The sequence below is a fragment of the Mirounga angustirostris genome, unplaced genomic scaffold, assembly GCF_029215605.1.
Source record: "Mirounga angustirostris isolate CCGP_5_RB_7025 unplaced genomic scaffold, mMirAng1.0.hap1 SCAF_12, whole genome shotgun sequence".
Lineage (NCBI taxonomy): Eukaryota > Metazoa > Chordata > Mammalia > Carnivora > Phocidae > Mirounga > Mirounga angustirostris.
Genome location: NW_026991720.1, coordinates 18,582,168 through 18,644,016, shown reverse-complemented (window position 1 = coordinate 18,644,016; position 61,849 = coordinate 18,582,168). Strand labels below are relative to the sequence as shown.

Sequence of the window (61,849 nt, the reverse complement as noted above, 5' to 3'; positions counted from 1 at the left end):
GGTAGAGAGCTAGTTCCTTAAAAAGCCATGGTTTAAAAAGGCAACTAGAATATTATCTGCATTCCAGGGCAGATAAATCTGTTCAGTCCCTCAATTCCATCCCTCCCCACTGCAGTTTACAGTGTTGGGGTGGGGGTTCCCAGTTGTTACCATGTCGGTCTCTTTTGCTGTTCTCTATGGGAAGCTGTCCAGTCAGCCCTCAGAGAAGGGGAGATCGTTTTCCTACTTCACAAACTTCACCTAAGAATTCAAATTAAATGGATTAAAGCTACCCCAAATAAAAGAAACAACTCTTTATACAAGGAAGATGCTTTCACTAAGAGAAAGGTATGAGGAATGCAAAGACATTTTTGTTGAGGAAAAACTTAGAACAAAATCTGAATGTAAAAAAGGAATTTTATATATGGTCACTAATGGCTAAGATTAGAATAAATTTAAGTTTTAACATTAAATAGTTTTGTTTACAATTTATGCAAAGCAAACCAATAATCTAAGATTCTATGTCTTCATCAGATCTTTGATCATTCAGGAAAACCAAGTCTTCAATATTAAAAGAGCCAACTTTTGCTCACAATTATGTAACCTTGGGTATTTGCCTTTAAAATCTTTTGTCACTTCGGTTAAATATTTCAGAATGATCAGCAATCCTATTTAATAAAATGTTCAAACATTTTGAAGTTTAGAATTTGATTCTGGAAAGTTTGTCAATAAAGTCTTTTCATCACCATCTAACTGAAATATTCCAGAGGGCCCATAGATATTTGGTCTCCTTATAAAAAGATTACACTAATTAGGCTGGTTATGTTAAATGGGAAGCTCTGTCAACTGAGTGATACTGAACTCTCTCAGATTATAATTATATAGAAATGTTATTAAAAACTGTATGAAGCTCTTAGAAATCAGGTATGTCCTAGTATGTTGTTTGAAGTGTTGTGTGTCACAGAAATAACCGAATTTCCTTGTCAACTGCACTGTTATGAACTCTAATCAGATCTCTAGCCATGGCCACTTTTAAGTCTTTTGTTGTTTCCAGACTGTTATACTCAGATGCTTTTACAAGCCCTCCTGCAAATATGTTTCGTCTGCACTGAGACTCATGGAAAGAAATTGGAGTACAGGTTTCTGATAATATTAAGATCATGCAACTGTACTCGGTAAGAATTTCCAGAACTAATGAAAGAATTAGATTTCTAGAGAAGAATTAAAGCAAAACAATAATAACATGGGACTGAATGGAGGATGATTGTAATTTTTATGACTTTCTTTGGTTGAAACATTGTTTATCCAGATTTAAAGAAATTAAGATAACTTACAGCAATTTGATAAAATATACCTTTGTGAATAAAACATTTATCTTCTCTCTACCTGATCCCTTAGGAATTCAAAAACTCTCAGTATTCTTATATTTTCATAATATATTCATTTGCATAAGTTCAATAAGTAACAGGACACAACTGGAAACCCTGGTTATATTACCAAGGCTTTGACTGGAATGTCATATTTGAGGGAGACCTGCATAAACTCAGATACTACCAGAGAGCTTAAGGAACTAAGGTTGACTATATGGAGCCAATAAAGCCCCCTGGAAAAACAGCCTGATATCTTGCTGACAGGGTTCCTAACAAACTTACCAGTTGAAGAGAGATGGTCACTTCCTGGCAGGAAAAAGAACCTCAGGGTACTTTGGAGACCTTGAGAAAGAATTAATCCAAATCTTACAGGTGAAATCTGTGGCAAGTATTTGGCTTGGCTTCCAACCTTGAGAGGCTGTAAAGTTCAGTCTGGAGAGTCCTTATAAAAAGAGCCTACACAATCAATCGCTATTCTTGCTGCACTTATATAAGGAATCAGACCAAGTTCTAAAAAACTAGACTTATTTTGCAAACCAATTAGTCTCAACTGGGCTATGTCTGGTAAAAATGAGTGTGCTTATAAAGAGAAAAACTGGGGCGCCTGGGTGGCTCAGTTGGTTAAGCGACTGCCTTCGGCTCAGGTCATGATCCTGGAGTCCCGGGATCGAGTCCCGCATCGGGCTCCCTGCTCGGCGGGGAGTCTGCTTCTCCCTCTGACCCTCCTCCCTCTCATGCTGTCTCTCATTCTCTCTCTCTCAAATAAATAAATAAAATCTTTAAAAAAAAATAATAAAGAGAAAAACTTCCAATAACATACCTTTGTGAATACTATATTCTAATACACTTCATTATAAACTGGACAAGATCCTGATTTCTTGTGGTTTTCTCCAGTGCCTGGCTACAACTCCCCCAACTAACATTTTTGTTTTTCTTCCCCATCCTTTTTACTTGGCTTGCTAACCAAAAACTGCACTTTTTCCTGAAGCCCTGCAAACTGCATATAAACAACTTAAGCTTCCAAGAAGTGGCACCAGCTCATATGTACACGATCTCCATGCCTGCTGCTCTACGGATGACTCAGAAAGATCACAGAAACTCCAATTACAAACCACGAAAATACATCAGACTGCCACTGCCAGTCATCCAGAAATCCACTCGACTGCTCCCCTCAGAAACTGGTTTATAATTCGATCCAATCATTAACCATTGCTTTTGTTTCCATAGAAATGGCTTACTCATTCCTGATTCGAACCATTGGACTAACTCTGAGAACACATCACCACCTCCTGAAATGAGTTTAACTAAACTGACGTTATCATCAGAACCCAGACTGGTTCATTGAAATGGAACAATCTGGAACTTTTAATGTGTGAAACTTCCAGGGAAATTTTGGTGGAGGGAACTGCAGGGGCCAAGGGCAGGCCCCATAATGTACCACAATGGCATACTCATTATTTTGAATTGAAACTATGCGGGAAACAGCATGTACAAGGACACTCAGACCCTCCTCTATCCTCCTGAAAGTAGAAAATAAGCCTCCCATGTGAAAGGTACCCTCCCTGCACTAAGAAAACTAAAAAAAAAAAAAAAAATCTTTAAAGCCAAGAAAGCTGCAGAAACAAACCTGGTTATATTTTTACTAATCTACTACCACAGCCCCAATTCCTTACTAAAGCTCTCAAACATCCGTTTTCTTTATCCTGTCAACTCCTGACAGGTTTACTGTCTAAAACGTGTATTTTAAAAATGCCTGCTTTGGTCTTCTATTTAGATTTCAGTTTCCTTATTGGGACTCCAGGTGCACAAAATAAAACTGATTTTTTTTTTCCTCCTGTTAATCTGTATCATGTAAATTTAATTCCTAGTCCAGCAGGAAGAACCTTGGACAGGAAATTTTCTTCCTCCCCTTCACTCTGACATGCCAACTGATCCACCAGCCCACAGCTAATTCACTGGCTCTGAATAATTCCTGAGGTTTTCCACCTCCCCTCTCCCTGGCATTTGGCACTGGTGAGTAAAGTGAGCTCAACGTGGGGTGAAAAGAGCAAACAAGAACATTATTTTCCAAATATAGAAGAACATGGTGGTTAAGATTTTCAGCCCCCATTTCAGGTAACAAAACATATAAACATTTTTACATTTACCCTCATGTTCATACTTATCTATACATATATTCACATATGGGCCAGATCTTCTCACACTCCAAGTATCAATGCTTAAAACAATGTCTAACAAAATACGTGCTACACAGATATAAATACCTTGTAAAAATCCAGAAAAACATCTGAGAGGCCCCAGAGAACAGAGGCATAAACAGATACAAGATTACAGGCATGGAAAACTATACAAATTTTCAGTGGAAAAGTACACAAGTGAACAGGGACTGCAGTGAGGACACTGGAGGTGGGGCTTAGGAGGGAAAAAAATAGGGCAGAAGGGAGGAAAGGTGCTCAAGAAATGACCTCAAGTTATTAGAATGCTTTAAAAATGTCAGGTAATCTTCCCACAAGAGTAAGGTACTGGAGCATTTCATAATTGGATAACTGGGCAGGAAGAAGGAGGAAAAACCAGATTGTGACTAAATACTTTAAAACTTGATAGACACTTACCAAGTACATTAATGACTGTTTTAGGAAAAAGGAAAATAAAAAGGATCAAGAAAAAAAAAATGAAAAAGAGCATTTATAATGTGACAACAGCATTGTGTAAAATGATGTAGGTATTACATTAATTCAAATATCCACCATTTTCTCCTGTTACTTTATCTATGACAGTGGTCAAGTTGTTAAGTGGGTACCCCAGTATGTATACACATGTACACACACACACACACACACACACTACTTTCTGGCTAGTACCATCTGCTATTTGATCTTTGCTCTAAGGGTAGAGTTTTGGCTGTCTTAAACACCAATCTCTCTTGTAAACAAACTCTAGCTCTAGGGTACACAGTTACATAGTCTTGACCCAGAGAAGAGGAGAAGCACTGTAATAGACATTTCTCCTTCAGTTGCATGGGTCTGGTCCTCTACAAAATGGTTTATTTGCCTCTTTAATAAAAGTTGAAATTAGTTTCAACCTGGATTGAAAAATCAGTTATCCTACGGAAATAAATGGTCCAAAAAAAGTTGTTAACGGAAGTATTAGTGTCCATTAGACATATTTTCTTACATCCGGCCACTAGAGAGAAAATCAACTCAGAGGGCACTTCAGACATTCTGTTCTTACATATGTTCGTTTTTTTGTTTAAGTGCCATAATCTATCCATATATAACCTCTTGTTAATAAAACCAGCAGAGGTGTTCAGACTAAGAGGGACATGTACTTTCTAAAACCAGAATCTAAAACCTAACAGACCCAGTTAAATGCTGTCTATGTACACCAACACATTTCAATAACTAAAAATTTTCATCAACATAAAAAGGATAACACTAAGTTATGAAAGCCTGTTAAGACTCCAGATACATAGCAACCCAATAGCCCCTAGGGACAGGTTCTTCTATTAAGTGATTTTTTAAAAAGTAGCTTTTATTAATTGTTTTTAAGAGGATATTTAACACATGCTATTTATAGCATCATCAGCCTGAGGAACTCTACATATTTCAAAGAAAATGCCTTTTGATTCCATGAACGGGTTCACACCAAATTTGGCATCTTTTAGGGTAGACCAATTATTAGCTCTGGAAAGTTGTCCTTCAGAACAACAAATTAGTCTGAAAACCCGGTGACTAACATGGAGAAACAATGAGGCAGCTTAAGTTACTTCCCCAGAGCGACCCAATGACCCAACACTTATCTCAGACCCCATCAGAGAACAGCTGCAGATAAGGAAATATCCACACTACAGAATGAGACAAGGAGATCTGGAGAACCACATCACAATGTAAGAACACAGTCTGTGCCCAAAGGAAGGGCTTTGTGTGCAAAAGACGGAAGTGTATGTACTTCTGTGAGGTTAATGAAGGTCCGAGGCTGAGTGAAGAATGAGGAAATAGAAGAAAAGACTTTCATGCTCTTTTCTCCTCCAGTATTATCACAGAACTACACAAATGCTTGTTCTCTCTTACACATGCTCTCCCTTACACATGCTATACTGACACTGTTCCTCTTTCTCAAAATTATCCCAGGAAGGAAAAACCACACCTCTGAAATGATTAGCCAGAAGGGGCATCATGTTTCTACACAACAGAACACATTACCTCCCAACCACCTGTAAATAACCACCAAGAACACTGAGATACCTCATAGGAAAGAAAAAAATCCACCTTCATTTTCATTGTGACTGGACCTGATTTACCCACCACGCCCATCATACACTAGTCTACTCCTTAGCCTGACTGCCCATGACTCTATCAGACTGACAGGCAGAGCGGCATCTCTGGTTAAGAAGCCTTTCAAAGAGCTAACGCACCCACTGGGAACCAGCCCTGCGTGTGCCTGGCTGGGCCCAGAGGGGAGTTGGGGCTCTCTGGGTGCCGCCGAGGGGCAGCTGCTCCTGGCCACCCTGGCAGCACCATCTCCATTCTGAGCTGAAGGGCTCCATGTACAAGACGGAGGAAAACATCTCTCCCTCCCGACTCACATAAACCTTTCTTATTAATTCTGTGCCATAGAGATGCGCCGCAGGTCTGTTCTAAGCACAGAAAGGAAAAGACTTGCATAAGAGAAAAAAAAAAAAAAAAAAGCAAGACGGAGGAAAGAATTCCCACCGGCCCTGCTCGAGGGTGACAAGGCTCTGCTCACAGGGACAACCGCTTCTTTTCCGGGCCCAATGTCACTGGGGTCTCAATTCACAGGGCCACCCAGCTGTTTCCCAAGGATGAGGCCTGGAGCATCTGACTGGCTGACAGTGCTGCGGGGGTGGCGGGGGGAGGGGAAAGGTGACAGAAAGAAGGGACGAGGCCACAGGAGGATAATGACTGTGTGGCAGAGAATCATCAGAATGGCAACAAGAGATCAACTCGTCTGAGACCACGCATACAAAACTAGTAGCTGTGGGGACTCAGGATTCAATAAACAAGTAACAGTACTAAATATTTTGGTAAACAAAACAAGTAACAAACCGGCTGTTCAATAGCAGAGAACTGTTCTTGTTTCTACTTCATGGTTGAGGGGTGTCCATTTAGAGTCCGCAAACATTGGTCTGTACAGCCTTAAGAAATCTGAGAAGTCCCTCCTTCTGAGGATTCTCTGGTACAAGGCTGGTTCAATACTTCAGCATTAGCGAACGTGAAATGGTGGCCAGACTTTCACCAGACCCTGGCACATTAGGACACTGGTCTCTGCTCCACGCAGACCTCAGTTTTTCTTGTCCTTCTGAGGCTGGCTTTTTGTGGTCCCTAGGTTGTTCCACACTTCTGTGTACATTAGGGTCCCAATAAAGACAAACAAGGTACCCAGCCAGTGCCACAGAGTGAAAGGGTTCTGGAAGTACAAGATGGAAAAGATGAGGCTAACGAACTTGCGTAGAGTCACAACAAGGGTGACGGTAAGGGAGGCGCATTCTGTGGTGAGAATGAAGACGCCCCGGATGCACACGTACCTGGAGTGGTGGGGTTAAGGTGGTTTTCGGTAGACTACAGAGAGAACACCAGGGAGAACATTCTGGCATCGCTCTTGGTTTAAATGTTCATATTCTAAGAACCAGAAAACACGGGGGTGGGTATGGCTGCTCTGAGGCTCTTCCTTAGTAGAACATCCTGCAGAATGAATGTCCTACCATTCATCTGTGGATCCTAACTTGAAACTGCCTGCAGAACTCCCATTATTCTTGTTCCGAATTCTTCACACGGTTTACGGTGAGGGTCCCCCTCCCAAGTAGTGACAGAAGGTAGGTAACACTTTCAATAAAGGGCAGCAAACTTACTTTATAGGACCCGGGCTCCACCTACTCGTCCAAAAAGGAACTCTGCCAGCAAATCTATTAGGTGACATCAGAGGAATGAAACCAATCTCGACCTGTTTCACGGTTTCAAAGCCTTCATGACTTTTATAACATACTTAAAGTTGTTCAAAAGAACCATTGAAAAAATTAGGTTTTAGTTAGTTTGAAATTTGTTGCAGAATTTTGTGGCAGCTTGTGACATATCCTAGGTTACTGAAAAACTCCAGCAGAAATCACAGAGCATTCATGTCATATACTAATACTTAGTTATCCACTGATTTCTACACGTCCACCCAGAGCAATTCCTTTATGGCGCCCAGTGACTTACTGACCTCCTGCAGCACTAACCTCTCTCTGGCCCCCCACGAAGCCACCTCTGTCTCCGGTAGTACAGAACAGATCAAGGCAGAAACTAAACTCATGTCACCACACCGTTAGAAGAATAAACATTCCTCTGTCAAAAGACCATGGAGCAGACCATGTGGCAGAGGAGTGCAAAGGATACTGAGTGATGACATTCATGAGGAGGTAAAACCACATGATGGGCACTGTCACACCAATGACTGGAACTTGATATAATTCTGCAAAGATAAAGAGGAGAGACAGTCATATTTTTGACAGCTTAATGGAGACTGAACATAACAGAGACAGCAACAGTACTTCCCCTGCAAGTAGATTTAGACGGTAGACCACTTTACTTGCCTTGATTCCAGACTACATCGGTCTTAAGAGTCATTACACTGGTTGTTTTTTTTTTTTAAGTATAAATTTTTTTTTTTAATTCTTATGTTAATCCCCATACATTACATCATTAGTTTTAGATGTACACTGGTTTCTTAAATTATTTATTTTACCTGTAAAATAAACTCTTCACCATCCACCTGACTACGACCCCACTTTACAAAGAAACACTGTGAGGCACAGAGAAGTTAAAAATGACATGGTCTTAACTGACAATCGACGCACGAGTAAAGACAACCCATAACTAAATGCCATTTGGAAATACTCAATCCTACTAGTAATTGAAGAATTCAAAACTGAACAAGGCTCTACCATTTTATACTCTATTAAAACAGCAATTAAAAACTTACAAAACCCTAATCTGGAAAGGTGGTAGTGGAATTGGCAGCCACTCAGTTGGCAGTAGTATCAACTGGGGTGTGTTCTTTAAAAATCAATTTCATAATGCTTATATTAAGGACAATACAAGTTATTTATACTCATTCTTAGGAATTAGTCCTCATGAATTCAAAAGAAGAAGAGAATTCTCCATTGATGGGAGTACTATTTACAATGAGGAGACACTGAATCAATCTCAATGGCTAATCTTAGAGCAATGGCTGTGTAAGCAAAGAACTTCCACTAAATGAGGCAGGACACATCTGATTAAAAAAAGAATCATGAAGATTATATACACTCACATAAAAAAGAAGGCAAGTGAAAAAGCAAGTATAAAATTTATCTACACAGGATGACAACTATGTAAGAATATATGTAAACAGTATCTGGAAAGAAACTGCTAAAATGAAATTAGCTGACATCTAAGGCAATGGAACTGTAACTTTTCTTCCTTTAAATACATTCTTATGTTATGAGGCTTGCATAGTAAATATTTGGGAGGAAATAAAATATGCAAGATCAAAGAGTAAGGACATAGTAATCCTCAAAAGATCCGTTTTTAAAAATTCCTCAGTTGTTTGGGGAGTTGAATTATACAGTATAACCTAGGAAATTCTAATAGTGACAGTGAGGTCTGGTTAGTAAATGAATGTTACTTCTCTTGTGCAAAACATAAAAAGACGTATATATAAAGAAAGGTAATATAACTGTCTAGACTAATCCCCATAGTCTGGTATTCCATTGTCTTTGAAACACTTAGCATGTACTGAAATGAAAATTAACAAGCATTATTACTATTTAATAGCTTCAGAGATCCACTGTATCAATTTGCTGGGTAAGAGGCCATCAGTAGGACTCAAAATATTTAGGTGGATATTCAATTCTCTGAACAAATTCAAGGATAACAGGTTCATCTGAGATAACCTCAAGGCAAGCCAGAGAAAGAAAAAAGCATATACTTAACTCAGGGATGATTTTGAAGATGTTGAAGGCAGACTCTAAAAAAGATTTTACTTTTATACCCATCCCTGTGACTTTTAGAAGCAGCATTCTAGTAACTAAATCAAAATCAATCCCAAGGAATCTGGTAATATGTTTATGTCAGTAGCCCTTCGTTATGTGGGAATTCTCAAGAGACCTTAAAAATCATTGTGTCAAAAATGGCCATGTGTTGATTATATCTTCAGGAAAAAAAAAAGAAAAGAAAAGCCAGAAATGACTGAGTAATTTGGAGCCTTAAAAACTTCCTGACACACTACCTTCATTACACACTTTCGGTGGGTAAATGGGACAGGCAACATTGCAAACTCCAACACGAAGCATTCACAACTTCCCAACGCAGGTTCTGAGGGCAAACAAGTTAACAGGGCACATACTGCCCCTACCACAAAACACACCTGCCATTTTAGATACGAGCAACATAAAGCCTTAATTTTACACGTTTATTTGTTCCTGTGTGTTCATGTGTCTGTGTACACACTATGTCTTTTAGTCGATAGTCACATAAGTAATTCCTTTCAAGTTATAGCTAGTTGATTAAACAGCCCCTTTAACAATAGCTAACTTACCCTGTAGACATGTGAACTAATTTTGCTTATTCCTGCTGCCTACCTACCCTGTATCTTGGAAAAGAGCCCCCTTGTGGTTCTTGTTTCCCCTCGCTCCACAGGAGGTAGGACGGGGTGTGGGAGCGGGTCCGCCTTCACCAGCAGCAAAGGAAGAGGAGGAACACACAGAGCTGGACGGCTGCCCAGTTTCTCACGGGCCCACCTCTGCAGGGGGGTATCGCTATTTTTTTACATTCTCAAAGCATCAAATGTTCCACACATGCAAATGCAAGCACACAAATTCCAAAGCAAAACAGAAAATTTGAAGATACTCTCTTCCATCGTTTGCAAATGACTGAGAAGCACCTGTAAAAGCTTTTGCCGCTGTAGCTGCTGCTGAACAGCACTGTATCCCCAAGAGGTGGAGGGGGGATGGCTCCCAATAGGGCAGTGATTTGGATAAGATCGTGAAAAAAAGCAGTGGTCAAGTCAATAGCAAAACTGAGAGGTGGCCACAGAACCTGTCAGGTAATTCTACCTGATAACATCCCACTCACCAGACTTATTGAACAGAACTGCATGGTCATAAATATCGGAAGCCAGGAAGATGAAGCCAGGAAGTGGAAGGGCATGCTATGGGAAGAAAGATTTCATGTAAATTTAAATACAGACACATGATACAATGTGTAAAGCAGCTTTACAATGACTTACTACTGCTTGTCAAACAACTCGTGAAACTGCATCAAGAAAAGCAATTCAGACTCGTTAGGTTAAATGTATCCAGGGCTTCGGACCAGGTGACACTGTCCAGCGCGCTACTGACCCCAAACTGCAGTTCTTGCCCTTACGGAATGGAGTCAGATGATCACCACATACTAAACAAAAAAACGGAGCCAGCATCCTTCCTCCAACAAAAGGGAAGTTTGAACTCACAGCCATTCGGCCCATAGGATTTGCTACATTTTGCTACTTTTGAAAACGGCTTAGCCAACAGAAGGACTTAAAAATTATAAAGAAGGCAAAGGTCGATTTCAGGGAGTTTAGGTAACTTGTGGGAAAAAGAGGTTTGAGGACAATACGAGATCAGGGAAAATGAAATGAAGACAAGGATAAAAAGGACGAAGAGGAGCGGAAATGACAGGTAAGCAGAGGTGAACGTGCCTGACAAGAGCCCACCAGCACCACAGTATGGGATCATAGCTAATGTTACGGGCCAGCTGCTCTGTGCCAGGTACTGTTCACAAAGAAAGCTGTGAACCAGATAGACCGTTCCTTATTTTTTAAACTCCCAGCCACATACTCCAGCTCCAGTTAAGTATCTCAACCGGACTGTCTGCAACTTCAGTACAAAAAGCTGGCGGTGAAGGAACATCTGACTCATCTGACTCCACCTGAACACTGAAGCCGAAGGCATCTCTACCACCCGGAACCTTGAGGGGCTGTGTTGTGGATGTTCTCTCCATAGGAGAGAGGCTGGAGGAAGAGCACAGTTAGAGAGGGTAGCTCTGGCTCAGCAGTTTCCAAAAAAGCAGCAGAAGCACACAGAAGTAGGTAATGAACGCTCCCATCGAGTAGAGAGAGCTCCCTGGAGGGACTGCGCTCACCCCTCTTCCCCCCTCTCTCAAATGCCTGCCCACCTGCCTGGCAACGTCCCCTTCGACATGTTGTTTTTGGAACTTATTTTCCTGTTCCAAATTTCCATAGTGGTTTTAACTTGATTTCATCTCCGGAACATGGGGGTGGTGGTGAAGGTTCTCATCCCCAGACTTGTTCCTGGTTAGCAGACACGCTAGGTTCACACTGATCATGATCATCTCATGTAGAGAACTGTGGCTCAGAATACACATTAGTAGCCTATTAAAAATACTTGGTCCTTCAACTACATCAGAAAAATGCATATTTCATTTGAAATAACAGATTACAACTCAGTACTTTTTATCTTCCTCAGGTTCAAGAAATTGCTTACATTATAAAACAAAGCCTCCTTGGAGTGTTTCCCAAATTGTTTGTATAGGGTCTCTTGGAAAATACCCATCCTTGCTGACATCAGAAGTGCAAAAGTCAGTGCCCCAATTCCTAAAAAAAAAAACAAAAATCAGGTTACAAGATACTAGATTTGCTCATTTCCAGATGTTTTCCTCAAGAATACCGACTGTTCTACACTAATTACAAGCCAGTTGTAGAACATGTACAAAATTTTTAAAAGAAATAAAAATCAACCACAGGATCACTACCTACTCCTTGATAGGTTGCGCTCTCTCTCTCTCTCTCTCTATATATTTATGTATATATTTTATGCTAAAACAGGATAATGAACATACAATTGTACATCTTGCTTTCTTCATGATCTTTTTCTTGGATTTTCCTTCAAGTGATTAAAATTTTTTCAACGGTATGAATTCATGGCTCCATGACTCTATCACGTGGAGGGACCATATTAACTGTCTTACAACATGAGAATGATTAGATTACTTCCAATTATTTCACCATTCAAATCAATGTACATCCTTGTACATAAATCTTTAAACAAAATGTTGATGATTTCCCTTAGGATAAACTTTCCTAAATGAAATTACAGAATCAAAAGTTGTAGACATTTTTAAAACTCACTACATAAATTTTTCCAGAAAGGCTGTATCAGTTTCTACCAAAAACAGTTTATACAAAAATGCATCCTCAGCAGCAATGAGAATAATCGTTTATTTTCTTGCCATTTTAACAGGCCAAAAATAAAAAGGTACTACATTTTGGTTTCAATTCGCATCTCTCTGATTCCAAAACTATTGAGGCTGAACCTAATAATCAGATATTAATTTTTCCCTGTGAACTGTATGTTCATATCCTCTGCAAATTTTTCTTATTGGATGAAGTGTTTTCTAACAGCTCTTAAAGATTTTTCTATGTGAAGAGCGACCTGAAGGGATAAAGTTTCGAAGCCAAGCAGCAGGGAGAATCGAGTTCTTTCATTGCTATTTCTCTGCAGCTTAGTCTCGATCTGTTCCTGCTGCTACTGGCTGCACTTGGAAAGAGTTTCCCCTCCTATCCGACAACACGAGGCCAAAGCTCTACAGCTAATTCCACAAAGAGATACTCATTTTTAAAAATTCCCTAGGAGACTCTGATGATCAGTCAGATTTGGGAACACTCATTATGGAAGAGCTAACTTATGAAGAAAATGAATCTAAGATTTAGAAATGAGTCCCCTGGAAATTTACCGCTTCTACTCGGGAGATAGATCATGAAGAAAAGGAGGACACTCGAAGCACTCGCTCCCAGAAAGCGGGACAGGCAACTGACATGCACTTTTCTTTCTATACCAGTGGCAACCAAGGAAATCGTGGATCCACATTGTAGAACACACCACCCTGAACATGGGACATTTTCTTTTTTTCATGTTCTGAACACCAAAGTTCAGAGATAGGTGATCCCAGGTGCCTCTCTCTTCTGTGGCATAATCTGTTTAGCCAAAGCTTCTTACCAAGAAACCTGTTTCTCGGGAGAAAACTCAGCAAACAGAACTGCAGAGGCAATTAGCTTTATTGTAATTATTGTACTTGCCTAGTAGCCACCTTAAAAATGCCTGGAATCCGTCATTCTCACTCGAGCTGGCCTGGGAAGTCTAGGAAGGAAAGAAAAACACCAGGTAGAGAGACCAGAACTACATGCAAGGTGCCTGGGTAGAAAGGAACAATCTGCGTTACCCAGTCCCCTCCACTCTCTTGCAGAGACCCGGATCCTTCTATTGCATAAGCCTGTAAATGTACCGTATCAATAAAAGTACCGGGGCCCCCACGGCAAGCAGTGAATAGAAATGATTTGTGAAGCGATTCTTACCACCTGCTTTGCTGACATGAAAGTGCAAATAAATATCCCCACAGACACCAGGGCAATGGAGGTATATTTGAACATGCTGTATCTGCAAAAACAAGAACAAGGACACCTTAAGAAAAGAAAAGCACCGATACGAATTTCCACATGATGCTCACAGTCAAATGTTGCATAAGAGCACAAATCACCAAAATACAGCTGACAGTATCACACACATGAAGGAAGCAGGGTGCTAATGACTAAACACCCTTTTTTAGTGTTGCTTAAAATAGTTTCTGTTAGTTTGTGGACCGAGAGATGTTTCATCAGAAAACAAAAACAAAAAAAGACATAGACCAGATATGATATTCCATTCTGCTTGAGTCCCAATGAAAGCTGGGCAGATCTTAACTGCCTCCTGTGGCTTTTCTGGTCTTCAGGGGCCCAAACATGAGTGTCAGAGACACACCAGACAAGAGAAAGAACAGAGTATCAGAGACAAATAGCAGGACGCAAGGCTCAAAAAAAAAAAATCATTCAACTGTCCACTGTCGGGAGAGGATATTTTTAACACCTTTGAATGACTTAAATGTTTTTAAATGTCAGCACAGTTGGATAAAAGAAGAAATATTACACTAACAGGACTACTAGCAGTAAGAACAGTGGCATTTCATAATAACTAAAACAACATCATTAACATCCCTCTTGGGCTCTTACTGATAAAGCAGAAGGCCTCAGGCAAGAATGAAAAGGAATTAAATTTACAGGATGAACCATCCAAGGTTTTCTAGTCAAACACTTTGCACAGTTCTGATCACATCACCTCATAAAAGGCCAACAGGACTAGCTAAGCAGCAGATCAGGGGCCAAGAGCAACCTGCTAGTGGACAGAGGCAGGATGAGGTAATAGGCCCTGAGGAAGGAGACAGAAAAGTAAGGGAACTCTTCAGTCTGGAAAGATCCAGACAGAGAGAGGTTTGTAACTCAGGCCTAAAAATTAACAAGGGGCAGGTTCAGGTAAGTATAGACTTGGTCTTCAAATCCCAGAATGAGGAACACACTATGAACCTAAGGGGCTCTGCTCAAAATACACAAAAGAAGATAACAACTTACTAATTCCTGATATTAGACGGTCACCTTAGGGAAATTCCTGCTCTCTGGGTGATACACACCAAGGAGAGTCAAAAAGGCTTACTTGGATAGATTCAAGATGACAGACCCAAAACAACTTCTCCAGGGAAACAGAGATGTTTAAGAAAGGCCCCTGACATTTCAGAGCACTATCAGCAGAATACATTCCTTTTATAATATGTTCTTTTGTAGCCCTATTATGAGCAAAATCAAAGGTTGGAAGGCCCGCAGGTCTGTCCCAATGTCAAGTCTACACTACCAAGAAGCTTAGCAGTCACTTCAATGTAACAAACCCATTACATATGAACACTTAATGTGGAGACCTGGAAAAGAAGTCAACTGCAGTTGTACTCATCTGGGGAATACATAAGCCTCAGAAGATAAAGTGTTCACGATAAGGAGCCTAGCAGGACAGGACGACTGTCCTTCTTAGGACACTGCTCTTATTACTTAAATACTCGGGGTTCCCACACTCTTAATCGGCAGCACTTTCTAAGCTGGTCTAGAGTTCTAACACTCATTCAACCGTCTCTTCAGGGAGCACCCTGTTCTTATTTAGTTCTAACACTGGGGCTAGACACTGAATACAGAGAAAAGCTTGCATGAGCTTGTACCATCGTGATCTTAACAGTGAGGGTGAACTTCCCCTGAGGAATGTTCCAGACTGAATGTGCTGACGCTCCCCAACGTCCTTCCTCCTTGGGAGTAAGGGGTAAGGCTCAGAACGAAGGTGGCAGACAAATACTTTGAGAAAGTATCCCAGGCATTTCTGGTATTTCCCAACCATATGCCAGAGAGAGGCACTGGTGACAGCCACACAGAACAGTCCTGAAAGTTTTCACCCCATCTTCTTGGCCATTTGGGTCTTTGTTAGGAACTTTCTTTCTAACATGGGTATCGTCAGTTCATCACATTGTACTGATGAACACCTTCTACGACCGCGTCGTCCAAGAACTTCCGTGAAGTTGAAAATGTCCCATAGCTGGGTTCTCCAAATGGGTGCCACTAGCCACATGTGGCTACTAAGCACTTAAAATGTGAGAAACTAAATATTTATTTAATTTTAAATAACTTAAAGTTAAATGTAAATAGTCCCATGCAGCTACCGGAGGCCACATGGGACAGTGAAGTTCTAGATCAGCTGGCTTTGGAGGTTACTATGCTACTGAAGATTCCGTGGTGACAAGAGCTACTTCGTTCTACACAGAGGAAATGCCGCTCCATATATACAGGGGGGCCCCTTACCTGGTCCACTGCCTCAGGACGCACAGCACTGTCACGGAGAGAACAAAGACAAAAGCTGGATGATCAAGAGCAAACTTATCACCACTATGAGAGAAGGAATCCAGCTTATGGATGGGGCTCAGGATATCCTTCCTACACATAAAATATGAAAGTATATTGTTTACCTTTTCTTCAAAATGATAATTCCTAGGATCATGTTGGCAATTAGAGAACCCTGTAAAAGGACAATAGTAACAGTTTTAGTGCACCAGGGAAAGAAAATAATTCAAGATAAATAAGAACACCGACAAGCAGGAAAAAGAGCCAGAAAGGAGGGTTAGAATGAATAATTACTAAGGTTCACTTGTTCTTATAATGGCAAAAAGTATAAACCATACAAATCTATTATGTAAATTAATAAAACCTTCTGAAGATAACAATGAGAATAAAAATGATCAATTCTCTAAATACTGGTCAGAGTTCTGAAACTAAGGCTAGCAGAAATTATACTGTAGACTTAATTTTGTTAAATTTTCCATCTGATATATGAGAGCTTTTGCTAGGCTTCTCCTCACCCCCGGTTTTAATTAATGAAAGTAGGCGTGCAGGGATCTTTCTCTTCTCTAGAAAGCTGTCGCTCAATCAGCAAAGGTTTATTGAAAGTCTATGATGTGCTCCGTACTTTGAAAGTCATCTCTGTAAGTATAATTAGCTCTGAGAAGTCCCTTTGAAGATAGCACCTTTAATCTCCCAGAAATCTCAGACTACACAGAAATGTTATAATTCCAATGGTCACCAATTTTGCATTCTTCTGCAATCCTAACTACATTCCCCTTGAAGTTTTCTTGCTCTTCAGGGAGCACCCTGTTCTTATTTATATACAGATCTCCCACCAAACGTGAGAGGAAGGAAAAAGTCACTGCTGCTCTGGGAGAAACCCCACCTTCATCAAGAATTTCCCTTTATTGGGGCGCCTGGGTGGCTCAGTCAGTTAAGCATCTGGTGGCTCAGGTCATGATCTCAGGGTCCTGGGATTGAGTCCTGCATCGGGTTCCCTTGGTCAGCAGGAAGCCTGCTTCTCCCTCTCCCTTTACTACTCCCCCTCATCCTCTGTCTCTCTCTCAAATAAAAATCTTTAAGAATTTCCCTTTATTTAGAGCACCTGGGTGGCTCAGTCAGTTAAGCCTCCCACTCTTGGTTTTCGACCCAGGTCATGATCTCAGGGTCATGAGATTGAGCCCTGCATCAGGCTGCACACCAGCGGGAAGTCTCCTTGAGATTTTCTCCCTCTGCTCCTCACTGCACCTGTGTGTGGGCACGCTTTCTCTAAAATAAATAGTTTTTAAAAATAAGAATTTCCCTTTACTTAATGGTCTCAAAAGTCTCTTGCTTTAAAAAAAAAAAAATCAAAAAGGGAAGTATCAATTTTATGTACTAGAAGTAAATGTAATTTTATGAAAGAAATCAAAAGTGATGAGAAATAAGTAACATTCATAGCAAGTCTGAATATAAAATCAACCAGATGAGGGAAATGAAACATAAAATCTGCCTCCCAGGGAAATTTTAGCTCCTTTTATTGATCACCTGTTAGACCTCAGAGGGATGACAGTCAACTGTCCACTCTCTGCCTTACTGCACAGATGAAAGCCAGTCTTTGCTCATGCATCTGGGAGACCTATGCTTAGACGCTAGACTCTACTAGTTATAAGACCTTTCTACTTTCGTCAAGTGTTCAATCGACCCACTTAGATTTCCCAGAGCAACATACATAAGTAAGCCGGCAGCACTCACAGATCTAAATATCATATGCAGGGGCATGGCGATGTTGAGATTCAGGGCATAGTTGTTCACCACACTGACAGTGAAGAACATGGCTACCATCACAGCATAGTACCTGAAACGCAGAGATCACAGCACATCACACAAAATCTACTATTTCAAGAAAATCAAGTATAGAAGGAATTAGTTATTTTTGGTTAGAAAAATATCTCGGGGCGCCTGGGTGGCTCAGTTGGTTAAGCGACTGCCTTCGGCTCAGGTCATGATCCCGGAGTCCCGGGATGGAGTCCCGCATCGGGCTCCCTGCTCGGCAGGGAGTCTGCTTCTCCCTCAGACCCTCCCCCCTCTCATGTGCTCTCTCTCTCTCATTCTCTCTCTCAAATAAATAAATAAAATCTTTAAAAAAAAAAAAAAGAAAGAAAAATATCTCGTTTTAGTCCCTCTAGATTAAAAGATTGTATCACTACTATAATGTGAAGTCAATACTAAGCACATACAAAAATACAACCAAAGCCAAACTAACATGGAAAAAGTCTGAACTGTAGATATGTTTTGGCTCAGGTCATGATATCAAGGTCCTGGGATCGAGTCCCGCATTGGGTTCCCTGCTCAGCGGGGAGCCTGCTTCTCCCTCTCCCTCTGTTCTTCCCCCACATGCTCTGTCTCTCAAATAAATGAATAAAAGAAACACTATTTTAATCTTTCTCGAGTGTATTCTTAGTATTTTTCAAGCAATTTAAAACTAGCCTTCAAAAAACATTATCTGAGGGGTGCCTGGGTGGCTCAGTTGGTTAAGTGGCTGCCTTCGGCTCAGGTCATGATCCTGGGGTCCTGGGATCGAGCCCCAGGTCGGGCTCCCTGCTCAGTGGGAAGTCTGCTTCTCCCTCTACCCCCCCCCACCCTGCTCATAATCTCTCTTTCTCTCTCACTCATTCTCTCTCTCTCTCTCTCGGATAAATAAAATCTTTTAAAAAAAAAGATCAAAAAAATAAATTTAAAAAAAATTTGAAATAATGGCTAAATAAATAAAATCTTAAAAAAAAAGATTAAAAGAAATTATTTTTTTTAAAAAAGTCTTTGAGCATAGATTCCCACCTTTTTCATCTTGGCACATCTGAAGAACGATAGCACTGAGATTCCAGTTATCTTCCTTCACAGGAACCTACCTGATGTTGCTGGTTGGATATGGACCTACATGCCCTAACCATCAGCCAGGCTGGGGCTAAATTAACGGAGTCTGTAAAGTTTGAGGAGCTTCATGATGAATGCAGGACACAGTATTACACACATGCAAAACTACTCCTGTTCAAAAGAAAACCACAGGCCCAAAATGCAAAATGGTGCCTTAACTTAAGGACCCAAGTGAGCAAACCAAGACTTAATTCCTAACCCAACTGCAGTTTCAACCAACCCTCCCCCGCCCCCCAGGAATGTCACCTTTAACCAGTCAACATTGAATTTCCTGGTCAATACTAGGGAATTTACTGATAGACCCCCCTTCTGCTCTCTTTACCAGGCAACCTTACCTAAACAACACATATCTTGCTAATAAATTCCTTTCTTTTTTAAAAATGCCCTCTCTCTGCCTTTAAAAGTCTTTCTCTTATTTACTCAGTGGAGCTCCCCTCTACTTGCTAGATGGAATGCTGCCCATTCATGAACAGTTTAAGAAATCCAATTAAATCTTCAAATTTACTTGGCTGAATTTTTTTTCTAAACACATTTGGTGGCAGCATCAGGATCCAAAGCAAACTTCTGACAGCATTCAGGGACAGGAGAAACATAGGCGTGGTGCCCCAAGAACTCATTTGAGTTCTCGGTCTTTCTCACTGTTTCCAAGGGCCATTGGTAAGTCCCTCTTGGTTTCAGCTCCACTCTTTTTGCATTTAAGCTACCCATCTAATTAGCTTCCTAATCCAGGGTTAACAGGTCTAGACAAACAGGACCCTCTAACAGAGCACCAGTCCTTGGCCCTTGGTTCATTCTGCAATTCCATATTGGCATTCCTTCCCCAGTTCCAGTCCGAACTCCCCATTTACCAGGGTTTGGTGGTTTAATCCTTTACCCATTTCCAGTCCATAGTCTCCCTGAATGGAGTCTGCTGGTTTAGTCCACCCAGTAAATTGCTGGTTTTGCCCATGGTCTTCTCTTGGCTAGTCCACAGGAACAACTCTTACTTACTACTGGTGTGTTAAGGTACACATATTTGTTTTTTTGTGTAAACGAAGGCTTAGTTTGGGGGTCCTTAAATTCTACAGAATCAAGCGTGCCACCTTCTGGCATACCTGCTTATTTTAAGTCTAAAAACTATGGTGCTGGAAGCTGTGAACAGCTACAGAAATAAAGGACTAAAAAGAACCTAGAATTACAATGGTCGTGATGGAGAATGTTCCAATTAGATAAGGTCATTTAAGAAGTGCCCTTGAATGCAAGGGTTCCCAAATTAAACAGAACGGGATATCTGTTTTAAATGGCAAGCAGAAGCCTCCAAAAGGTTCAAAATTCCAAAATAGTCTCACTAAAAGACTCACGTAAACAGCTAATGAAAATGAGAAAAAGTACCTAAAACAAGACTGTTAAAACTGATGTAACTGCTACTGTTCCCCTCCGTCTTTTGAGTACTGATCCTAATCAGCCTCTTATGAACTGCCTTTCACTCTAAAGAGACTATTAAACAGTTACTTTTAGAAGAAAACCAGTTGAGGCTATAGGCACTTCACTCCTTGGTCAAAGGCCAAACTAAAGTCCATAGCTGAATAATTTCTCAAACCTGGGGAGAATCCTCAAGAGTTTTTGTAAATATATCACTTCCTGAGCCCAGCTGAGAGAGGAATAAAAATTCACATTGTCCCTTCCTTTACAAATAATGGATAGCTGGAAGAAAGGCAGGCAGCAACAAGGCCCACCCCTCACCCCCACCCCAGCCGTAAGAGGAAACTACCTTTAAAAGGATTTTACACCACCCTGGGAGGAGCCCTCCATCCTTTTCCCCTGTGAACAACTACCTGATAGATAGATGAGCGTGTGGACAAAAACCTGACTGGGTGACAGGTGCATGGAGGATTGATTAATCAGATTTAAACAACCCACCAACATTTTCATAAAAACCCCTAGACTTAGAAACTCTGGCAGCAACCTTCTCAGGCCCACCTCCCTCTTCGGGAGCTTTGTACTATCACTCAATAAACTTTGCTTTGCTGCCCCCCAGTCTTCAGCTGGTCTACCTCTTCATTCTTTGAAGCAGCATGACCAAGAGCCGCGCGCACTGAAGGAAAAGAAATCCTGCATCACAAATCCAGTCCATATATCCTGAGAACTTGGCTTGGCTTTCTGCCTGTCTGGAGTATGCAGGTTGCTGGTTCTTTCTCTGGCTGTCATGGGGAGTGACTCTAAATATTCTGAAGAGGGTATCTTTTATACCCTCTTTGAGGGCACGTCCTGGATCCATGAAGTTATTTAATACTGCCAGAATTATTTACCGTTTGCCCTGACAAAATATTTGAAAGGATTTAATACCTTTATAATCAGGAATTTGGTCAAATTGGAAACTGATATTCAGAGCCTGAGAGGAATTTTTTAAGGACTTTTCTCCTAAGCTATATGAACCCAGAGAGAAAGAAGACTTTTTTTTTTTTTTAAGTAATCTCTACACCCCACATGGGATTCAAACTCACAATCCCGAGATCAAGAGCTGCACAATCTACCTCCCGACTGAGCCAGCCAGGCACCCAGAAGGAAGACATTTTTATAGGAATTAAAAATAGCTGTCCCTATCTCACAAATCTAGTCTCTACAGGATCAGAGGTGTAGTTCCAAAACAATTCAAAGACTACCAAACCTTTTTGCCAATCCCCTATCTATCTCAAAAGACTTCTAAGTGTAAAAATTCTGACTTTAAGGGAACAAGAGTCCTTCTAGGAGAAGCTTGCATTCTTTCCCTGTGTCTTTAAGATGTAAATGTTCAACACTCTACTGATCTTTTCTAGGAAATCCTTTCTAGTCCATCTCTTTAAAATACAAATTTCAGAGTGGTAATTCTTGTCAAGAAAAAACATAAGGGGCAGAGAGAGGTCATTTGGAACTTGACTTGCCGAGGAGAAATTCAAATCTTAAGTGTCTTCACAAATACTAAAAAAGCTTTGGCCATCTAGACTGATAACCTTATTCCATCTACCAGAAAAACTGAGATCTAACTTTTATAACTATAACTAGTAAATTCTGTACCTACTTCATGGCAGTAATTTAAAACTATAAGGGCTATCTGTCCTATATTCATGTGTGTCTATATTTATGTGTTGTAGCTCTGTGGTATTTTCTACTTCTGGGTGGTATTGCTACAATTAATTTGTAAAAGAGTTCTATTTAGTTGGTTTGAAGGCAAACACTTGTAAGGATTGTGTATTCTAAAACTCTCAAAAAGAAAGAAACTAACTCAAGTATTTTTCAAGGTCACATGGTTTGAAAAAATATTTGATATAAAAGCTAGTTTAAGGTGGATGGCTTAATTAAAAAGACATGTCTTTAAAGTTACCAACACTAAATATAAAACTTCTATTCTACTTCAGTTTAGTAGCCTCCAAATAAGTTCATGTTGTCCTTTCCAAGATCTGTCAACAAAAATTAATAGCTTAGGATAATGGCTGACTTTGTCTAATGTTTAATACCATTTTTATAGGTCATCTAAACATAGTTATCAAGAACAAGTAAATTAGATATAAACAAGATAAAAGTTTATAAATGAACTTTTCAAGAATATTTATGTCTATGTAATTTTCCCAATTTTTTTTTTTTTGGTAACCTAAAACCTTAAAGTTTTGCTGAATTAGGTTAAATGATAAGTTAAATTCATTAAATATCTAGATCATTTCTAGAAGTAGGAGGACCCTAAGCTCACCTCATACTAGATAACTGTCAAATTATCCTAAATATCCCAGAAATTGACCTGAAGACCAGCAGAACAGACTCCACAACTAAAGGCAGAGAAGGGCCACATGGAAGAAGGTAGGAAGTGTGGATGTGTGGTTTGGGAGAGAAACGACTCCAGGAGCTGCTGTTGCAGAGAAGGGCAAGAGACAGACTAACACACGTGGGAGCCATGAAGAAAATAAATCCCCATAGCAAGTGGCTTGGAAAGTGAGAGAGACTGAATTTCCTGAGTTCTTGCAACCAATGGGGCTTAAAGTCTGGAGTTCTGAAGGTCAGTGGGTTTGGTTCAGATAGAGCCCCAAGGCACTGGGGTTGCTTTTGGAGAGAAGGCAGGGCAGACAGTCCAAGGACATACAGCATGGAAACAGTGATTTGAAGAGCGCTTGGGGCACACAGTGAAGAGGTTAGTTGTTCATTTCAGACCTGTTCCAGAGGGGCAGCTCACAGAGAGACCCCTCCGGAACAACAAAGAAACTGGCAGAGACATTTCCCTCCCCCGCTCCTTAGCATAAACACAGAACCACCACCTCCGGGAACTAGCCCAGCACTGACACTAACCACTAGCCCAGCACTTACACTGCTGGAACTGCCCATTCCAGTCATGCTTTCCTCAAACCCAATGAGGCAGGCCCCCTCCCCCAGAAGACCAGCCCAAACCCCTGCCCACAGCACATCTCCTGAACTGGGAGTTTTGCAGAGGCTCGGTTCCAGCAGCAGTGGTGAGAGGTCTCATTTCACAAGCAGACCAAAGCACAACTTGTTAAAATGTACCACACTCAGGCCAGACACCAAACACTGCCCACAGGAGGCAAAAAAAGGCTCTGTGGACGACTGGCCTGAAGGATAAAGTGGCCAGGACACAACAACAGACCACATGCTGCACACATCAGAGATACTCCCTGAAGTGGCAGGGCCAAATAACAGGGGACCCTACACTGCAGAGCACTATAGGACCTCTTCTTCATAAGGCCATTACCCTCAAGAACAGAAGATGTAGCTGACTTTCCTAAGACACAGACACAGGCACAGAGACTTAGACAAAATGAGAAGACAGAGGAATCTGTCCCAAATGACAGAACAGGAAAAGGCCATGGATAGAGATCTAAGTGAAACAGATAAAAGTAACATGCCTGATGAAGAATTTAAAGTAATGATCATAGAGATACTTACTGGATTTGAGGATTTGAGAAAAGAGTGGAAGACATGAGTAAGACCCTTAACAAAGCAATAACAAATAACAAAGCAGAGATAAAGGGCTCAATAAATCAAATGAGAACCATGCTTGATGCAATGAACAGCAGGCTGGAAGAAACAGAGGAATGAATTAATGACCTAGAGGATAGAGTAATGGAAAAGTAATCAAGCTGAACAAAAGAGAAAAAAGAATTATGCAAAATGAGAACAGACTTAGGGAACTCGGTGACTCCATCAAATGTAATAACATTTGCATTATAGGAGTTCCACAAGGAGAGAGAAAAGGGGGCAGAAAATTTATTTGCAGAGATAATAAATGAAAACTTCCCTAATCTGAGGAAGGAAACAGATATCCAGATCCAGGAGGCACAGAAAATCCCCAACAACATCAACAAAAGGAGATCCACACCAACACATATTGTAATTAAAATGGCAAAACATAGTGCTAAAGAAAAAAACTTAAAAGCAGCAAGACAAGAGAGGACAGTTACATACAAGGGAAACCCCATAAGGTTACCAAGGGATTTTTCAGCAGAAATGTTGCGAGCCAGAAAGAAGTGGCATGATATATTCAAAGCACATTCTGAATGGGAAAAATCTGCAGCCAAGAATACTCTATCCAGTAAGGCTATTGCTCAGAATAGAAGGAGAGATAAAGAGTTTCTCAGATGAACAAAAACTAAAGGAGTTTGTGACCACTAAACCAGCCCTGCAAGAAATATTAATGGGGGCTCTAAGTGGAAAGCAAAGACCAAAAGTGGCAATATGAAGGTAGGAAACACAAAAGCAGTAAAAACTAATATTTTTGTAAAATATCAGTCAAGGAACTCACAAAATAAAAGGATGTAAAATATGACACCATATACCTAAAATGTGAGGAGAGGACTAAAGAATAAGTTCAAATTTAAACAACCATCAACTTAATATGGACTGCTATATGCAGAAAATGTTATATATACAAACCTAATGGTAACCACAAATCAAAATCCACTAATAAATATGCAAAGAATAAAGAGAAAGAAATCCAAATTACCACTAAAGAAAACCAGCAAACCATGAAAGACAGACAAGAACGGATCAGAGAAAATCTTCAGAAACAACCAGAAAACAAGTAATAAAATGGCAATAAATACGTATCAATAATTACTTTGAATTTAAATGGACTAAACACTCCACTCAAAAGATACAGGGTGACAAAATGGGTAAAAAAACAGACCCATCTATATGCTGCCTACAAGAGACTCATTTTAGACCTAAAGACATCCACCTTTAGACCTAAAGATTGAAGTGAAGGGAGGGAGAAACATTTATGCAAATGGATGTTAAAAAAAGCTGGAATAGTAATACTTATATTGGACACACTACACTTTAAAACAAAGACTGTAACAAAAGATGAAGGAAGACACTAAATAATAATAATAATAATAATAATAGAGACAATCCAACAAGAAGACATAACAACTGGAAATATTTATGCACCCAACATGGGAGCACCCAAATACATAAAACAGTTGATAGCAAATATAAAGGAACTAATTGATAATAATACAGTAATAGTAGGGGACTTTAACATCCCACTTACATCAATAGATCATCTAAACAGAAAATCAACAAGGAAACAATGGCTTTCAATGACACACTGGAACAGATGGATTTAACAGACGTATCCAGAACATTCCATCCTAAAACAGAAGAATACACATTCTTTTCAAGTGCACACAGAACATTCTCCAGAATAGATCACATATTAGGCCACAAAACAAGCCTCAACAAATTCAAAAAGACTGAAGTCTTATCATGCATCTTTTCTGACCACAAGGCTATGATACTAGAAGTCAACTACAAGAAAAAAAAAATCTGTAAAGATTACAAATACATGGGGGTTAAGTACCATGCTACTAAACAATGAATGGGTCAATCAGGAAATAAGAAAAGAAATTAAAGGGTGCCTGGGTGGCTCAGTTGCTTAAGCGTCTGCCTTTGGCTCAGGTCATTATCTGAGTCCTGGGATTGAGTCCCATGTTAGGCTCCCTGCTCAGCTGGGAGTCTGCTTCTCCCTCTCCCTCTGCGCCCTCCCTGCTCGTGCTCTCTCTATTGTGCTCTCTTTCTCTCTCTCTCAAATAAATAAAATCTTTAAAAAGAAAAAAAGGAGAACAGAACTCAAATATATGTAATTAAAAGCTACTAAAAATAAGGAAAACATCTCTGTTGGCAGGAAAGTAGGATGTGTTTTCAGGAGAAAAAGGTGTGAGAAATGGAGATGGTGTAGCCGGGGCCCAGGGGCGCAAGAGCACCTGGCTCCGGGGGTCCCAAACAGACCAGGTTTGGCCACTGGCCGCTCACAAAATCCAAGGGCAGAGAAAGGGTGGTGGTGAAATAGGAATTTATTTCAGTGAGGCCAACACCCACAAGACAGGGGACTAGCATCTGAGAGACTATCTCCAAAGTGCCGAAAATACTTCCAGGTTTATATATAAGAAAATGTGGAGCAAAGGTGGGTGGATATGTACAGGGGGGCAGTGAAAGTCAAATTAACCACTGTCTTGAAGTGAAACACGGTGGGACCTCGTTAGCTTAGGGCAGTACCTATTGCTCGAGGGGGTAGTTTCGGTTCCCATCGTGGGATGCTTTGCCCACAGGGTCTTCAGCCTGAGCCAAGAGACAAGCTGGAAAGAACCCAACTAGAAAGTTTGAGGTCAAAATGGAGGCAGCCAAAGTCCTCTTTCAATACATTTTTTGTGAAGGGGAGAAAAAGTAATTTTGTCCTAAAATGAGGCTGTTTAAAGGGAAAAAAACATAAGACAAAATTGGAATATAGGGGGGAAAAAGTTGCAGGAGGTTTGTGGAAAAATAATCTTTAGACAGGAACTTTCATGTGTGGTCGACCTGGTTAAGATTAAAATAAATTTATTTTTAAAAATGGGTTTTAATATCAAAAGCAAGCTGGTGCAAAATTAGAATTTGGTTTTCTATTAAAAGGAAAAAGTTTTCTTGGGCTTTTGGTGTCATTTGGGTAAGACTAATATTCTCTTTACCTTTTAAGTATTAGATTTTGTAGTAATCTGTGATCCTATTTAGGCAAGTGCTTTAAAACCTTTTCTAAAAATATTTTTGATTGGGGTGCCTGGGTGGCTCAGTCACTGCCTTCGGCTCAAGCCCTGATCCTAGGGTCCTGGGATGGAGCCCCTCATCAGACTCCCTGTGCAGCGGGGAGTCTGCTTCTCCCTCTCTCTCTGCCCTTCCCTCTGCTTGTCCTCTCTCTTCAAGCATGATCTCTCTCTCAAATAAATAACATCTTTTAAAAAAATATTTTTGACTAACTTCCTAAAACCAAATTCTAAGTGAAGTCTTTTTGACCTAAACTTTTCCAAAGGACTTGTTAAATGAATTAGGCTTATCTGATATGTAAATTACATGGAAAGCAACTGTCAAAAAAAATAACACTAAGCCTTTACATTTGTAAGACTGTGGCACATGTGGATAAAGTCCATTCTGTTTCTGCAAAAATAGCCCCTCACTGCCAGACTTTTGTCATCCTAATGTCCTTGTAACAGGGCAACCTCTGAAATTTAAACAACTTTTTATTTCAGGACAGAAAAAAATCTAACTGTGCTCCTAACTTTTCACAGACAAAATAAGACATCTCATTGGTCGACTCCCCTAAATTTATGTTGGTGAGTTAAAAAGGGCCTACCAGGGGCGCCTGGGTGGCTCAGTCAGTTGAGCCAAGTTGAACTCTTGATTTCAGCTCAGGTCATGATCTCAGGTTCTGAGATTGAGTCCCACATCAGGCTCCACACTCAGTGGGGAGTTTGCTTGAGATTCTCTCTATCCCTCTTCCTCTGCAAATCTCCTAAAATAAATAATTTTTTTTTTTTAAAGATTTTTATTTATTTCTTTAAGAGAGAGAGAGTGAGAAACAGCATGAGAGGGGAGAGGGTCAGAGGAAGAAGCAGGCTCCCTGCTGAGCAGGGAGCCCAATGTGGGGCTTGATCCCAGGACTCCAGGATCATGACCTGAGCAAAAGGCAGTCGCTCAACCGACTGAGCCACCCAGGTGTCCAATAATTTTTTTTTTTTTTTTAAAGGGCCTACTGGAAGACATTCATGATTCACAATTCACTCCTTCTGACAGGTCTCTATTTCCCTGATTAGGGATAAATGTAAATGAGGCTAGGCTCAAGAACTGCTCCTTAATTCTTAAAATTACTGCAAAACCTGTTAAAGCAATAGCAGCCCAACAAATACCCTTAAACTCTCTAGCCAAAGTTGTCCTTGGTAATGGAACACCTCTTAACTATTGGCTGACAAAGGTGGTGTCTGTGGGGTCAACACCACCTGCTGAGCCTGTACCTGACCCTTGTCGACGCTGAAACTCAGGTAAGATCAAAGAACAAGTCGCTTGGCTTAAGAAGGTGACTCCTTCCACAGCGTCTTTCTTTGGCTTATTTGATTTTGATTGGTTTGGGTCTTGGGGACCATGGCTCTAAACTGCACTCCAAATATTGGGATTTATCCTACTTATGTAATGATAATAATCTCCCTAGTGCATTGTATTCTTTCAAAAGCTTGAGATACATGGAACATCTAAGGAACAAAGAAAATAACCCACTTAAAGGAGTGTGAATCTGAGACTGTGACCTATGAATATCAGAGGTTAAGCAAAAAGGTCATGACTATGGATACCACACAAAGGAACAACAAAAACTTAGAGCAGTAACAGAGTGGTGCTAAGGCCTTAAATGTTTATCACATCTCTCAGTTAAGCTGAGAGTCTGATCAAAAAGGGGTAATTGCTCAAAAGAAAACCACTAGCCCAAAATGGTGCCACTAAGGTTAAGGACCCAGGTCAGTAAACCAAGACTTAATTCCTTACCCAAGTGCAATTTCAACCAATCCCCCCTCCCTGGAATGTCACCTTTATCCAGTCAACATAGAATTCCCTGGTCAATACTAGGGAATTTTCTGATAGACCCCCCTTTGCTCTCCTTTTGAGGCAACCTCGCCTAAACAATGCATATCTTGCTAATAAATTCCTTTCTGCTTTTTTTAATGCCCTCTGCCTTTAAAAGCCTTTCCCTTCTTTAGCTCAATGGAGCTCCCCTCTTCTTGCTAGATGAAATACTGCCTGATTTATGAATCATTTAATAAAACCAATTAGATCTTCAAATTTACTAAGCTGAATTTTTTTTTTAACACTGAGAACAGCTATTTCACAGTTTCTAAAATACTATTGGTGACTTCACAAGATTTCTTGCCAAATTTTCTTAGTCTTATCTTGAAACAATGCCATTTGGAGACAGAGTTCATCAAGGCCTTTCAGAAAGATAATGAATTCCAAGTATTCCACATTGCTGTCTACACAGCATGGCCTAAAAATTGCTCCTGGGGATGAATGGTATCCCCATGATGTCAAGATTTTGACTGCAGCTTCACAGACAGAAAATAAAACAGCCAGTTTTATAGGGCACACATGGAGGTACGATTGTTAGGGCAAGATCCTGGGGAGCCTCAAAGGCCAGGTTAGGGAGCTGGGCTTCCCTCTGAACCTACTGGTGACACCTGAGTGCCTGTGAGGGGGGTGTCACAATACAATGGTAGGAAGTGGAAATACAGGGACGGAGGGGTGGGAGGCAAGAGGCCAGCCAGCTAGGACACCATTAAAAAAGTTAATGGCGAGAGTGAATGCATTCCTGAACTGCTAGTGGCAGCCTGAATGGAAAGAGATAATGGCGGGGGGTGGGGGGGGCGCGGAGAGTCAGAGGAATAAAAAATGTGGGGGATCCTTGTTCTCACCATACTGTCTTGATGACCACAGTTTTGTAATATAGCTTGAAATCTGGAATTGTGATGCCTCCAGTTTTGTTTCTCTTTTTCAGGATTGCTTGGGCTATTTGGGGCACACAGATTAACGGAACAGAATAGAGAACCCAGAAATGGACCCACAACTGTATGGTCAACTAATATGCAACAAAGCAGGAAAAAATATCCAATGGAAAAAAGACAGTCTCTTCAACAAATGGTGTTGGGAAAACTGGACAGCATCATGCAGAAGAATGAAACTGGACCACTTTCTTACACCATACACAAAAATAAATTCAAAGTGGATGCAAGACCTAAATGTGACACAGGAAGCCATCAAAATCTAGAGGAGAACACAGGCAGCAACCTCTCTGACCTTGGCCACAGCAACTTCAACAAAAGCAAAAATGAGATATTGGGACTTCATCAAGATAAAAACCTTCCACACAGCAAAGGAAACATTCAACAAAACTAAAAGGCAGCCTACAGAATGGGAGAAGATATTTGCAAGTGACATATCTGATAAAGGCTTAGTATCCCAAATCTATAAAGAACTTATCAAACTCAATGCACAAAAAAACCCAAATATTCTTAAGAAATGGGCAGAAGACATGAATAGACACTTTTCTAAAGAAGACATCCAGATGGCTAACAGACACAACATCACTCATCAGGAAAATACCAATCAAAACCACGATGAGACACCATCTCACACCTGTCAGAATGGCTAAAATTAATGCAAGAAGAACAGGTTTTGGTGAGGATGTGGAGAAAGGGAAGCCTCTTGCATTGTTGGTGGAAATGCAAACTGGTGTAGCTACTCTGGAGAACAGTATGGAGGTTCCTCAAAAACTCAAAAATAGAACTACCCTACTATCCAGCAATTGCACTAAAGGTATCTACCCAAAGGATTAAAAAATACAGATTTGAAGGGGTACATGCACCCTGATGTTTACAGCAGCATTATCAACAATAGCGAAACTATGGAGAAAGCCCAAATGTCCATCAACTTATGAATGAATAAAGAAGATGTGGCATATATATACAAGGGAATATTACTCAGCCATTAAAAAAAAAAAGAAATCTTACCATGTGCAACCACATGGATGGAGCTAGTGTATTATACTAAGTGAAATAAGTCAGTCAAAGAAATATAAATACCATATGATCTCACTCATATATGGGATTTAAGAAACAAAACAGATGAACATATGGGAAAGGGGGGAAAAAGGAGAGAGGGAAACAAACCATAGGAGACTCTTAACAGTAGAGAACTGAGGGGTGATGGAGGGAGGTTGGTAGGGGATGGGTAGATGGGTCATGGGCATTAAGGAGGGCACTTGCGATGAGTACTGGGTGTCTCATATAAGTGATGAATCATTGAATCTACTCCTGAAACCAATATTGCACTGTATGTTAACTAAACTTTAAATAAAAATTTGAAAATAGGATAAACAATAGAGTGATTTTTAAAAAAAATGTGGGGGCTCCTACCATGATGTAAATGCTGGTCTAGAGAATGGAAAGTTTTATGTAAATATTAAAGCCAATGAAGAAACAAACTACCCAGAATACTTAGCATCACGTTGGGAAATTCAAAAGCACAATATTAATAACAAAATTCAACCACATTTTCTATAGGAGGCTACTCGGAAATGTTGTAAAAGAACACCAACCACCGTGGTTGGTCTTAACCGGTCCTTGGATATATTCACACCAGGAAAATCCCTATCAACAGGATTACGTGTCCTGATCTCTACACACTCACAACTGGATGCATTACACTTTTATTTCCAGTCCCTCTCAGCAAGAATGTAGAATTTTCAATACACTGTTTATTAGAAGAACTGTCTTGTTTTCTATTTGGCCCCCTGAGTACAGTTATGCAAATCTGGACTAATGGGTGGAGGTCTGGAATCAACAATTTTGCCTTAGCTTGCCATTCACTTCCTTTTAATTGAGAGGAAATGCACGTAACATAAAATCAACCGTTTTAAAGTGAACAATTCAATGGCATTTAGTATATCACGAGGCTGAATAAGCACCACTTCTGTTTATTCCCCAAGCCCATTCATTTTTAAAAAGGACCAGTAATACCACTCTTAGTGTATTTCATAACTTTACCAACATGAGGCTAGCATACAAAACTATTAAAAAACATTGTGGTCACACTAAGCCTTTTACCAACCATATATTACACACATACACACATTGTAGTCTCCGTCATAATTATTTTGTATTGCAGTGGGAATTTTATTCTAAAAACAGGCTCCCTGGAGTCTCACAATATATTAAATTCAGAAAATGAATTACCATTATTATTCTACTAATATCTTTGACACAGATCTTATAAAAGGATATCTCATACCCTATCTAGTTACCAGAAAAGTCCTGAACGTCTTTAAAAAAAAAACAAAGGCTAAAAGAGACTTCAATGTGCCATACCTTATTGGGATAGCTGGCCGCTTCCTTCCCAAATCAGCTTCAAAGAGGAAGCCTTCCACAGCAATAAATAAAAATTGTGCAAATGTCACAATGTTCCCGCATCCTGGATGCTTCCTGTGTAGTAAAAAACAAAGAGGCAAATAATGTACAAAAAGTTGAGATAAAGGGCACCAAGACTTGTTATATTGATAGTTTCAAGTAACAGGGAGGACCGATTTCTATTACCCACTGTCCTTTATCTCAGATTTCATATCCCATGGATCACACACATCTATCAATAGAGCTCACAGAGAAGAATGTCAAGCTTGCTTATTTCACTCTTCCCTAGGTGTAACAGGCCATGAGTAAGAATTGTGCTAACACTCATTCTCAGAACTACCATACAACTTTTCTAGTAAACTGTGGGAAATTGGTCGTATGTACTTGGGATACTCACTTCATCGAATTGGCTTTAGTCAGAATCCTAGTCAGCCTCAGCAGCAAAGCCCAAGCACAGAAATATGCTCAGGTCTCCTGGAATGTTTACATAGCCTCCTGACCAGGAACCACCAAGACTACTGTCAACAGAAGACATGCACCCATTGTTGGTGACTGGGACATCACCTTAGAGAAAGTCCCCCTGGGGGCAATGATTGGTTCTTGGGGTGGGGAGATTCATACTCTTTTTTTGAAGTATCAAGCATTCTTTTTTGAAGTATCAAGTATATATAAATACAGCACATGAACCAGTATATATCGTATCTCTGGGGGGGTGATTAGAAAAAAATGTCTACAGACAAAGGGTCTTTGGCAGGGGTAAGGAGAGATAAGGAGAAAAGGCTGAAGAACACTACTATCATCTACTGTTCCCCACAGCCCTGAACACAAGTATATTAGGTACTCCACAAACGGTGGAATTGAATCGAACCTCTTCAGTGATCCACGTAAGGGCTGAAGAGTCTTCCACAGTATCTGTTAGGAACATATTTACAAGGCAGAAAAAGTCCTTCTGACCTCACTCTTGAGACACTCTGCGAAAAGCCGGTTACTTAAAATGTTTGTGGTTTGGAGTTTGTCCTCCATCAGCTTCTGCTCAGTCACTGGAAGTACAAAGTGACCAGTTGTCTCTGTTTCCCTGAAGCTTCCAGGTTTCTCAGGCTTCATATTCCGTTTTCTCATCTTATCAAGGACATTTATTTACCAGAGGCTAGTGATGAGATGATTACTGTATTATAAATGTACTATTACATCTAATATAATGTTATTTATAAAAACAACCTCGTTCTCTACTGGTGTTTTTTTTTTTTTTTAAAGATTTTATTTATTTGAGAGCGAGCGAGCGAGAGAAACAGCATGAGAAGGGAGAGGGTCAGAAGGAGAAGCAGGCTCCCCGCTGAGCCAGGAGCCCGATGCGGGGCTCGATCCCAGGACTCCGGGATCACGACCTGAGCCGAAGGCAGTCACTTAACCAACTGAGCCACCCAGGCGCCCACTCTACTGGTGATATTATTATTAAATAGCAATGTCAAGTATACAGGTTCTTAAATACACCCATCAGGCATAAAATAGATAACCCTGAACATAAGCCACTCTTGTGTGGAGCTATGCTTACCATCTACAACAACTGCGGCTACTCTTTAGGCTCTATGAGGGTGTTCTTGAAAACTACTGCTTTATATTCAACCATTTCTTTTAGCATTTATGTTCAGGGGATACAGGGTAAACATTGCAAGAAGCCATAAACAATCACGTAAGACACTGACCTCATTCAAAGAGCTAATTAAAACCATTAGCCTAATTATGAGTGACAGGAGAAGGTACTTTAGCTCTACCTAGTTCCTGGCACAGTGCTTTTCAGCTCTGGTTAGGCTGCTCTTCATTTATTTATTTTTTTTTAAGATTTTTATTTATTTATTTGACAGAGAGAGACACAGCGAGAGAGGGAACACAAGCAGGGGAAGTGGGAGAGGGAGAAGCAGGCTTCCCGCCGAGCAGGGAGCCCGATGCGGGGCTCGATCCCAGGACCCCGGGATCATGACCTGAGCCGAAGGCAGACGCTTAACCGACTGAGCCACACAGGCGCCCCAGGCTGCTCTTTAGAAACCCACGTGCCTGGGGGCGCCTGGGTGGCTCAGTCGGTTAAGCGGCTGCCTTCAGCTCGGGTCATGATCCCAGAGTCCTGGGATCGAGCCCCGCATCGGGCTCCCTGCTCGGCGGGGAGCCTGCCTCTCTGCCTACTTGTTCTATCTCTCTGTCAAAATAAATAAATAAATAAAATCTTTAAAAAGAAAAAAAAGAAACCCACGTGCCTGAGGAGCACCCTCCCCCCCCCCCCCCCCCCAGTTCTGCTCAGACTGCTGTGGGGTAGGGCCCTGGAACCTGTACTTTTCAAAGCTCTCTGCTTAATTCTGAGGTGCAGCCAGAGCTGAAAACCACTAGTGTAGGTCTGGGGAAAGTGCTGGAAGATGTGTGTGGGACTGTGTGTATGCACCTACGTAAGATGTGCAGGTGATTCCCATATGCTATCACAGGGCTGAGAACCACCCAAGGTGGTTAAAATTACACAATGACAGGCAGGATCCAGTTCTCTAGAGTGGAAGTTAATTACCCTAAGTCTTGTTTCCTTATCTTTAAAATGCGAACAGTATTAATGCCTATCTCACTGGTTTATGGTAGAATAAACAAGCCAGTCCCTGAAAAGCACTTAATAGTGTGCCACAGAGGGAAAAAGGCAAAGACTAACATTAGGATCTTGCACCCTGGAAGGTCTTCAATTAAATAAAGACATTTATCTTGACCAATTTTTCTCACCTATAAAGTGCAAGTGATAGATCTTTAATTTTGTAATGAGGATTCCATGAGAAAATGTAAATTGCCAACACAAGACTTAGCCCAAATGGGGTTCATCAAGCTTCCCTGCTTCCCACCCATTTTTTTCTTTACCAAAAGATGAGGCCAATTCAATTAAAGAACAATTGAGGAGAACATACCACATGTAAAGTTAGGTGCTAGGGAGCTCCCAATGTGACGGAGACCTGAGCCCTTAAGGAGATGACAATGTAATGAATGAGGCAAACATGAGAGTATGAAACAGATAAGAACCCAGTGCCACACAGGGAAGGTGAGGACCAACGGTGTCCAATTCATCTTCATGCCCCGCTCTCTGGGCCCAGTATCTGGCCTTCACTCAAGCGGCTGAATGAATGTGAGGGTGACCTAAAATATTGTATGAAAGATAAAAAAATCATTTATTTCTAAAACTGACTCACTTTACAAGTGTATACCTCCCACGATTTTTTTAAAAGGCATAATAAATTTTACCTTTATTTTACAGAGGTAGTTGTAATTATGCCCATTTCATTGCTGAAGACACTGAGGGCCACATGGCACTGACTCGGGGAAGTCTCACAGGGCCACAGGGCAAATAAGTGATGTTTGCAGACTCCATTATATTACTGTTTACAATTCAGTGTTTTTTACTATGGAGTTGTGCGGCCATTACCATTTTAGGATACCTCCCAAAGAAATCTCATACCCATTAGGGTCCCTCTCCATTGCCCCCTCCCCCATCCCTTGACAACCCTATTTTTTTTTTTTTTTGGTCATTATATGTATTTTTATTTTTAAATTTACATTCAGTACAATTCATTTTTTGGGGGGGGTATACAGTACTAAGAGCCTTGACAAATGCTTAGGGTTATGTAATCGCCAACATAATCAAGATAGGGTTCTACCAGACAAACAAGTTGACAACCCTATTCTACTTTATGTCTATTTCCACAGTATTTTAAAATATCCCTAATGTACTCACATAATTAAATTTTTTAAAAAAATCAACTTAGCTTTTCGGGAAACATACTGTTGTATGGCTATCAATGGAACTATCTGTTTTAACTTTAGTAATTCATTTTTAAAACTTCAATGTAAAAACTTGGATCCTTTTCCCTAAATCACCTGTTTTCTTGAACTTTACTCCTTAGAAATTATAATCACCAACTGCAAAGTTTCTCTTACTTTGAATTCTCTTTGGCAAGCATTCAAATTTTTACTTCAAAGACAAGCAACTTTGAAGAGAAAGAAGTTTATGCCTTTCATATTTCTTCTTTCAGATTTAGGAAACTTCCTACTTGAGTCAAAATGATGCACTTGATTGTAAAATAAGATAGGAAAAAGAAAATGTTTCAGATTGTGATGTGTGTGCATCCTGTTTCTAAGCTCTTTCAGGAGGGAGATCAAGGCATCCATTCATGACTTCATGTCTGTTTTGTACACTGCGTGGTGCTTTTTATTATAGATCCCAATTATAGATATAAAAATCAAAAAGAAAAAAACTAGATTTGTTTTCCAATTTGGGGAAAATGGAGAAAAATGTTTCCTTCTCCCTATAAGTCACTCTAGCATTTCCATTTATACTTAGTGTTCTACTTGGCACTTACTAGGGCACATAATGGTTCCAAGGAAGCCATATAAGAGCACAGTTCCTGCTCTATAAAAATTTATGAGCTTTCCACTGAGATGTCCCAAGATAAAGTAAAAAATTATGAGGCCCAATCTACAAAGGACCTTAAAGACCATCTGGTCCAACCTGCTCTTATTTTATTGATCTTTAACAGAGTAAGTTGTGAGCTGCCCAAGCCAATCAGGAAAAAGCTGCTATTCAGTCTGATGTACACCACTCACTGAATATATAAATGTACCCCTCACCGCTTTATGAAAACCCATTGCTGTATCCAAAAAGTCAGATTTACAAAAAAGATAAATGAGGAAGGTTTATATATAAATTCTTCTAAGCGTTCTAAATAGAAGCTCCTATAAACCACCAAAACATTCTGTAAAGTTAGATTTATCCACAACTTTTCAGGAGTAGCTTATAAAACAAGGTTTACCCTTACTGAAACCGAAGTTGTTAGAGACAAGAGGAAGTCAGTTTGGGGCACCTGGGTCCTGGGATAGAGCCCCGTGTCCAGCTCACTGCTCGGCAGGGTCCTACTTCTCCCTCTCCCGCTCCCTCCCCCCACCCCGCTTGCGTTCCCTCTCTTGCTGTCTCTCTGCGCCAAATAAATAAATTAAAAATCTTAAAAAAAAAAAAAAGTCAGTATGCTTCAGGTGCTTTGCACGTGCACTTCATGAACCCTTCGAAACCCTGTGAGGCTGGGAGAGCCACCACTGGCCTTTCACAATTCAAAGAACAGACTCAGGAGATCAAGTAATTTAGCCAAGAGCTCACACTTAGTAACGAGGGCCTTCAGGTGCTAGCATATTATGACGTCATACAGCCTTTGGCAGGATTTAATTTAATGGCATATTCAAAGCAAGTATTATAGTTATATATATATTCATAATATATTATTCTGTGACCTTCATTTCCATGGCTGGCCTGATTTTCTCACTTTTTAAATATTTTTAAATCAATTTCCCAAATGACCTTCCTTTGAAGTGTACCAGACTGACAAGCGGATACATTTTTAATTTTTTTTATTTTTAAACCTCTCTCCAACTATGCCCCAAATAAGTGGCAGATCTTTATCAACACTTCCTGCGTAAGATTTCAAGCTCTGTAATAGCAAAAACTAACCCACACCTTAAGTAAACTGATTGCTTCAGAATGACTAATCAATGGTATCATGAAAACAAAATAAATACACTTGTAGTAGGCTCCAGGTGAAGCACTGACCAAAATTCTGTGGGCTGCTCAAGTTCAAAAATAACAGGGAGGTTGCAAAAGGTACTGGACTAGGGTGTAGGTATCTTGGATTCTAGTTCTGGCCCTGCCACCTACAAGTAGTAAAAGACCACCTAACTTCTTGGGACCTGTTTCACTTTCAGTAAAAGAGATTATACCTCCTGACCTATTCGGAACACAAGACTGTTCTGATGGCCAGGGGAGATGTGCAGATTCAGCTAAAGGAGGACCCAACCAAGACTTGAGATTCAGTCCTGAGCCTTTTCTCGTCTACCTGTTGTGTTTCTATAACAACAGCTCCACTGAACTTTGCACATTACTCAACTCTGAGTGCCACCTCAACAAAGCTAACCCAGCTTCCCTTTGGGAAAGTGTCATAATCATTCTTAATTTATAAAGTTACGCCTCGAAATGCATGTTTCTCAACCCAGAGACTGCAATATCTCAAAAGCTGGAATTCTCTCTGGTCAAGTGGACGGGCCTTGTGAATAAGTTAAGAATCCATTCGACTACATCATCGGGATGTATGTTTGGGTCAAGCACTCATAACCATCTCTAAGGCCAATAAAACAAATGCGTTAGGGGCCACCTTAATGAAACTCACTGCTGCGAGTACAAAATCAGACTGCGTTAGACGTCAAAGAGCTTTGCTCAAGTCAAACGTGTGGCATTAACAGGATCGCGAAAAGAGCTGGAGGAGCCCTGGGTTCTGCCACGAGCTCCCTGCCGACCTCGGACCCGTCACGAGAAAAACTCTGCAGCCTTCCATCCCCCAGGGTGTGGAGAGCGGGTGAGGACAGCAGCACCCCCGGCGCTCCCCTCCGAGGATGCGGACAAACTGGTGGGCAGGATAGCGGCCAGCGCGCAGCACCACGGAGCAACCGCCTCCGCCGGGTCCCAGGCCGTCCCGCCCCCGCCCCCGCGCGCTGCGAGGGGGGTCCGGCCCGCGAAGGTCACTCACCGGGCCAGGAGCTCTAGGAAGATCACATTACTGCAGCAGCCTGCGAACACCAGGCCCACCGCGAAGGCCGGGCGCATGGCCGGAGCGGTGAGAGGAGAGCGAGCGCGTAGATGAGGCGCCCGCTTATACCGCCACCCCAGGAAGCCGGGCTGCTGCGTCCGCCGCCGCACAGAACATCCCCACAGTGCCGCAACGCTGCTCTCCTTCGGCGCCGCCGCCGGCTCCCCTTCCCCCGCGGCCGCCACCAACGTAGCCGGCCGAGGAGCTGTAGTTCGCAGCCAGCCTGGGCCCCATTCATCCGAGGGGGCGTCCCGGTCCCAGCTGGACTACACATCCCAGGATGCTGCGCGCCCTCACGTCAGGCTGTGTGGCGTCCCGCCTCAAGGTTCTTCCGCTAGAGAGGAGCGTGGGCCGAGGTGCCCGTCATGCCTAGCGCGGAAGGAGGCCGCTGGGCTTGCTGGGAAGTGAAGTTCCAATGCTGTCAACGTGGTCTCTTGCGAGGCCGCCGAGGGCTCAGAAAGGAATTCGTCCCTCGCCGTAACACCAAACTCACAGCTGACGGCACTAGAACTACAGACCTGATGGATTGTCGGAGGTGTTATCATCTGAAACAATTCTCCTGAATTGAGTGAAAGTAGAAATCCCTGTGAACTCGCTTGTCTACCTCTTGAAAAGAACATTAGACTAGAATCTTGGCTCAATCCCTAATCAGCTCCACTATGTCAGTCAACTTCTTTGAGCCTGAGTCTCATCCTAGGTAAAGATAGAAACAGTAATGCCTATCTTACCTGGTTCTGTGGATCTTGTTTAAATGCAGGTTATGATTCACTAGAACTGTGGTGTGTCCTGAGATTTGGCGTTTCTGGCATGTTCTCCCGTGACGCTGATGCTACTGGTCTGTGGACCACACTTTGAAGAGCAGATGCCTATAAAACAGATGACTCGAGAGACCTCTCTATCCCACCCCTCCTACTGGTTCGGGGACTTTGTGCCAGCCAACCTGTCCTTAGTCTCTTCCCTCCTCATAGCCTATGATCCTGCTCAAACAAACTTACTTTAGTTTTTCATTTGGCCACCAAGTATCTTTAAAGAGCAATCTAAATTCATAGTCTTTGCTTTTTACTCTGATCAAAGCCCAATTATGGAAAGCAGTCTCATTCAGACTCCTAATGACCTCTTAATGGTCAAAACCTTATGCCACGTGCTCACCTTACTTGATCTTGCAGTGGCTTTTGACAATGAAAGCTCCATCTTCTTGACATTCTCTTTCCATCTGCTTATAAGACATGAGTCTCCTGTTTCTCTTTCTACCTCTCTGACTTTTTTTTTTTTTTTCAGTTTTGTTTGCGGGCTTTTGTACCTCTGCCCCAAGTCTACCAAATTTCCATTATTTGTCCCTCTTCTTACTGCCCTAAACCCTTCCTATTGGTGATCTCATCTCTGTAACTTCAACCATCATTATATGTAACTGTGAACCTATGTGTGTATAAATGTACATGTACAACCCCAATTTCCTGTGTGCCTTAAATAAAACTTTCCAACAGCTTATTTGACTTCTTCAGCAATATATCCTGTAAACCCTTCAGCTTAAGCATATACGCAGCTCATCTACCCTTCCATATAGGCTCTTATTTCTTTCTTTTTTTTTTTTTTTAGATTTTATTTATTTATTTGAGAGAGAAAGCACGAGCAGGGGTTGGGGCAGACAGAGAGGGAGAAGCAGACTCCCCGCTGACCTGGGAGCCCAACGAGGGGATCGATCCCAGGACCCTGGGATCATGACCTGAGCCCAAGGAAGACGCTCAACCAACTGAGCCACCCAGGTGCCCCGATAGGCCCTAATTTCTATTAAGGACATTATCTACCACCTATTCTTTTTGGGCAGAAACCTGAAAGATTTTCACAGTCTTCCTCTCCTTCCCACCACAAGTTATTTGATCTCTACATCCTGTCAAGTATGCCTCACAAGTATATCTAGATTCCAGCCTCTCTATCCACTTATCCTCCTGTGAAAGCCTCTGAACATGTCTTGGTATCTTCAACCTCTGTCTTCCTCAAACCATCCTCCATGCCGTCTCCAGACTGTGTTTCCAAAAACTCAAACTATGTCACGCTGCTATTCCAAAATGTCTGTTCCAGTTGTCTAAAGCTGCATAATAGACCACCCTGAAGTGTAGTGATTCAAAATATAGTGTAGATCCAAAAAAGAAAAATTCTTTCTTACAGTTCTTTATGTTATACACATTCAACACACAGCAAGTCTATTCTCCATTGGAGTTTCTGATGCAGTTGTGGTCAGATGTCAGGTGAGGTTGGAGTCACCTGAAAGCTTGACTGGGCTGAGGAACAGCCCTCTCCACACGGTCTCTCTTAGGCTGTACTTCTTCACAATACTGTGGACTCAGGCTAGCTGGACTTCTTATATGATAACTGACACCCCTAGAACAAGTTTTTCAAGAAATCAAAGCAGAAGCCGCAGTGGCCTCAGAAATCACACAGTGTCACTTGTACCAAGTTCTATTGGTTTCATTGGCCTCACCAAATTCACTGTGGGAGAGGACTAACAAAGGCATCAGTTGGGTGTGGGGCGGGAGGGCATCTCTGAAGACTAGCCACACAGCACTTCTTGGCACCTTGTGTAAAATTTATCCTTGTAGAAGATGTACAAGCATGTCACAATCAAGCCTCAGTTTACCTCTGTAGTTTCATCTCCTGCCATTCTTCCCAGTGTTACCCAGACCCCAGACTCTTGCCACATTAAACACTCTCTGTTTTCTGAGTTTACAATGACTTTCAAAATTCACATCTCTGCACATGCCGTTCTGCCTGCTCAGAATACCCCCCTTTCTCCTTGGTCACCTCCTACTCATCCTTTTATGGCAGTAGAGGATGGTGGAGCAAGTAGATATTTCTGCACTGTGCAGAGGAAAGGTCCCCTCTCAGACACCACCTTTCTGTGTGTAGGCTTTCAATGCACCATTCCTGGCTCCTCTTCTATCTGTAGCACTCCATCCATACCACCTGAACAAAGCCATGAAGCATGTTGTATTGTAGTTGTCATATTCATGTCTGTCTCCCCTGTAGGCCATGCCCCTTGGTGGACAAAACCAAGAATAACTAATTCATCTCTTGATCCTTAGCATCATATACAGTGATTGATACATACTATGTACATATGCTTTTTTGTTGAATGAATGAGCTTTGCTTTATTATTTGAGTCAAATAATTTGTACCTCATAAATTCAATAAATATGTACATTTTATTAAATATTTTTATTAGATATTACATATTTTCAGCATAACTAATTTTTAAACATCAAAAATGCCAACATCAAAAATGCACTGCTCAATTAATTTGCACAAACGTTGATCTATATAACCAAGACCCTGGCCAAGAAACAGAACATTACCAGCATCCCAGAAGCTCCTTGTTTCCCCTCCCAATCACTAATCCCCCCTAGGAATAACCACTTTTCTCTTTCTAGCACCAGAATTTGTTTTGCCTGTTTTGGGACTTCCCATAAATGGAATCATACAGCATATTTTCTTTTGTTTCTGCTTCTTTCACTCAACATTCTGTTTCTGTTTGTTTGTGTTGTGTTGTTGCATGTATTTGTAGTTCATTTATTTTCATCGCTCTCCAACATTTCTTTCCATGAATATACCACAAATTATTTCTCTCTTCTGCTGGTAATGGGCATTTTGGCTATTATAAATAGTGCTACTATGGAATTTGTTGTACATAGCTTCTAGTGAACTTTTAAGCACATGTTTCTGTTGGATATGAGTATATTCATCAAGGTCTAGTCAAGAAACAGAAATCACACAGTAATGAATGGGGAAAGTTTTTATAAAGAGTTACAGACTAGTAACAGAGAATTCATTACTATAAGGAGTTAAGAAACCCCCAAGATGATACAAATAACAGATACGAGGCGCAGCTATTACTTAGGACCAAGGCAGACAACCCAAGGAAGGAACAAATTTGGAAGAGGGCCTTCTTGAGAGCCAAACTGAGATTCACTCACTGAAAAGAGTGTGATTATGGCCCTCTGGCTAGCAGAGAAGTTCAGTGAGCTGCTGATCAAACTCGCTGTGAGCGACCCCCTCTGGGGTCTAGCTGGGTCACTGGCCAACTCATCAGGAAGCTTCCTGGGGGTATTGTACTTTCTAGGTAGCTGGCTGGGGTCTGGCAGAACTCTCTAGTCACCCTCTGTAAGGGTACTGATGAACTCACTGAGGTGAGGGCCACAGGGTACCTTTGGGGCTGCAGGAACAAGAAGAGAGGGACAGCACCAGAACCCACAAGACAAACCACCCCCTCCTGCTCTGCTCCCATAGCACCCATTGGGTCACCTGGCAGAGGAAAGACACCCATAGCATCCAGCTCCAGCCCCACATGCAAAGCCATGAAGAGTGAATTTGGAGCTGAGAGGCTGCAAATCAACAACTGGGACACCCCAGGGGATTTTTAGCGGTCATTTCAACTTTAAGATTTTCTTTGTTTTGGGGTGCCTGGGTGGCTCAGTTGGTTAAGCCACTGCCTTCGGCTCAGGTCATGATCCCAGAGTCCCGGAATTGAATCCCGTCAGGCTCCCTGCTCAGCGGGGGAGTCTGCTTCTCCCTCTGACTCCCCCATCTCGTGCTCGCTCTCTCACAAATAAATAAAAAAATCTTTAAAAAATATATTTTCATTGTTTCATCGTAAAACCAAAGTTATGCAGTATAGGCAAGACTTCATCTCCCAGACTTTTTCTTCTTTTTCCCCTGAGTTCAAAATTCTAGCATCCTTGAATGAATAGAATTTCTTAGACAGCAGCCGGGCTCAAGGAGTTCAACCTTCATACACCCCTCTTCCCTGGTGAAGAAGGACCTATCACTTTGGGCACGTTCATCATCTCTGCCTCCTTGTTTGTCAGCAGGAAACGCTGGTTTTTAAATGGTTTTTAAAAACCATTTTTGCTTCTAGTGCCAGCCACTCAGACATATTTTGAATCATTTATAAAATCCACTTAACCAAGTTGTTGACAAAAAAATTAAGTAAGATGACTCCTGTGGAATAGTGCTTGACAAGTGTCCTCAAGTTGATAATCCTACAGAGATTTGTCACTTAATTTTTTTTTAACCTATTTTCCAGATGTACCACATGAGGATGATTTTCTTCTCTCTATATCACATAAATCTTGAGGTGCTTGGAGCTGTGTCCTGGAAAGACACACTATAAATATACTTAAGATATTATTTATAAAGTCAAAATATTTCTGTTGCTTGTTTCAGAGGTCAGATTCAAGCAATGCCCCAGCGTATTGATAGATGTATGCACTCTAGCTTCTTCAAGGACATTATTCAAGGACAGATTTCCTTTTTCAGAGCACTACATTAAGACACATAGTTTTGGAGTTTGGGCTAGGAAGGCAATCTTCCCGACCAGAATGTTAGTGGCAAAGGTCGAGGACTTTGTCTTATTAGCCACAGTATCTTCTACATCTAGATATGTCTGGCTTAGAGCAGATGTTCAGTTAATAATGATTGGATGGTAGGAAGGAAGGAAGACAGGAGGAAAGAAAAAAAGGAATGGAGGGATGGAGGGACAGACAGAGGAACAAGTGGAGGGAGGGAGGGTGGAAGGGAGAAGGAAGGATCTTCAGTAAAACCAGCTCCTTTTTAGGGAACACTTTTTTTAAATTTTTTTTAAATTAGAGAGAGAGCTCAAGCAGGGGGAGAAGCAGGCTCCCTGAGGCGCAGTCCCAGGACCCTGGGATCATGACCTGAGCTGAAGGCCGTCTTAACCAACAGCCACCCAGCCGTCCCTTTAGGGAACTTTTATACACAAACAGGAAAGGGGTTGAAAGTGCCACCTGCCATGGGAGATACGACTAACAATCATTACCTGAAGCGCCTAAGTGCCACCAAGCGCCAGTCCTTAGTACCTGGGGCTGTAAGCCAGCTCTGGAATGGCAGGAATCTTGTCTCCTTGATGACATATGTGCCTTGCAGTTTCCTCCTTCATTTCTGTTTAAACTGATATTTGTTAAATTGTATTATTGAATTGAGGCGGAAAATCTAACTATGAGGAAAAGACAGTTACACTACTTCTAGTAAAAATGATAGCAGAGAACCAAGTTTTCTACATGGTGTGACATGTCTCAGAGTTACTTACTGCATTTCCCCTCTCCCCGCCCAACCCCGAATGACTGAGAAGATTTTAGGGGGGAAAAAAAAAACCAGACCCATGGGATCATTTAATTTCAATTTCCCTACACTGGTTCTGTCACCTTTTGCCCAACTCAGGTATTAAGTGCGTGTGAAGCTGTCACTAACCCTTGTCCTGAAACATGCTTTGATCTGTTCCGGGGTGGGGGGCTGGGGGGAAAGCGGTACATCACAATGTCTGACAATTTCAGCTTATGAAAGCTTCCGCACATACCTCATCAACCCCTCCATCAATTATGTAAGGTAGATAGGGATTATTATTCCTGGGAGGAAATCTGAGGGTTAAGAAGGTTAAATGCATTTTCTAAGGCTCACAAATTTCAATGCATGTGGGGCCAGGCAGGTCAGGTACATGTGCCAAACTGATTTTTCAGGTAAAGGTGTGAAACTGGCTGCAAAACATAAGAATTTCGTCGAGGAATTGGAAAGTCTGTCTGGATACATTCAAATTCACATTAGGGACGCCTGGGTGGCTCAGTCGGTTAAGCGTCTGCCTTCGGCTCAGGTCGTGATCCTGGAGTCCCGGGATCGAGTCCCGCATCGGGCTCCCTGCTCAGCGGGGAGTCTGCTTCTCCCTCTGACCCTCCTCCCTCTCATGCTCTCTGTCTCTCATTCTCTCTGTCTCAAATAAATAAAATCTTAAATAAATAAATAAATAAATAAATAAAATAAAAAATAAAATAAAAATTTTAATTGTTTAACATACATATAACATAAAATTTACCATTTTAATCCTTTTTAAGTGTACAGTTCAGTGGTATTAAATACATTTATACAGTTGTACAACCATCACCACCATCCATTCCCAGAGCTCTTTCATCTTGCAAAACTGAAACTCAGTACCCACTGAACAATAACTCCCTATTCTTCTCTCCCCCAGCCCTTAGCAACCATCCTAATTTTTTGGCTCTATAAATTTGACTAGTTAGGTACTTCATTTAAGTAGAATCATACAGTACTTGTCTTTTTGTGACTGGCTTATTTCACTTAGCATAATGTCCTCCAGGTTCATCCCTGTTGTAGTATATGTCAGAATTTCCCTCCTTTTTAAGGCTGGATAATATTCCATTGTATGTATCTACCACATTTTGTTTATCCACTTATCCATTGATGGACATTTGGATTGCTCTCACCTTCTGGTTATTGGGAATCATGCTGTTATGAACCTGGGTGTACAAATATCTCTTTGAGCCTCTGTTTTTAATACTTTTGGGTACGTACCCAGAAGTGGAATTGCTAGATCATTTCACTGGATCATGGTAATTCTATATTTAGTTTTTTGAGGAATATCATACTGTTTCCACAGCAACCACACCATTTTATATTTCCGGCAACAGTACACAAGAGTTCCTTTTCTCCATTTATCTCCCCAACTCTTGTTATTTTCTGGGGTTTTGTTTGTTTGTTTGATAGTAGAAATCATAATGGATGTAAGGCAGTATCTCATTGTGGTTTTGATTTGCATTTCCCTAATGATTAGGGATGTGGAGTATCTTTTCATGCGTTTATTAGTCACTTGTATGTCTTCTTTAGAGAAATGTGTACTCAAAGTCCTTTGTATCCACATTTTTAAATCATGGAGCACAGCCATCTTTGAGACAGAGTCTCTCTGCAGACTGCTGGCTCATGACCGCTGATCATACCCCAAATGACAGTGCCAGGACGAGGAGGAGGCAGCCCTCCCTTGACCCCTGCTCAGTTCGTACCACCATCTTGCCCCAACACGTTCCCTTTGGGATTGGAGATACTTTTTTTTTTTTTTTACTTTTTCTTCATTTAAAATTTTATTTGCAGATTTGTTTTTGAATTTGTAATACATGAAAATTTACCAGTGTAAAATAATTTTCCTTCCTCTCCTAAACCCCAGTCACCCAGCACCCCTAATTTGAGACTCCCATTGTCACTAATGTTTTGTGCATCCTCCCATTTATTACAAAATAGTTTTTTTTTTTTAAAGTTTAGATGCTATTTTTTTTCCTTAACTATATCTTGGAGAATGTTCCACATTAGCACAATCTTGTTCTTTTTTTAATGACTGCATAATAGTCCATTTATGGATCTGCCATCTTTTATTTAACCAGTCGTCCGTTGTTGGGTTTTTAGATTGTTCTCCATCTTTTGCTCTGGCAAACAGCATTGCATTGAATATCAACGGCATGTATTTCTGAGTAAACCAAACAGGTGGACAGCTGGCCATTACTTAGTTATGAATCATAGTCAAGTTAACTGATTCAAAATTGTACCAAGGACCAAGCTTGGTAGTACCAAGCTTTCACAAGACTCCTGTGGTTAAGAATGCTTCTTCCTAAACCATCTCCCTATAACCAGATAGTTTAAAAAAAAAAGACCAAAGTAGATATTTACTTTAATACTTATGTACAATACAAAATATTATATAGTATACCTCATACATTGTCTGAAAACCACAGCCTAACAATAATTCCTCAGAGATCTACTGTCACCGGGGAAATAAATTTAGTGTCACAAGGGCAAGATTTCAACCTGGTAATTAAGCCAAAATGTCCAGATAATGTGAACTTCAGGACTGAAAGCGAACCGAAAATTGTACTGAAATAATTTTGAATGGATGTCTTCATGTAATTCCCCACCTTATCAAATGTAACACAGTGAACATTGGTTATCCTCATCTTGTGCACCCAGCATCGTGGTTTTGAGCAGTCATTATTGCAGTGTGGGATTCTTACTGAGTCACTGGATGAACCATGGCCTGAGTGCCCTGATACTAAATGGCCCCCCATTTCCTCCAGGAAATGGTCCCGGGTGGCCCAAGACTGATCGGTGCTCCTCCAGCGCCTTCTGCTGTCCAGTACTCACCCTAGCCTAGAGCTTAACACGCTATTGAGATGGATCCCTTGCCCGTCTCCTCGCCGCACGCTGTAAGCCCTGTGAGGGCAAGGATAATGTTCTTGGTACTTTTGTGTACCCAGCTCCCAACAACAGTGCCTCGCTTACAATAGTCACTCATAAATATTTGTTAGGTGAATGAGTTATTGAATAAATAAGGAGTGAGTGAATAGTTCGAATTCTCTCCTCATTTTAGTTTTAATTTTGTCTTTGGTACTGTTGCTCTCTGTACATTCAGCGTGTTGGCCTCTGGCAAATGTCCCTTCCAACCCTCTGTAACCTCAGAAACCTGACTGACTGAGCATATGATTGGGTTTAAAAGCGTGTAAGGAAGGAAGAGCTCTCCGTGATTCAAGTTTATAGCTTTAGTGCATAATCTTTCTGACAGGTGTTTTGGGAATTCAAAGACATATTTTATTTTCTTTCTGGTTCTTGGGTTCTGCATAGAGTTATCAGTCAGCTGATTGCTAGGTTAGAAAGTTATTGCTGTCTTGTAAGGCTATAAAAATTAATTAAGAGTCGAGTTATGTGCTCAACACACACGTGGGAAGTATGGGATTATATATCACAAAGCTTGCAAAGGTAAGAGCTTAATATGTATTATTTGTTGATTGATAAAGGAAAAGTGCAGAGAATGGTTCTGCTGCCCTCGATAATAATAGCTAACATATGGAGCACTTCATGCCGGGCACTTTACTAAAATTATCTCATTTAATCTTCATAAAAATCCAGTGGGATAGGCACTATTACAATCTCCATTTTACAGAGGAGGAACTTGGGGCTTAGAGAGATTAAGAGACCTTTTCAAAGTGATATAAAGTTGTGAACTTGACTAACACCCAGATCCATCTGATTCTAGAGACCAGAGTCATAACTGCTCTGCTCCACTGACCCAAGAGTTTCAGTTTCATCAGAGAGATACGATAAACACACATGAAACTACCAGCACTTTTCAAAACACTCCAGCTTATGACCCAGCCCTTGGTACTTCTCTTCCACTCACCCATCGCTCTTCCCTGTGAACCTGCTCTCCAACCACACTGAGTTCCTTGCTGTTCCTGCAGTATGCTGAGCACATTCCTGCCCCAGGGCCTTTGCACTTGCTGTTCCTCTTGCTTGGAACACTCTTCCTCCAGCTTTATCTGTGGCAATCTCCTTCTTTTCATTAACTTCTGTGCTTAAATTACTTCCTCGGAGAGATCCTTCCGTCTCTGAAATAACATCCTCTGACATTCTTTCTGGATGTATCCTGCTTTATTTTCTTTATTTTACCATTACCTAACATGATATTGGCTATCTTTTTATAGATTTACTTTTAACTTCTGTGTCCTCCACTAGATAGTAGACTCCAGAAAGCCAGGGGCTTTGTATGTTCCTCCAGCAACTTCAACAGTGCCTGGCACATAGCAGTGCTCAATATGTACTAGCCAAATGAATAAATTACTTTATTACATGGCAATTATCTTTAAGATAATTGCTAAGTATTGAACAACAGCTCTGCACCAGGCATTTTGCCAGATGTTTTACATTACACCATCTCATATGTTACTTTGTCACACCCTGATGAGAGAAGCATATCATCTTCTCCTCATTTTACAGACACAGAAAGGAAAACCAAAGTTCAGAGAAATGGAACCAGGTGCTCCTGGGCTCCTTGGCTGAGCCGGGATCTGGATGTGCTCTTTCCTGCTATGGAGAGAGTTCATTGTCCCAGGGCTTCCTTGCAGACTACAGGCCGTATCTGCAAAGCTTATATAGCAGACAATAGTCTCTCCTTTGTTTTGCTCTGATGGTATTTCAACAAGTTCGAACAGGACAGAGAAGAAGAATGGATCAGGGGCTTTTCAAGCTCCGGCCTAACACCCACACACAACCGCACAAGGGTCAGGTCACCGGGCAGCTGTTTATCCAGGACCCGATTTCCTCCAGGATGCTTCAGATCCCCCAGCTTTTTTTCAGCCACGACAGATGGCTCAGAAAGAACAAATAACTCGGCAGTTACAAGGAGAGTGGTCAGAGCAACTCCATGGCAGAGAAGGTTTGGTGTCGCTGCCCACCCCTCTGACACAAGGAAGGCTTATCCCTGTGCAGAAGGCTTTCCAAAGTTTTCAATGATGTAGCAACAGGTGTTTTTGTTTTTTCCAAGTGTGGTTTTTACAAGCAGCCTGACCGGCTCGGCTCTGATTGCTGGACGTTGCGTCATGCCCTGGGAAAGCGGAGAGTCAGTCCCTGATCTCCTGCTGGAGAATAATCATACTTTGAATGTGGACCTGGAAGATTCCACCTTTAACAAGCCTACCCCATTCACTTGAGCTTGTATTTGGGGGAAGGGGTAAGGGCAGGCAGTACTTTCATTAATACCAACTTTGTTTCCCATGAGGCACCAATGTGGCGGCCTGGGTTTTTGTTACCAAGAAAAGTTTTGGCATTTCTTTATTAACAAAACTTCTAACGATCCGGATGCTTTTTGTCGTTCCAGAGTCAGCTTTGGTTTCCTCCTCTACGCCCCCAACACCCATAATTTCGTGGAACAGCATAGGGGTGTTGGGGGTAGTGGTGGGGGTGGATTTGAAAAGAAGTTCCAGATGGCTCAGCATCAAGCTTGTGGCAGTGACAGCTGAGAAGGGGGAAGCTGCACCACACCCCGAGACGCCACGTGGTGATGGGGCAGCGGGGGTGGGGGGGCGGGGGGAGGCCAGGCAGCTCCTCTGGTGCAGGAAAGTTTCCCCACCTTCACGCAGACCTGTGCGGGGTGGGATGCTCATTATCCACGCTTCGCATTTCCCCAAACATGCAATAGAAGTTCAGATAGGTTGATAGTTAACTCAGGGTCACACCTAAGATCCGCTTCTCTGCTTACGAGTCTTCATTGATTCCCTATCTCTTTACAGGAAAAACCCCAAACTTCCTTCCAGAGCCCTCCACACCCCGTCTTCCCAGCCTCATCTCATGCCCACCACCACCTGCACCAGAACCTGGGTTATGAGAACCGCCTGGGACTCCCTGAGCACGAGCATGACGACCTTAGTCGCTTTGCGTCTGCCGAGGTCTCTGGTGCCTTTAGGGCCGCCTGGCAAATGTCTGCTCATGGCTTCAGGTCTGCTCAGGTGTGGCCTCCTCTTCTGTGATGCTCCACCCCACCCTCATCCTGAGTTGGGGCTCCATCTTAAGAGCACCTTGTGTTTCATCCTGCACACGCTACAATCTGCCAGGAACACAACTCTGACCATGGGTCATTTCCAGACTAATATTCTTCAGTGGCTTCCCATTACCCATCAAATATGGTCCAACTGATGGCCCTCTTGCTGTGAACCACTACCTACCCCAACCTTTTCTTCTAGAACTGCATTGTCCATCCAGCTTGGTAGCTACTAGCCCCATGTGGCAATTTAAATTTAAAATTTAAAATTAAATAAAATGATAGGGCACCTGGGTGGCTCAGTCGGTTAAGCATCTGCCTTCGGCTCAGGTCATGATCCCAGGGTCCTAGGATCAAGCCCCATATCGGGCTCCCTGCTCCACAGAGAGCCTCTTTCTCCTTCTCCCTCTGCCGCTCCCCCTGCTTGTACTCTCTTGCTCACTTGCTCTCTCTCAAATAAATAAATAAAATCTTTTTAAAAAATTAAATTAAATTAAATTAAATACTCAGTTCTTTAGTCAGATTAGCCACTCAACAGAAACATGTGGGTATGGCTGCCATTTTGGATAGATTTATAGAACATTTCCATCGTCACAGAAAGTTCTGTTTGACAACACTGTTCTAGAGCCATCTACCCCCACTTTTTGCATCATTTTGCTTGTGCTGGTCATTCTGCTTGGACTGACCTTGCCATCCTTATTCTTCTGCATAAATTTTGTGTATCTCCCAATAGAAGTTCAGGCATTATATCCTCCAGGAAGCTTTCCATTAATCCTGACTGGGGTAAGTGCCCCTTTTGGGTCCTTATAGCTTCCTCTGCTTACCTGGCTCATAACACTTACTCTCTTGGGTACTCAATGAATTTGAATTGGGGAGACCTCAAGGTCAAGGACCCTGTGCCTTATTCATCTATTTCTGGTGTCTCCATATAAGCAGGGCTGTGCTAATCTTTTTCAGCACCAGCAACCTAGTGCTTAGCATCCTAGTTGGTTCATAGTAGCTGCTCAATAAACACTTGTGAAATGAATGAGCGAATGAATTAGTAACTCTGTGTAGGTGGCAGTAACACATTCTTGGGAGAGCCTGGAATTGTAAACCTTGACATTTTTCTGAACAATAAAGTGTGTTATTAAAATAGATCTCCCTTTTCTTTCTTCTTTTTTCTTTATTTTTTGGGGTGTTTTTTCCTGTTTACCATAGAGTAAAAGGAAAACACAGAAAGTTATCAAGAAGAAAAATCACCCAGAGATCACAACCTTCCAGCATCTTCTTTTTAAATAGTGTTATTAACTCTCCCTTGGTATTCATTGATCCAGTATGTGTTGTTCAGTTTTTACTTGGTTTCACATTTGCACTCAGCTGATGGGACACAGGGCAACTGTACATAAAGAGCTTTTTCCAACAAATCTGGAGAGGCAACTGCAAGGTTATTCTCCAAAAGGAGCTACGTTCTGTAGGACACTACTAGTTTGTTCAGAAAGTACCCTTTTCTAGTTTCTTGGCCCAAAAAGATATGAGGAAAAGGAAGTTTAGAAGAATACTGGTGGTTTCATGGAAACTAGTCAGCATCTCAGTGGAAGAGCAGTGCTTAACTTTATCATAGAAAACCATGATGGTCATTCTCCATTATCCTTCCAGGTCTCTTTCCCACCCTTCTCTGTCCTGCTTTGAGCCCTGGGAACTATGCTCAACTGGAACACATCACCCAGGCTCCCTTACTCACTGGTTTCCAGTTGAGTTTGACAAATAGAAGGCCAGGAGATCAGAGGGCAGGAAGAGAGAGAGGTTGGGTCTTTATTCCTCCTTCCCCTCGTCCCTTGGGCCATGGTTCAAGCAAGGGCTCCATCTTTCTACCTAGAGCCACAATCCCTGACAGGGGGCTCCTTTCCCATGAACATCGCTCATGCCATGTTCCAGTAATAATGTTCTTCCCTTTGTCCCTTTAGGCCTAGGGTTGATAATGTCTTCCCAGTGTTGCTGGTCCCTGGATATTTCACCATCCTTCATTGGTTCTCTTATCTCTGTACACACTTCTGTGGGAACACCTGTCATAAAACTCTATTAAATTAACTCTTTGAGTGTGTTATCTATTTCCCTCTGGGATCCTGAAAGAGATAACATCAAATTCTGCTCTATCTTCTTTGGAGTCTACCTGCCCCCCAAATTAATGTAGCCATTGGTTTTGTTGGCAAGACCAAGAATTGGCAAATTCCAGATGGGGGAGGCAATGCAGAGCCATCCACTGCCTGTTTTTGTCAATAAAGTTTTATTGGACTTCGGCCATGCTGCAACAGCAAAGTTGAGTAGTGATGACAAAGCTAAAATATATTAACTATATGGCTCTTTACAGACTGTTATATACCTCTTCTAGACTTATCCCATATTGGAATTTCTGTTTGTATCCAGACTCATGTATAAAAGCCACACGGCCTTGGCACATGCTGACCCTGTTCCTGACTCCAGTGCTGTTTAGCAAACATTTCTCTGAGTACCTCCGAGTGCGTAGCTCTGATCACAGATGATGATGGCATCAGACAGACCTGGATCCAAGTCTCAGCTCGGACATCTACTGGGTGACCTTGAACAAGTTTTTAGAATGCTCTAAACTGACCTCAGTTTCTTAATCTATAAAAAGGGACTAATTATACTATCTTTTTCTCTCCTAGACTTGTAATGAGAAACAGGTAAGATGATATGACGTAAAATGCCTAACACAGGGCCTTGGTGCTCAGTGAAGGCTTCAAAACTGTTGGCCACTGGGCACCAGGCTCTGCGCTAAGAAATGTAGGAAAAATAAAGACATGAAAGACATACTCTTGCGCTTCAAGGAGCTACAGATACAATGAGGGAGAGGGTTGGCTTCGCTGCAGAGATTTTTTCATGTTCAACATGAGACATGAGCACAGCCTGAACAGCCTTCCTCCCTAGCCCCGGGTCCTTTTCAAACTCCCAAGTCTGCCCTTTCTAGTCCTAGCTGGGAAACCTGCAGAGCCTCATGCCTGGGAGAACAGTTTTCATTATTGCCACAGCCCTGTTTTCATCCCATCAGGTGGTAGAGGGGCCCTGCTCTATTAAAGGTGATTTATGCTCTATTTGGAAGTGATTATTTCAAGGCCACCAACATCCATTGGCTCCAGTGGAAAGACACAGTGACTGTGGAATGTTTCTTACTTTCTGTTGACCTGGGACCCCATGATTCATCTGCAGCGGCAGCTTCCAGACCACAACATCATCAAAAAAGATCTCAGCATACTTACTGGCATTCCATAGGAGTCTTAGTGACAATACAGAGCTGATGGAAGGGTCTTATGCATCATGAATATGAATATCATCATTCAAATTACTCTGGTGGATGTCGAAGATAAAAGGAAATGTTTTATTTTGTGTTCATTAAGCACCAGAGGGTATGTTTCCCCTGGATGCCAACTCATTATATCTGTAACGGCTAATGGGAGTTAAATTCCAACATCACATCAAGGGGGAAAAATGATCCCCCAAGTATTTGGAAACTCCTTCCTCTAAATTGCAGATCAAAGCTAGGTTATGAACTTCTAGGCTGTCTTGCTAATGGATTTGACTAACAGTATTCTTTGAATTTTTTTTCTTCCAAACACTAACTTTCCCTAAGTAGAGATAATTACAGATATTTTGTAAGCATGAGATATCATGAGCTCTACCAGAGCAAGCCCCCCATTATAGGTTTCCCTCCCAGGGAAGAAACATTAACGTTGAATAAATGCCTGTTAAGTAAACATCAGGAGCCTTCCTTATGCCCCCTCCCTTCCATTTCACAAACCCCCAGTGAGATGCTTCTGTCTTACATATGAGGAAACCGAGGACCAGGTTGATTAGGTTGCCCACTCAAAAGTATACAGCTGACAGGAGAATGAGGCCACAGGCCCAATGCAGTCCAGTTTAAAAACACATTCTGGGGTGCCTGGGTGGCTCAGTTAGTTACACATTGGACACCTGATTTCAGTTCAGGTCATGACCTCAGGGTCATGAGATTGAGCCCCACGTTGGGCTTCATGCTCAGTGGGGGTTCTGCTTGAGATTCTCTTTCTCCCTCTCCCTCTGGCCCCCCTCCCCACTCACACATGCATGCATGCTCTCTCTCTCTAAAAAACAACCAGCCACCAACAACAACAAAAACGTGTTCTAATCCACTGCTTGGGGCCATCTCCCCAGTCCCTGTCAGATTCCTACTCTATGATACGTGTTCTCCAGGACTGGGGTGTGCAAACAAGATGAGGGAAAACTGAGCTGACCAAATTGCCAGAAAGGTGTGACTGACTCATATGAGCTCATGTAAGCTCTCTGCGCATGCGGTTTTCTCTCCTTCCCTAAACCTAAACCTGCTGATGAAAAAATGCATCTGTCCCAGGTCACAGTCTGAGAGCTCCTAGGAAACTGCCCTGTGACTGGGAAGAGGAAGTGGCATGGGGAGAAGGGAAAGAGTGTGGAGAAGAGAGAGGAGGAGCATGCTGAGTTGTGACCTCAGCAGCCTCCTGGGACGGGATGCTCCTCCTTGTGGCTCATCTCACTTGAGAGGAAACTTCTAGTGACTTCTGGAAGGAGAGAAACCACAGAAAGCTCAGCCCTGTGCAGGTTTTAATAATGTTTAAGACAAAATGTCTCCGCTGTGGAGCAAAACCTGCTCTCTCGTTACTGAAGATGAAGGAGAAAATGAATCCCCACTCTCTTTATACCATCTTCCTGGGACTGCTTCTGGGATCTAAACAGAACAGGGCCCAGCTTTGTAATCTTCCTCCCAGGACCCATTTCCTAGGTCAGGGTAATATTTGTGTTGTTCTCCTTTGTGCTTCCTTTGTATTATCCTGTCTGGGGTGAAATGTGGGGCCCAGGAGGAGATGGAGATGGATCGGCTAAGCAACACTTGGAGTAACAGACGACCCTGCTGAGACCCCACCTGGAAAGCTGTGCTCAGCTCTGAGCCTCTAATTGCCAGACAGGTACAGACAAATGGGGTGAATATTGGGGGAAAATCAACAGATGTGATGGAGGAGGACAGCTGGATTTATGAAGAAAGATTAAAAGAACTGAATAGGAAGAGCTCCAGAAATGATGTTCTGGGGAGAACTTGGGGACCATCTACTTATATCTGAAGGTTGTAAACAGTCAGCCGAGCAAGAATTATTTTGGTAAGACCTAAGAAAAATAACAAAGAGTAATGCAAAGAAATATATAATAATAATGGACTGTAATTTTATACCCATTCCCATCCCAGGAAACCTCAAAACATTTATGGCTTAGGATAATATACACACTACAGTGGGGTGTATTCAGACTGCAAAGTGGCTTGCAATTTCACTAAAGCCCTTACAAAAATAATATTTAGTGAGAGGGTAATGGGCACTTGGTGGGTAAAGAGTGGGAGCCTGGCTTGGCTCGGCTGGCTGCCCCCTCCCAGGCGTGGTGGAGGTGGGGACGAGTCCTGCTTTGTGTAAGTCAGGTCACTTACAAAGCCTCCTGCTGCCATGCTCAGGAGCACTCACAATTCAACCCCCATTAAAAAAAAAAAAAAAAGAAGTAGAAGGATCTTCACAGTCAGAGAAAGATGGGTCTCAGAAAACCGTGGAAGGCTGTTCCAGATGACATCTTAACACAGTCATGGGTTGTCAGCTCCTTGATGGAGTCCCCCGGACTGCAACCAGACCTCCCACGTCTTTACCTGCTCCTACCCAGACTGCGAGAGCCTGTGGATTCTGCGGGGTCTCCGCCTCTCCCTGGAGCTCACCTGCTCAGCCTCTACCTGAAGAGGCAAATCTTTGTCTCTTTTCTGACTGTGATACTGAGCAATGGGTGAGCTTTTGCATTCCACGCACACACACACCCCCACCCCCGGCTTAGAGTGTTCCTTTCTCAAATGTCCGAGGTGCTCGCATTCATTCAGGTTTCTGCTTAAATGCCAAATTGTGAGAGAGACTGTATCTGGCCACCCTAAGATAGTACCCTCCCCACCGCATCCCCCTCCAGCCCCTTACTCTTTATTTTTAAAACATGCCTATCAGTACCTGAAATTATTACATTACGTTACATTATATTATAGTTTATTTTCTGTCTCCTCTGACTAAGCATGTATGCTTCTTAAGGACAGGGACTTAGCTGTTCTGCTCACTCCTGAATCATTAGCAGCACCCAGATCACTTCCTGGCCCCCCACAGCAGAGGCTCAGTACATGTTACCTAAGTGAGTTTACTTGATGTGCCTCGGTTGTCTCGGAATCAGGGAACCTTATAAATTGCATGTGTGCTTTATGTCTGCAGCGTGTTTTTAATCTCTTAAAATTCTCATCCTTTCAACAGTCCTGTGGGATCCACTAGTGGTTTTCTCCTCGGTTTACAGATGGGGAAACTGAGGCACAACACTGCAACCTGAGACACCTTCACACTACAGGAGGCCAATTTAAACCCGGAGCTCCCGAGTTTTCAGACCGTTCTTGGGGGCCCTTGAGTATCTCCTGCCAGAGTCCAAGTTTTATGTCTATAAGCTCCTTGCCTCCTGCATTGCATAAACTTTTGGGAAATCATGAAGAGATTACAAGTAAGAGATTATATATTAGAAACTCTACACGCGGAATTGGATAAGTGTAGAAAGTAATGATCTCATTATAGGGAAATCTATAAATCTGGGCCAACTCCCCTCTGCCGCTAATTACAGGTACCTGAAGTCTCTGGCACGCATTGTTTGCACAATATATAATTCAACTGGTTGTGCGCTTCGCCGTTCCAAGTCGCTGAGAGGGTGGAAGAGGTTCTTCGCTGCTGTGCTTTTCCTGCCTCCCATCTGGTTAGGATTCTTAATGGCCATGTACGTGGCTGGTAATGTGTTTTCCAACCCAAGTTTTCAAAGAGTGCCCTCAACTTGCAATTGCTGATGCATCAGGAGGATTCAGAGGTCTCTCCCCTCCAGCTCCTTGGTTGGCAGGCGTGAGCAGCCTTTTTATTTTTGTCATTAGTATAGAGTCATCGACGCACCAGATAGCAATATGGGGGCCGGGAGGGGGCAGACCCAGTCCCTGGTAGAGCCACACAGGAGAGTTTCCCAGGAGCTTTCAAGTGACAACCATTGTCGTCTTGGGGAACGAGGCCATCCTGTGCTAGTCACTGTGTGGGAAGCCGCTGAGACCACGTTTGCCCCGGCAAGGATCTCAGGGATGACCGCCTGGCCAGGGGCAATCCAGGGTGGACGGGCCACAGACACAAGACTTGCAGGGACATACTGTGAGGCTGTGTGACAGAGAGAACCCTCGGGCTTGGCTTTTCCTCTCCCATCTCCTCGTGTATTCAAAAGGGTTCATGTCTTTCTTCATTTCTGCAGGTTTCTCTCTGCCCAGCTGCTCAGCAAGTCAGGTCAGACCTCTCGGTCCTACTTCTGAGGCACAGAGAAATGATAAAAGAACAAAGATTCTGGAGCCCATTGACTTCCCTTAATTCTTCTCTTTGAGACACCACACCCCATCTCCTTAGAGACCCAGATGTCGTTTGGGAAGGTCAAATCAGATATGTAAGAACAAAAAAGTCAGGTGCCAGTTGAGAAGTACTTTTTTCTTTTTTTTTTTTTTTAGGGAAAGTGTTAATAGAGCCACCTCAGACACTCATCAGACTTTCCAGACTAGGTGGGTAATGATTAAATGACTCCTCTTCTTTTTTTTTTAATCAAAGATTTTTTTTCCCCTTCTTTTTGGTCTTTCACCTGGCAGTGAGGAGAGTTCATTAACTGGGTGAACAAAGGGAGCCCATCTGGGCAATGTGCTTTTGAAGGGAAGGAATTAGATTCATTTGCTATTTGACTCTACATTTTGTGGGGGAAAAAAAATTACACAGATTTATTTCGGCTCCTGAAATGGTGAATGGCAGCACGGAATGCCTAATTGTTCAGTGTGATTTGGGTAAGCCGACTGTCTCAGCAAATAATCTTAACCACTCCAGCCTGTGTCGGGCTGAGACCTGGACCCTAATATTCTCAAAAAGAGAATTTCCTCCTCCATTTGCGGAGAAATCCTATCATGTCAGATGTCATGGTCATTTGTCCATTCTGAACATGCCCAGGAAATAAGTAAATCCAGGGATGGAAATAGCACAGTACCTGCAGTGTTTTGAGTCATAGATGGATTGATGATTTTAACTGAGCGCAGCATGCGTGATTTGTTGCTGTGAAAACGATTCTTTGGAGGGTCTCTTCATCGAGCTCTCATTTGCGAAGGTGTAAGTTGATCTATAAGAGTTAACGGCTTTCATTTTAAGGTAAAACACTGAAGGAAGGGAACCTGTGTGGAGTGACAGGAAAAGTAGCTATTTTGGAATCAGATGCATCTGGCGTCAAATCCTGACTCTGCTTCTTATTAGGTGATGTGACCTCATGCAAGTTGTTCAAAACCCTGCAGCTTCAGTTTTTCATCTATAAAAGGGAATAAAATCCCATAGGTAAAGCTCATGGAATGTACTCAGTGAATTTCAGTCTCTCTTTACCCTCCATCCGCCTTAAAATGCATCAGCTTAAATGCAGAGCCAAGGTTAATGGAGAAGGCTCTGCTAATGCATGAGAGAGCTGCTGCTAAGTGTGTCTCCAGATACCCACTGTCACAGTGGCCGGGTCACGCCCAGAGCCACGTGAGGCTTTGGGGCCCCATGAGGAGCTTTGGGCAGCTGCTTACTGCACACCAACTTTGCTCTGAATCCAGATCCTTTAATGCTTTGTTTCTCTTTGGAGATAGGGTGTGACCTTGGGGAAGTCAGCTCAGCCTGGGAGTGTGGAGCTGGATGACCAGTGGCACCAGCAAACACGTGTCTCTTCCGTGCTTTCTTCCTAGGTGGGGTATGTGCACATTCTCCTGGGTTCCCGGGGAGGGATGCGGGGTGCTCCACTGCATTCTCGAAGATTCTGCAGAATGCCCTGCTCTCGCAGTGATGGTGGGGAGGACGCAGAGGTTCTCCGGAGCCTGTGAAATGCGTGCCACTCACATCTCACCGTGATTGGTGACCCTGCTTTCCTCCCACGGTGAACAGATAGTTATTCCCTCCATGCTTTGGAAGGGCAAGTGCCCGTTCTGCCTTGCAAAGCAGGGGAAAACCTTTGCCTTCCACCTTTTCCTGCTTTCTCCTCCATCCTTTCAGATTCTCCTGGAGATCTTGTGTTTAAAATCCAGTTTTGTTTAACACAAGTGGGAAAAATCACTTCCCTCGAGCTAACGGCTTGCACAGTCCTTAGAGATGCTGATAAATGCCTGGCATGGCTTGAAACCAACTCAGAATGCTCCAGGAGGAGGTTTCCTGGTGGCAAGAAGGTGGAATGGGGGGAGAGCATGAGAGCCAGGAGGCTGGGAGAACGTGAGGAGGATTATGGAAAGTAGAGAGGTGGGGTCATGGATGAGAGGTGGGATTTGGGGGAGAGGTATAACGATCCTTGCTGGGGAGCCCAGCTCTCCCTCAGTTGTATAACGCAGTTCTCTCTGCCTCCTTGAGACACTTTCAGGGAAGGCTTATATTACCTTTCAAAACCTTCTGTGGGAGAATTTGTATTTCTTTTGAATATAGCCCCGGGCTGAGACATGCCTTCAATCAAACAGCCCAGCTAAATTCAGGGGCTGGGAGTAGTCCTTACATGTTTGATGGGCTCTGCACACTGGTCACACTGGTTGAACATTTCACATTCATTTGCTCACCTAACCCTTGCAGTAATCTTACATTTAGCACCATTTCACAGAGTAAGAAACCAAGTCTTAGTAGGATTTTTTAAAAGATTAACCAACAAACATTTATTTCTCATAGTTCTGGAGGCTGGGAAGTCTAAGATCAAGGTACCAGCATATTCGGCAAAGTCCCACAGCTGTGGAGTGATGCGGCTGGGGTTGGTTAGAAGTTCAGGTGTGGGGGCGCCTGGGCGGCTCCGTTGGTTAAGCGTCTGCCTTCAGCTCAGGTCATGATCTCGGGATCCTGGGATCGAGCCCCGCATTGGGCTCCCTGCTCAGTGGGGAGCCTGCTTTCATCCCCCTAATTCATCACTTCTGCCTGCAGCAGCCCCTGCTTGTGCTCGTTCTGTCAAATAAATAAATAAAATCTTTTTTTTTTAAGATTTTATTTATTTATTTGAGAGAGAATGAGAGAGAACACATGAGAGGGGGGAGGGTCAGAGGGAGAAGCAGACCCCCCGCTGAGCAGGGAGCCCGATGCTGGACTCGATCCCGGGACTCCAGGATCATGACCTGAGCCGAAGGCAGTCGCTTAACCAACTGAGCCACCCAGGCGCCCTAAATAAATAAAATCTTAAAAAAAAAAAAAAAAGCTTAGTTGTGTGGCTCCAGAGTCCAGTCTCTCCTCCTCTTCCCTGCTCTCTCCCTCCTCTGTTGTAGGATGTGCTATGTTTTTGGAAGGCAGCCATGCTCTGTGTCTTTGGAAGTCTCCCTAGCACTGGGCACGGCACATAGTGGGTGCTCAGTAATGTTTGCGGAGCAATGAATTGTTGGAATAACAGCTACCCAGTTAATCCATACAAGGCCCCTGGGCTGAGCAAGATGGCGAGAATCAATCCTCTTTGGCTTTTAAATTTAAAAGGCTTCACAGGAGTACACATCTGAGCTCACAGTTAACCTCTCAAGTGAAGAATTCCATGTTTTGAACTATTTCTAAGGAGACTTTCAGTGGCTCGGAGAAGTGCCCATTCACTCAGAACTTGGTAAGATGAACACAGGCAAAGAAAATCATCAGATTGGCAAATCCAAGACATGGCCAAGTGTGGGAATAGATGCCTAATTGTTATTCGGGGACAGAAATGAAAGGA

At 42.2% G+C, this 61,849-nt stretch overlaps 1 protein-coding gene across 1 annotated transcript; it reads right to left on the bottom strand.

Annotated features, from left to right (window-relative positions):
• Positions 1–1,235: 1,235 nt before the first annotated feature.
• Positions 1,236–39,151, bottom strand: SLC35B4 (solute carrier family 35 member B4). The gene is made up of 10 exons (XM_045864242.3): positions 38,833–39,151; positions 32,210–32,323; positions 17,856–17,958; positions 16,250–16,299; positions 13,737–13,818; positions 13,461–13,521; positions 11,869–11,978; positions 10,460–10,535; positions 7,742–7,817; positions 1,236–6,894 (listed from the first exon to the last, which is right to left on the bottom strand). Exons 1-10 carry the CDS (start codon positions 38,907–38,909, stop codon positions 6,651–6,653), a joined length of 993 nt encoding a protein of 330 aa, XP_045720198.1. The 5' UTR covers positions 38,910–39,151; the 3' UTR covers positions 1,236–6,650.
• Positions 39,152–61,849: the final 22,698 nt, after the last annotated feature.

Excerpts from the sequence above, each read along its gene's own strand:
- SLC35B4 (XM_045864242.3), bottom strand. The coding sequence starts at position 38,909 with ATGCGCCCGGCCTTCGCGGTGGGCCTGGTGTTCGCAGGCTGCTGCAGT. Across the intron at positions 13,819-16,249 it reads ATTATCATTTTGAAGAAAAG|ATACAGCATGTTCAAATATA; the intron begins GTAAACAATATA and ends TTGTTTTTGCAG. Across the intron at positions 11,979-13,460 it reads ATTTTTAAGGTGGCTACTAG|GAATTGGGGCACTGACTTTT; the intron begins GCAAGTACAATA and ends TTTTTTTTTTAG.